This window comes from Arvicanthis niloticus, chromosome 10 (assembly GCF_011762505.2).
Source record: "Arvicanthis niloticus isolate mArvNil1 chromosome 10, mArvNil1.pat.X, whole genome shotgun sequence".
Taxonomy (NCBI): domain Eukaryota; kingdom Metazoa; phylum Chordata; class Mammalia; order Rodentia; family Muridae; genus Arvicanthis; species Arvicanthis niloticus.
Window position 1 is genome coordinate 63,890,189 of NC_047667.1, and position 72,089 is coordinate 63,962,277.

A 72,089-nucleotide genomic window follows, 5' to 3' on the forward strand; every position below is an offset into this window, starting at 1 on the left:
AGCCTGAGAACGCAATGATACCAAGGGGTCAAAAGGGGCAGGGCTGACGCTTCTGCTGCTGGCCTGCAGGAAATGGGGAAGAACAGGGGACCTTCTGGGTTGGAGATACACAGGGACAAAGAAGGGCTGTAGTAAGCTTTTCAGCGACTTCTCCTGACCCAGAGAGATGGTGGAGAAAGCCTAGCAGCTATTCCATCTAGGAGCCAGGAGCTCCCACCAAGAAGCAATAAGAATTTGAATAACAAGTACATTGTCCTCAGAGAGAAAAGAAGAAAGGGGAAGTCGTAACCCACCCACCCGTGAGTGCCAAGTCACAAAATTTAATTAGGAAGATAAGAAGTTGGGGGAAGGGTGATGCTCCTTTTTAATTTTTTCTCCTTGTTATGAGCTGGGGAAAAGAGAGAAATAATTTAAGCATAGAATTAACATCTTCTAATAATCTTAGACAAAAACCTGAGTCTGTTTTGCTTTGGTTTGTAAATTAGCTCATGATTAAAGTGTCTCTTCAGCCTCGGTGCCATTGTCTTCGAAGGCCTGTGTGCTGAATGGTGCCTGACCCGAACGCCCTTGGCGCTCAAGTACAAGATTGGAGAGCGCGCGGGAACGATTATTATAAAGTGAAGCCCTCGCAGTTTTGCTGCAAAATCAATGAACTTTTCAAGTGATTTTTATCATATTTTGCAGCTGTTCTGAGGCCTCTTGAGTGGCTTGCACACTGTGGGGCCTGGTTGTCTAAAGAGCCTTGTTCATCTGGTTGCCTCTCCCTACTGAGGAGCAGCTGGTACTGCCCTGGCTTGAAGGGCTGAGTTGCTGGAGAGAGGACCCCCAGAAGCCTTCCATTCCCTCATTTTACTGCCTGACACTGGGGGCAGCTCTGAGTTCTCCTGGCTGACTTAAGAGAGAAGATCGCATCTTCTGATGTCACAAGTCAATGCAGAGGGAAAGCAGAGCTGGCTAAAGAAAGCTAGGCTTTGTGTCAGAACGATGATGGGAAGCCGAGGCTCACGGACACAGGATGGCATCTCCAAGAGGATCTGTGTTCAGCGGGGCTCCTGAGAGGAACAGACCCAACGGGAGGAGTGGGTAAAGGGAGAGAGAGAGAGGAAAGAGAGAGAGAGGGAGAGGGGAAGGGGAAAGGGGTAGGGGAGAGGGGAAGGGGAGAGGGAGAGAGAGAGAGGGAGAGAGAGAGAGGAAAGAGAGAGACAGAGACAGAGAGAGACAGAGAGAGGGAGAGGGAGAAGGAGGGGGAGACAGGAGGGAGGAGGGGGAGAAGGAGAGGGGGGAGGGAGAGGGGAGAAGGGAGGGGAAAGGAGTAGGGGAGAGGGGGAGGAGAGAGGGGAGAGGGAGAGAAAGAGAGGGAGAGAGAGAGGAAAGAGAGAGAGACAGAGAGAGAGACAGAGAGAGGGAGAGGGACAGGGAGAGGGACAGGGAGAGGGACAGGGACAGGGACAGGGACAGGGACAGGGACAGGGAGGAGGATTCACTAGGTCTAGGTAGCCCAACAGTTCCTGGTGCACAATGGAAAGACCATGAAGCTAGGCACCTCAACAGAACCATTCTGATGCTGAAGGCCTGGAAGATTCTAGAAAGGTCACCAGCGTTCAGTCCACAGTGGAACCCAGAGAAGCCAGAGAGTGACGATGCTGGTATTTAGGAAAACAGGCAAGCATACAGGGCTGCTTTCTCTCTTTCTATCAGGGCCACAAGGTGCCACCCAGACTGGGAGACCATTTTCTTCCCTGAGTTAATCCTACTTAGAAAAACCTTCAAAGACATGCCCAGAGGCCAGCTCTTGGCTGATTTCAGATCTAATCAAGCTGCCATTCAAGATTAACCATGACAAGACCCAACATCCGAGGCAAGCAGGCCATAAAGATTAATGTCCTGCAGATGCACTCCACACACCCGCCCCCACTTCCTGTGCCGTAGCCCAGAGAGCAGCCTGTAAGGGAGTCAGCCTGCTTCGAGGAACAGGAGATGGAAAAACCTCTGCTCTACACACTCTTCCCCGAGGCTGAGAACACCAAGGAAGCAGACAAGAAAACTAAGTCGAGACAGGAGAGTTCGCTTATCCTGTTTGGTGCATTTTTCACATTCCCTGAGAATCCAGGTGACCCACATAAAATGCTGAGGCTTCAGATACATTGAGTTTACCTAAAATGACTCTAAAATGGGCCTATTTCATAACATTATATAACACTATATTTAGTTCTGGGTTGAATTAGTGAGAGATGCAGAAACATGAACGGTCTCTTGACACCCAATGTCTCCAAGTTCAGTGGACTCTTACCACAGACAGAAGAATCAGAACTAGGAGTCAGATTACGCCCATGAACATGCCCTTTGGAGTGTGGACCACATGTGAATGGTCTCCAATAACTTCTTCTAGGTGGTCACTATCAGCAACTGGTTAATGGACATGTATTTCTAAGCATCTTTCTCACAGACTTTCTGTCTCTAAGTCCTGGGGGTAAGGGAGGGAGAGATCCCACTTTGAGTCATCGCACAGGAAGACGGCATCATCGAAGGTAGATCTAAGCCTACCTGCCTGCATCACCTGAAGTCCGGCTGAATTAGGTAGAACTGGAGCCACATGTGGATAGAGCTTTTAGTTCTACCCGGTGCTACTGACACCGGCGAAGAGAAAGACAATCTCTCATTACAGCCTGACTCAAACAGACAACACAAATTCAGCCATTACTTATTCCATCTGTTGTCTCTGAGAATCAATGGAAAACCAGAAAACTCTTAACAGGGACTGGTTGGCTGCTTGCGGATACAGTCGTATTAAGCATAGATTGAGTTCTTTCTGTCAGATGATATCCTAACTACTCCTTTCGTCAAGGAGATTATCAGTCAATCCTGACAACCCACCACTCAGGGTGGTACAGTCACGAGCTTCATTCTGTGGAAGAAAAAACAAAGAGTGTCCCTTCCACTCAACGGGTGACCACGGAGAAAAGGACAGGTCTCTGGGGAGAAGAGCAAGGAGAGATGGCATTGTGTGCATGAAAACCAGATCAAACCTAGATCCTGAAAACGTCTCTAAAGAGGAAGAAGCTGTTTCTGATTCTTCATTGCTCCCACAGAACTCTGTCCTTGGTATCACAGACTTGAGGGTGGCCACCCTCTAGGGAAGGATACACCAAAGTGGATCCCTTTTAAAAGTCCACTGAAGTCCTATCCCCCAAGGAAATATTTAAACGTAGGTCCTTTAAGGGGGTGACTGAGGAGAAATGAGGCTGTTAGAGAAAGTGCTGACCCAACAGGGTGGATGACAGGCAGAGCCACCAGGCATGCAGAGGGGATTCTGTGAGAGGGCAGACTACCACCTGCTAGCTGGAGAGAGACCCCTTGGGAGGAAACAAGGAGCCCACACTCTGACCTTGAATGTTTAGCCTCCAGAACTAGAGAAAAGTAACATCTGTTGCTTAAGCCACGCAGTCTGCCTTGCTTTGTTATGGAGGTCACAGCAAGTTAGGTCAGTGGTATACTGAGATGCAAGAAGAGATGGGCACCAGGCTGGAGCGTGGGTGACAGAGCCTGAAGTATCTGCCCTGCAGCACAGGTAGCGCTCCATTTCTTTGCAGAAATTCTGACCTCAAGGCTGACTGAAAAGTTTCAAGGCACACAGGAAAGATGCTGTGAGGAAAGCCTCACAGAGAAGACAGATGACAAAGGACATCTGTGATGGTTTATATAAGGAAACCACCGCTTCTAGTGCCATCCAATCACCAAGACTTCCCAAGTTGGGGCCTCTGGGATTTCTATAGAGAGCCTCAGCCCAAAACACAGCAGCAATGAACCCTGGGGGTCAGGGACAAAAAAAATCAATACACGCACTGCCTTTGAAAACTCAAGATGTTCTGTAAAAGCTTTGAGCAAGGACAAGAAAAAAATAGGGCTACTTTGGCTCCAGAGATTTTTTTTTCCTTTAAAAAAAAAAAGAAGAAGAAGAAGAAGAAATGGCAGATTGCCTGTGTGTGCCAAGAGATGGCAACCAAAAAGTCTTATTCCCCGTGTGAAGGATCAGAGGAAACCTTGAAACTCTGGGATCCCAAAGCGTTACAAAGAGTCTCAAGAAGTGGGACTCACAGCCTGGTGCCCAAGCACAGAGCACCCCACAGGGGCTAGAACAGTGCCTTTGAAGGCAACAGAGCTGTCCTTGCTACGAAGACCCACCCAGGTCCCCGGACCCAATGATGCAGGTAATAAAACAAAATAACATGTAAAAAATAAAGCAAGATCCACGCCTCTGGGAGTTCTGACCTAATTTCAAAAGAAACTTGTGTCTCAGCAGGCAGCTGTTAGAAACACAAACTCCCAGTGTCTGCCTCTTAAGACTTTGCTTCAGTGCCCAGGAGCCGGGACTCTCAAAACATCTCTGCCAAAGACTTCTTGTTTACTTTCATTGAAGATGAAAGATTTTTTTAAGCACAATATAAGTGAATTTATTGAAACATCTAACGAAAATATGATACATTGTAGCTCCCATTTTTTTATTACTGGATTTAGAAGATGTAAAATAACTCTGTCAACTGTTACAAAACATTTCAAATGCGTCCTCCCTGGGTCTGCTTTTATCTTCCTGCAGACTGGTTAGAAACGGGCAGCTCTAAGTGTGTAGACTGTATTCAGTGGGTTCTAGTGTGTGGCCCATTGTCAGTGCACTAGGACAGTCTAACCCACCCCAGCAATTAGGAAGCAGTCATCACAAGTGAACCTAGTGACGCTCCCAAAACTTGTCCTCTGGATTCCATTTGTACACCGACACATACACACAAAGATTAAAAAAAAAAAAAAAAAAAAAAAAGTCAACTATGAGAAAAAGAACGTAGGGTGTACAGTTAATATTTTTTTATACTGGGTATTGTGAGGGTCAGTGTTCAACATGACAAATGTCAGTGCAACAGAATCACCTGGAAGAGGGTACTCTAGGCAGCTTGGTGGAGGGGGGTGCTGTCTTGATGACTTTAATTGATATGGGCAGAGCCATCTTAATCGTGGGTGGGTCCATTTCCTAGGCAGGGGACCTAGGCAGAATATTTTGTCATAGTGAGAGGAGAAGAAACTAAAACAGCTATGTTGTTAGTTTGGTTTGTTTGAGACAGAGTCTCAGTTTATAACCTAAGGTAGCCTGGAACTCACTATGTAGTCTAAGCTAACCCCAAACTGGCAGGATCTTCTTGTCTCAAGTTCTCAAGTGCTGGGAATACAGGTATGAGACACTACAGCTAGCCTGATTTTAAATGAAGATGACCCTCTGGGAGCTAGTGGTGCAAACCCATAATCTCAGATACTCAGAACTATAAGGCAGGAGGATCATAAGTTCAAGGCCAATCTGGGATACAAACGCAAAGAGATCCTTTATCAAAGTAAAAAGAAACGCAGGGCACCGAGGCACGAAGCTCAGTGGTTAAGCCGTCATCTGGCATTGTGAGGCCCAGGTTCAATCCTCAATACTGTAAAAAGAAGAGAGAAATGGGCTTCATCCCGTCCATTACACATCTAAGAACAGAACAGGTTCTGCAAAGAAATTATCATACCATAACATTCCAGGGGCAGCTTCTACTTGAGATTCCAGATGCAACAGAGTTGGAACTGTCACCTCCAGCAATGCATGAGCCAGTACCTACACATACATCTATACATATACCCACACACTATATGTATACACACATACTGGTCACACACCCTACACACACTCATACACCATACATACACATGCTCACCTACCATACATATACTCACACACATACATACATACACTCACACATACATATACTCACACACCACACATGCACACACACTCACATACACACACATATTCTACACACACTCACACATACACATACATACACTCGTACCACACACACACACACTCATACACCATACATACACACACATACACATGCTCACCTATCATACATATACTCACACACATACATACATACACTCACACATACATATACTCACACACCACACATACATACATACACTCACACATACACATACATACACTCGTACCACACACACACCATACATACATACACTCACACATACACATACATACACTCGTACCACACACACACCATACATACATACACTCACACATACACATACATACACTCGTACCACACACACACCATACATACATACACTCACACATACACATACATACACTCGTACCACACACACACCATACATACATACACTCACACATACACATACATACACTCATACCACACACACACATACACACACATCCTACATACACTCACACACGTACATACACACACACACACACACACACACAGAGAGAGAGAGAGAGAGAGAGAGAGAGAGAGAGAGAGAGAGAGAGAGAAGAGAGAGCCTTGACAGCACTTACCTAACATTTGAGAGCTAAGAGTGAACTTAGCAAACACCTCACAACTGTGTGTCACAGAGCTCAGCCTAGTGCAAACACCTCACAACTGTGTGTCACAGAGCTCAGCCTAGAGCTCAGTGTATGGATTTGAACCCCATGTTTTCAACCACTCTGGGCACTTGGAGTCCCAGAGAGAAGAGAGTGGGCCATGAAGAGCTCCCACTTAAACCTGCCCCTCACCTGATGGTGTGTACGTATGGGGAGCATGAGGAGGTGCCGCCAGTCTCAGCTGAGGCTTAGCAGTCTAACTGCAAGGAAGAGGTATCTGCTTTGAAAGAGAGGATTCTGGGTCATTCAGGAGTCTCGAGCCAGTACCTGGTCTGAGCGTTAAGAGCCTGTAGCTGCAGGTGACTCGTACCTGGGTGGGGAGCTGAAGTTACTGTGCTCTTCAGGCAGCAGCTGATCTATAAGGAGTAAGAGGCATCATAGAACCAGAGACCACACAGCAGTCAGAAGATGACAGAATCCGATTCTCTCTGCCTCTCTCACAAGCTAGGGAAGTTCTGGTGGGGTCCAGGTTTCAGCTCTCTGAGCTATGGGACATGGTCCCAGGAGGATATGGGAGTTGTACAAAAAGATTTAAAATGATGAAATGGTCCCGAGCTACAAGAACCAAACACGACTTCAAACTCAAACCACGTAGTGAAGCCGAGGCCTCTAGGCAGTGTCACCGTCTTGAATCACATTGGGCAACGTCACTACAGCCTTGGTTTCAGACATGCAATGGGGCACATTGCGTGGAACGTGACGCCATGACTCTGCAGTGCCAACACGCACTGCCTGGAAGACGTCAGCTGAGACCTGACACTTGGGTATCCCACAAACGGCAGTGTTTCTAGTCTTCGGGGCTTTCTGTTCTCACAGAAGCATAACTCGTTACAGAAAACAGACTTGTGATATTTCCCACCATCACCCTCAGCATGTGAGCAAAAAAATGAAAACATCTCCGGGTTGTGCTGCTACACCGTTCAGTCTTGAGCACCGCTGCTGAAGCTACTGACTTGAGCTTCCTAAAGCATCGTTTGGTGAACTTTGGCTTAGAATATCTAACCACTTCTGAAATGGTCTTAAACATTCTTCTGCCATTTTTCCAATTTTTTTTTCACCCAAGATAAAATTCTCAGCATGGACAATTATAAAATGACAATATCAACCAACTCTGGATACTGTTTAGAACACTCTATGCTGCACCAAATATTTGGCCAAGTTTTTCTTTTTTTATGTAAAATGAAAGAGGCACATCTATCTCAGTGGCCTGCAAATTTGCATTCATATTTAATAACCATTAACATTATATATATTTACCAAATAATTGTTTTAAATACATTTCCTTATGATTTATTATCAGCAGAAGTTTGACATATACTTTTTACATTTTTATACCCAGGATTGAATAAAATTATCTCAGGGCAAAATGGCCCCCAAGTAGAGAAGGTTTAAGAATTGCTAATTTGTAGAATCCTTGGTTGATTTGGGGACTTGCACTATGAAATAAAAGGTATCTGCTTGGCCTTTGTGTGCTCTTAAAAAAAAATCAGCCCGTCTTTATATCCTTGTGTTTCCTCAACTATCTACTAAGGGCTCTCTTTACTTGATCAGACAAGCACCTGCCTGGCACAAAGTAGGATGTCAATTGATGTGTGTCTGTGGCTGGATGGAGAATGAATGAATGAATGAATGAACAAGCAGAAGAGTTGGAGACAGTTGTATTCAAATTATACAAGTATAAGAAAAATCATTCCATACATGTGTTCAGGGTTTGTATGATATATTTCAATAATCCCAGGCAGAAATGAACTGGAAAGAAAAAAACTGTGGTGGGAGTATGGGTAAAGGCCTGCTTTACACACTGACACACTGACACACTGACACAAGGAAATCTCTCAGAGCTTCCCTTGGCTGCCATGGAGACCCCAAAGGGGACACAGGAGGTGCAGTGGTGGCCAGATTCCGGGATGGAATTGCTGCTGTCCCCTGAAGCCCAGGCTCCAAAGTTTGGACTCGTGCTTGTTTGAGCAGCATGATGCTCTCCCAAAGACTCCAAGAGGCAGTACGGTGTTGGAGATAAGGCTCAGGCTTGGAAGCAGAAGACCTGGACCATGCATGTGGTACCCAGCGGCCGCCAAGGGTGGGAGGAGGCATGGAGGTGGAAGGCCTAGCCTCCTCAGAGTGTGAGGCTTCTCCGTCTGTGGACTGGAGATAACACCTCCCACTAGAAAAGGCTTGGGGAACCTTTGTGCTCAGTGAATGGAGAGGGCTACCAGGCACCTGGAGCCAGACATAGGCCTCTTAGCCGGCAGTCACTGCGGAACTCTGCCTTGTGTCTCTAGTCAATTTCCAACTCCTTAGCCCAAGAAAAAGTATGAACCACAACCACCAGGGTGTGGCCTCTAGAACTTTGGGTCCCTCTTTTGTTATGCCCTGTATCCCCAGTGAAACATAGGCTAGCCTGTCCTATCTCCCACCAAGCTGTCCCTCTTGAGATGCAGCCAAGTTGGCTACGGTGCATTTACTGTATTCTAAGTCTGTTGCCTTCCCTCTGGTCCAGAATGCTGGGATTTCATCAGCATCCCTCCATGAATGGCTTCTCCCAACTAATGGATATCTGAGAATGTAATAATACCAGTTTCATAAAATACATATATTTGTGTATGTGCACGTGCATGCATAGGTCCGTGTGTGATATGTGTGCGTGCGTGTGTGTGTGTGTGTGTGTGTGTGTGCACGCGCGCGCGCGCGCGCTCACAGGATGAAGCAAGGGTTGGAATGATCAGACTCAGGAGCAACTCATGCTCATGGCTCAGTTACCTGTGCCAAGGAAGAGGATGTGTCTCCCTGTAACTCACTAACCATACTATGTCTCAAGGGTAGGCAGATGTCTGCTCCTTCCCTAGGAACAGCTTCTCAGAGAGAGATCCCCAGTAGCCTGCCGCACCCCGCAGTGATCACACCCCACCTTTCCTCAAAACAGAGCTGCAAGGAAGCCAAGAGGCTCCAGTGGCCTGCTACTGTTGTTGCTGCTGCTCTGTGATGCTGGAGATGGAACCCAGGGCCTCTCGAATGCTCAACCACTGATTTGTGTATCATGACAGCAGAAGTGACCTTTTCCAGGACATGGTTGTTAACCTAGTTCATATGAAGAAACTTAAATTTAATTTACTACAAAGACTGATGGTTACAGCTCAGGTAGACTGGAAAGCAAGATTCATCATCATCCCACCCAAAAATGACCCCAAAGAAAAAAAGTATGGATCTTTGGTTCCTACAGTGGAGACCAAGGAGCAAACAGCATCCTTGGGACATAGAAATGAGCCAGACAAAACTGTGAAGGCCTCCATATAATACTCTGAGAGTTCCCAGGATGCAGTGCAGAGACAGGAAGTTGGGTAGAGCCTGGAGGATACCCTGAGTTGAGATGGAATTCAGAAATAAGACTGACAACTAAACCAGGAGGCAGAGGTGGGAACACTTGTGAGTTCAAGGCCAGCCTGGCAGATGTAGCAAGGGACCAGCCCGGGCTGCACAGTAAGATCCTGTGTAAATACATACATACATACATACATACATACATACACACATACATACATACATATACACAGATACATACATACATACATACACACAGATACATACATACATACATACATACATACATACATACATACAGAAAAGCCCTAATGACTAAAACCCATCAAACCATCTGAGATAACTTCATCGCCTCTCAGAAGAGAGCCCTAGAACGTTCATAGGGGTATAACAGCATTCTCACATCCAATGAGGTAAAATGTATAGGATCTCAGGTAAGATCAGAGTGACCAGGCTTAGCCAGGCATAGTAGCACACACCAGCAATCTCAGCACTCAGGAGTTGAAAGTAGAAGAGTCATGAGTTCAAAGCCACCCTGAGCTACCTACTTAGGGAGACTCCAATAAACAAAACAACAGTAAGAAAGCAGCAGATAGCAAGATAAAACATTATCAGCCAAGATGAAAATAACTCACAACCAGTAGATGTTACAGTTATCAAAGGACATTAAAATAGTTATTATAATGACTGTGTGAAAGGCTAAGTCAGGGGAGAGCAATATAAAAAAACAAAATAGGAAATAAAATTAACAGCAGCGTAAACAGTGCAGAAGAAAAGGATGGATGAGCTTAAAGACGTTGAAATAACTGAGATGAAACAGTGCTCCGACTGCTTTTCTGTCGCTGTGAAAAAAAACTCGGGCCAAAGGCAAGGCAGGAGCGAGAAGGGCTCACTGGCTTACACACCAGGTGACAATCCGTCACTCTGAGAAGTCTGGGCAGGAACCGAAGGCAGGAGTCGTGGAGAGATGCTGCATGTTGGCCTTCTCTCTGTCTTACTTAGCTATCTTTTTTATACAGCCCAGGACCTTCTACCAGAAGCATAGTGAGGAACCACTCACTGTGATTGGCAATTAATAGCCAAGATGGTGCCTCCCAGACATGCCCACAGACCAACCGGATCCAGGCCATTCCTCAACTGGGGCTTCTCTGAAATAATTGTAGCCTTTGGGAAGGTGACAACTGAGGGCAGCAAGGACAGCGGGTATAACTAGAACATTACTATTTCTAAAACCCCAAAACCTGAAACAATTCACTGTATAAGAAACCAGCATCCTAGACAAAACCTTGCTATGAAGCCAAGGGTGAGTCAGACACAGCTATAAGCACCCGTCAGTCCCAGCTCATTCAGCTCCCACCTTCTCAGTGTCGATAAAAATATTCTTCCCAGAAGAAAAAAAACAATTTTTGACTTGAGCTACTCCTGGTTTTACAATTTGACTAAAACACTCTTTCATTTCCCTGTTCTACCTCTCAGCATCATACGAGGTGAGCGGCAGACGCAGGGAGACGAGCGGTTATGTAACAGGCCCCCAGTGAGGTACTGCTGTTCCACACAAAACGCCATCCCTTTTAAGTGTTCTTACCGAATTAACGCCATTTAACATGCGTGTGTGGCCAAGGGGGACATAAAATCTATCAACGAGAACAGGAAATGACTCCAGAGAACCCCTGAGCTCTGTGGGCTGCTGCTTAGTGGTGCGGTTCTACCAGAGATAATGACTTGGTTTACAATTTACAAGGTTTGGGGATATGCAGCCAAAGGTTTGACTTAAAAATACCAGGAACAGATGGGACAGAACACGAACTAAACCTCACCCAGATGCAGAGGGCGTTACAGACAATCCCCCTGCCTAAAGGCATCAATCACACCAACAACTCACAGACAGAACCGCAGGAGCTGCACATGGGTGACCCACATGACTGACAGACAGGAAGTCAGCTCCCTCAGTCAGATCATGGAGAAGGATGTGTGCTCTCTCCTTCTGGGTGTGCTCTCTCTTCTGTTGTTTGTCATTGGGTTTTGTTTTCTGAGACAGGCTCTCCCTATTATGTGTCCCTGGCTGTCCTGGAACTCGTCCTGCATGGACAATGCTGCCCTAGAGGACAAAGATCCACCTGCCTCTACCTCTTGAGTGTTGGGATAAAAGATGTGCACCACCACACCAGGCCTGTTCTTTTTCTTTACAGATTTTTAAACTAATTTTAATTATGTATGTGTGCACACGTACACGTGCAGAGAGCATGTGCCCTCCCTCAGAGGCCAGAGGCATTGGATCTCCCTGCAGACAGTGTTGCAGGCAGTCGTGAGCTATTTGGCAGGGGTGCTAGGAACTGAGTATAGGTCCTCTCCAAGTGCAAGACAATGCTCTTGACCACTGGGCCATCTCTCCAGCTTTCATGGTTGCTTTCTCTCTGGGGATATCTATTCTCTAGTGATTCAGTCTGCACACAAAGTGATGAAATTGTGCCACAGAACTCAAAGGAACTAGAAAGTTAAGAAACACCTCCCTGTCCACTCTCCCCCAGCCTTCAGTTGTACACACAGAATGTGGGTAAATTCTCCATTCAGATTGGCAAAAATTATAATAGACTAAAAGAATTCTAGACCCAGATCCTTTATTTTCTCTGTCTTTCTGTCTCTGTCTCTGTGTGTGTGTGTGTCTCTGTCTCTGTGTGTGTGTGAGAGAAAGGTTATATGTTTATATGTGTGTTTTGTTTGTGAGTGTTTATATATGTAAGTGTGAGGGAGAGGGTTTAAGTGTGAGAGAGCATTTGCATGTGTGTTTCTGTTGGTGTGATGTGTGTGTGTGTGTGTGTGTGTGTGTGTGTGTGTGTGTGTGTGACAGAAAGACAGAAATATCAGTAGTATCATCCTAAGGAAAAGTCATTCACATCCTTGGAGACAGGGTCTGTCATTGACTTGGAGCTCAATAGTTAGTCTGGATTGGCCCAGGGACCCTCCTGTTCCTAAGCTCCCAGAGCTGGGATGGCGAGCTACACCACAACACCTAACATGAGTTCTGGGGATCGTACTTGTGATCTCCTCACTCCCACACCTGGATTCTTAACACCATGCTTCTTCCAGGTGTCTCCGGAACATTTGGCAAGCTTCTGCCCCAATCGAGGCCTTCACTTCCTCCTCAGTAAACCAAGTGGAAGACAGAGATGCCTCCAAGGCCCGCCTGGCCCCAAGTCCCTTCTGCTTTGTCCAGCTTCAGCTTGCCTCCCACCAAGACTGCCGTCTTTCCCAGGCTCATTGGCCTCAAAATAATGATTTCCATTTAAAAAGTTTCCTTCTAGTTCCTGTGGAACTCCAGCTTCTGCAGCAGATGGTAGCGGCTACAAAAGCAATAAAGAAATTAAGTAAGCTCAAAGATGGTAACTAAGAGAGAAAAGCAAGATTGGCCAGAGATAAACTGTGGCATAATCTGCTTATCGTCAATTGCAAGTTGGCTGTATTTCCCTTCATCTGGGTATTAGTGTGATGCTGGGAGAAGGAACGATCCAGGGAAACAGGATAGATTGCAGTGGGCACAGTGGCCCGGACAGGACCAACCTATTGTTCCAAAGGGAACTCTTTGCAAAGTTGTTGCCACTTAACACTGTTTATGCAAACTCTTTACATAGTTGCTACACAGCGCTGTTTATGGGACCTGCTCCAGAGGCCCAGTGTTTTCTCAGGTCTATGGTTAGTGTGGAGATGGTTCTCAAAGGAATTATGACACCTAATGAAAGACTGCAAGCCATGACGCCCTTTTCGACATCAAGGTAGGTAAAAGGCAGTGTCAGAAATTGCTGGTGGGATTCCACAGCTCCAGAAAGGCCAGGGACTCTTTTCGTTCTGAGTGAGGCTCTAAAAAAAAACTCTAAAAACTCACCTATCTTTTTATCTAGCCTCGCTTGGCAGAGTGGCTCCCATTAAAAAAAAGAGGAAACTGGTCCTTCTGCTCTACTTGAAGAGGTGACTAGAGGACCCATCTCAGGGTTCCACAGGCTCTCACAGGGACCCAGAAATCATCTGGAAAGAGGCAAGAAGTCCAGATGTGCCCCTAACACCAAACTGTCTGAGTCAATGAAATAAGAGATGTCCTGACCATGTCCCAGTGAGGGTGAGCAGTCACTGCAGGAGCTCTCTCACGGGTGTCCCTGTACCCGGCTCCACCTGGACAATCAGCAGTGACCTTAGTGAGAACTAACCAGCAAGGAGAGACAGGTGGGAAGGGCAGGGAAAGGAGGGGAGGGAGGTAGCTCATTAGCCACTGGGGACTGGCAATGCTTGAAGACAGATTTAAAAATCAAAAAGTCTGATGGTGAATATTAGATGCAACAGTGTTAGAAAACTGCTTGTTTAGGTGGTGTCTGTCATCCTAGTACCCAGAGGTCTGAGGGCTAGCCTAGGCTATAGCAACCACAAAGTCAGCCTATTGACTGGAGTCAAAAGAGCATCCTTCCCCACATATGACCGAGGCTGGAATGATGGCTTACCCAGTAAAGTGGTTGCCTTGTGTCATGCAGACCTGAGTTCAGTCCCCAGCTGTCACACAAAAAGCCAGACCTTGTGCTGGCAGATGGGGACAGGTGCCTGAGGCCACATCCCAGAAACAGGATGGCCAGGGAGGCCAGCACCCTGTCCCAGGACAAAACGCCCCCCCCCCCACACACACACACAGACTCAAAACAAATAGTTACCAAATAAATAGATAGGAGGAGACTGTGGGGCTGGGACATGGGGGTGGAGACTCCTATTGTGGATGTGGTTATAGGCATCTGTATATGTGTCTTACCTTTCTGTGGATGTTGTTTGAAAGGTGTAATTGCCGTCTCTAACCCTAAACATAGGGAGAATAAGTCATACATCTTTTGTTAAGAGTAACTGCTTAGGCTGTGTAGCTGGTGCTGAATGCTAGATGCAATAATGTTAGGAAATTGCTTGTTAAGGGGGAGGAGGTCTGTCATCCTAGCACCCAGAGGTCTGAGGGCTAGCCTAGGCTAAAGCAGCCATAAACTCAGCCCATTGGCTGGAGTCAGAAACGCATCTTTCCCCACAGGTGACCCAGAGAATGCTTGAGGGATTCAGCCCAAGAGTAAGAACGTTATCATGTAGTCTAACAAATGACGTCCCACCCCTAGGAATAAAGAGAAGAAGGTGTTTGCAAGCACACCCATCCCAGCACACTTCGTGGCTAACCTCTGAACATCTGGGGAGGTCTGTTCTTGGCGCAAGAAAGATTTCTTGGTTGCATTAGTCCTGGTGTGGCCTGGGCAAAGCACTGTCTCTTTGTTCTTGGCTCACACCAGAACCTTCTCCCACCACGTATTCAGATACTACATGAGCGCACAGGCAATAATACCAGAAGACCTCATAGAAATGAATATTTGCAAGGCCAAGAGCAAAGCAGAGAACTTACAAAGGTTCAGACAGGGGTTAAGGTTTGAGTAACATAAATATACAAAGATAAACCATCTGTCCTGTGAAGGCAGTGGACTAACCTTGCCTTTGAGCTTCCTGGCAGCCAGCACAGAAAACGATGATCAGGTATCAATACAGGCTGTATATATGGTTTGGGGGAAACAAGTTTTTTCTTAAACAAAGACCTGGAAGGAATCCTTAGAGGGCTGTATGCAAGACTCCAGGGTTACGCTACTCAGTATCTTCCACAAGTTGCCAAAACGGCAAAAGTTACCTACAGTGGTCCAGGTTCCCAGTTTTCCTAAAGATGGAATAGATGAACTAGCATGAGTCAACAAAATTCTTCCAGTGGCGTGTTACATGTTTGTTTATTTGTTTGTTTGTTTGTTTATTTATTTATTTAAGGTTCCCATACCACACTGTAGGCCTTACTGCAGAATCTCCACCTATACATGCAACTACTTAGTGCTCTCAATGGTCTCTCTCTCCTACTCCTCCGTACACCCCTGCCCAGTCCCAGACAGGGCTCCTCCAGCTTTCTCACCACATTATAAAAACACTGTCCTAAATAAAAAGAGCTGCCAGGGATGGTGGTATAAATCTATGGTTCCAGACAGAGACAGGAGGATCAACAATCCAAACTACTCAGGGATACATAGAGACCATTTCTCTGCAAATGAAAGAATGCAGGGAGCCAAACGGGCTGGAAGAGGAGAGGGGAGGGGGAATGAAGGAGAGAGAACTGAAAGAAATGGAGAGGAAGCGAGGGAGAGGAGAGAGGAGAAGGGAGGTGCTAGGAACATGCCCACCTAGCAAGGCTGCCTTTGGCTGAGGTAAGTTCATTTGCTTCCTGCCTCTACCATGAGGACTCCTTGCAGGTTGGATAGAGGATTTAGCAAGACCTGGCGAGTCTTGGAACCTCCTCTCTTACTTGTGTAAGAGCAATGTTGTTTTTATTTACCATTAAGATGTCTATAAAGCAAAGCCCGTGCCCACACATGCAGCAGCTGTTGGGCCTCTCACCAGAGTGTCACATACATGGGATTTTCTTTTTACATTTTCATAGACACTAGAGTAAATACATAAATTTTTGTTCCCAACCTAATAATTTATTATTAAATATGGAGTCTTTAAAAGCATATCATAGTTAAAACTTCTGCTATGAGGAATAAATCCACAGAAGTAAAGCTCCCCACTGTGCTAGCCTGTGCTCATCTGTCTCGAGAGGTGTCACTATGGAGGAAAGGAAGTGACCACACACAGTAAACACAGAGACCCCAACAGCCAGTGTACCCGCCTGAGAGAGAGAACACACTGGGCAGTAGGAGCCCCGTGAGTCTTAAATGTTTGCATTAGAACTCTTTGCTCAAGCAAGATTGCTATTGAGAACATCCACATAACAGCCAGGCTGTCCTATCAGAAAGTGGGGGAACTTCAGAGATGGATGGTGGGTCTCCAAAAAACTCAGCCCCACCTTCTCTCCCAAACACATCCACATGCTTAGCCCCACCCCCACCCCATTTTGACGGCATAGTCAGAACGAGCCCCCAGCCCCAGCCCAGGGTATGAAGCTGGACAAAAGGGAGTTTCCTAGCACCTGAGATCAAACCATGTTTTGAGAGTGGAAAAGTCCTGTAGAAGCAGACTGGACAAACGGACTTTCAGAACTCGCTGTAAGATTCTAGAGCGCCATGCAGCTCAGTTGGTGAAGCATTGGCCTAACATGTATGAAACCCAGGGTCCCGTATCAAGTACCACATAAAACCAGGCTTGGTGTCCATGCCTGTCATATCAGAGCTTGAGAAGGAGAGGCCAGAGGTCAGGAGTTCAAGGTCATCCTCAGCTGTGAAACAAGTTTTCGGTTAGCCTGGAAAACAAGAAAGTGTGCCTTAAATACATAAACAAAAAACAATGATGAGTTAGAGAGGCCACCACCAAGTTAGGATGGTGTCACAGAGTCCATACTCTGGCACTGTGCTAAGTGCTTGCCACCATCCACGTGGAAAAAAAAGAGGGACCCAACCACAGAAGAGGGAGAATAGGAGTCTCTTGTTCTGTGGCATTTGTTCCACCTCGACAACACCCACGCTGAGAGTATGTGCCCTCCAACCCAAGCACATCCTGCAGAGACCTTCTCACTCCCAGTGTCTACCACAGCCACCACCACCACTGCACCAGTAGCCTCGGTGATCCTGAACAGACCCCTCAAAAATGGCAACTCATTAAAGAACTCATGAACAGCATCCAGGCGGGGCAGGTTGGCATGCCCCCCCTTGCATTGTGTGACCACCTTGGCATCGAAATGGTTAGAGACCATCTCCCTCCACGCCGCCTCCTCTCACTGCGGTGGAGAGCCCTTGAGAATGTTATTAGCTGGGTGTGCGCCTTGCCGTTTTTCCACACGAGGCAGATGGGTAATTACGAAGCTAATAGTCTGATTGAGAGAAATCAGATGCAGTGGTTTGCCCAATTAGATGATACATTAGCTTCCTTCTTTGTAAGCAGCTAATGTGTGAAGCAAAGTGGTATTTTCGAGGGTCAGAATCCTTAAACAAGTGCCGAGTTGCAGATTATTGTATCTGTCTTTTTTTTTTCTAATGGAGGAAAAGTGCTAAGTCTTCATTACTAAAAGCATAGAAAATGCAAATCAGCCCCAGAGACAAAAGAGAGAAGGGACAGGCGAGAATATTCGTGTCCGATGTGTCAACCTACAACATCAATTACATTGAAATGCAGTGCGTGGCAGCCTAATCAAGGGGAGTGTAATTGTAATAATTGCGTGCTTTTGTCGGAGAGGCGCTGCTGTTGTTATTTGTCAACCATTTGTTCCTCCTATTGTTAAGGGGGGGAAGACTTTTTTTTTTAATGTAACTGAGAGATTGTGTAGGTAATGGGTGGGCAGGCAGGCGGCCGTCCTCAGAATGCGGATAAGGGGGCCCTTCTTCCCCTGCCTGAGCAGCTCCTGCCTGGACAGCTCCTCCACAGCCCTGGTGAGCTGTAGGCACAGCCAGGGGAGCTAACGGCGGGCAAGGATAAGGTGGCCGGCCATGTTGGGTGGGCTTCAGTCTCATCCAGGTCCTGATGTCCTGAGACCTAGATGACCTGAGTGACAGGCCTGTGAGGCCTCATCTTCCCTTCTCCTTTGCAAACAGAAGAGAAAGGCGACAGGGATGCCACACCCTCCACCTTACCTTTCTGCTTGATGCTTGGGCCAAATAAGAGTCTTAATTCTGTGGGTGACTCTTGCCTGCCAGTCGCCTGTGGGAAACTGGGAAGGAAATACTTAGTCAAACAACAAGATGGCATTCATGAGAGTTAGCCCACCAGCTAGACCATCCCTCACCAGCCTGGGGACCTAGCCTCTCCATGACCTCACTGTCCCCTTGCCTGACAGAGGTGACAGCCATCCTGAGCAGGGTTGTGCAGAGGGACAGCAAACTTAGATGCTCCGGGATCTTCTGCAGGTGGAGAGGGCTCTGGAGATGTGTCAGAATCCCATAAACAGGCATCTTTTCCTCTGTGCTGTCTGCTTATTTTCCCTGTGTATAGATGTTTCCTAAAACATGCACTGGTAAAGAAGGAGATGAAGAAAAGGCACCACAAGGAAAAAGAAAGAACACAAGCCCAAGCAGTGAAACAAACCAGGGATGTTCACCAAAAGCCTGGGTTGGGCTGGAAAACCCATCTCAAGAGTGGCCTCAGCATCTGTGTCAGAGAAGAGGCTTATTTTCCCACTTCAGTCTGTCTTGCCAATAGGTTGAAACGGAAACACAATGGGAATGGGCTGAAACATGTACCAGAGCTGTTAAATCACTAAAAAAGAACAATCCCGGGCCATCTCCACCAAAGGGAGGCTTCCTGGGCCGTGGAAGGCTTTGTGGGGATCCCTGACAATCCTGTACATACTCCAAAACTCACACTAATTAAAAGCAAATAATCAAATACATTCAATTTGAAAAGTTGGCAAACTCGCGTGTATTATTGCGTTAGCACCTTGGCATGGAAACGCTCACATCGTGCTAATCTCGTTGTACACAAGGGCTCTTGAGCACTGTTCAGCCAGCCCATGCCCCCCTCCTCCTGCTGTCCCCTCTTGGGCCTGCCTCCCTCCATCATTCCCCTCACCCCTCCCAACTCTCCCACCCAAAGGGCAACATAAGTTAGAACCCCCCTCCCGCAAGGTGGGAACTGTTTCTCCCAGGAGATGTAAGATACTGCAAGGTCTCCTTCCGTCTTGCCAGGATCTTGTCCGCCTGCCTGGATTGGGAACTTGAAGTGCACAGAAATAGTCACAAATGCTGCAGTTTTAAATAAACTTTTTGGTAGTAAGCTGAAAGAGTGGCCGTCCTCGCCTCGGCCACGGCTGCCACCCTCCTGGGGACTGTCCATGTCAAACTTGTGCCCAAATCTAAGCAATGAGCTGACAGAATGAAAAGATAGCTTCCGAGCCGACACCGCTGCCTCTGGGGTCACTCGGGGAGGGAGGAAATGGTGGAGTTGCCCAGAGACACATAAAACTCCTGCCACCAAGAATGGGGTGAAACGAGCCCATACTGGGCAGAATTTTTCTGGCAGATCTGCTTCCTAAGGCACATTTGTCTTGTGTCCTGGGCTACTGCCAATCACAGCCGCCCAGCATCCAGGGCTCCAAGGAAGATGGGCAGCTTGTCCTTAGCTGGGAACAAAAGAAAAACAAATAAAGTGACATTCAGCCACGTGACTCTCCTGTCAGATGGGAAAGGAACAGGCCACTCAGGAACTGCATTTTCTAGGTAAGGAGCAAATACATGAAGCAGACGTTGAGTCTGGAGGCTCTTCCTGAAGGAGATGCTGGAGGAAGCCACAGGGATACACACACTGTGACTCCTGGATTTCATGTAATGTTTCCTGGGGACATGAACAGATTATCACACCAGGAAAGGCACCAGTGACAGACAAAAAACAACAACAACAACAACAAAAACCATTCTACCCAGGTTGAGCCAGATGAACCAGGAATGACTTTTAGAACCAGGGAAGGGTTTACTTACAGGAGTACTGGTGACTCCGGACAGCCATCACACTAGAAAACATCACCAGTGTGAACAATGATTCTGGAAAACTCCATCCCTGGAGTTTCCTGTCTACCTTGTAGTCAGCTCCCCTGAAGAGCTCCATCTCTTGTCTTAGAGTGGCCATTGCTATGATGAACACCATGACCACAAGCAACTTGGAGAGCAAAGAGTTTACTTAGCCTATATTTCCACATTGTAGTTTACCCTCCGAGGATGTTAGGGCGGGGAAGTCACACAGGGCAGAAACCTGGAGGCTGGAGCTGATACAGAGGCCATGGAGGGGGGCTGCTTACCGATTGCTTCTCGTGGCTTACACAGCCTGCTTTCTTATAGATCCCAGGATCTCCAGCCCAGAATGGCACCACCCACAATGGGCTGGGCCCTCCTACAATAATCACTAATTAAGAAAATGCCCTACAGGCTTACCTACAGCCAGATCCTACAGAGGCATTTTCTCAGTTGGTGTTCCTGACTCTCAGATGACTTTACCTTGTGCCAAGTTGACATAAAACTATCCAGCACACCTGCCATTTACTGTCTTAGAATTTTACTTAGAGGTGTATGAATCCTGTAACTTTCTGTAGAGTGTTTTAAGCTTCATGAGTTTACAAACTCTTTGGTGTCCTTAGTCTTTGGAGCCTTCCTCTTCCAGTCTCCCTCCTCCCTCCTCCAATCTCCCCCCTCTCTCCTCCAGTCTCCCTCCTCCCTCCTCCTCCCTCCTCCAGTCTCCCTCCTCCCTCCTCCAATCTCCCCCCTCTCTCCTCCAGTCTCCCTCCTCCAGTCTCCTTCCTCCAGTCTCCCTCCTCCCTCCTCCTTTCTCCAGACTCCCTCCTCCCTCCTCCAGTCTCCTTCCTCCAGTCTCCCTCCTCCCTCCTCCAGTCTCCCTCCTCCTTCCTCCAGACTCCCTCCTCCCTCCTCCAGTCTCCTTCCTCCAGTCTCCCTCCTCCCTCCTCCAGTCTCCCTCCTCCTTCCTCCAGACTCCCTCCTCTCTCCTCCAGTCTCCTTCCTCCAGTCTCCCTCCTCCCTCCTCCAGTCTCCCTCCTCCTTCCTCCAGACTCCCTCCTCCCTCCTCCAGTCTCCTTCCTCCAGTCTCCCTCCTCCCTCCTCCAGTCTCCCTCCTCGTTCCTCCAGTCTTCCTCCTCCCTCCGAAAGGGCATGTCTCCATTCAGAGAGAGTAGCAAGACAACAAAGCCCTAGACAATTATTCCCAGCCAAGTCCAAGATCCCACACCAACTCCACCAGGCTCCTGTCCCAGGAAACAAGGTGCCAATCTCGCAATGCTTTTGCTTCAGCAGAAGGGCATTAGGACTAAAAGGTGTCTTTGTTGACTCCTTCCTAGTTCAGTGAGGAGCCTGTGTGGACAACATGCTAGATAGACCTTGTGTGTTCTTGTACAGTTTGTCAGTGCCCTTCTCCTTCCCTCTGGCACGGCCTGGGCTCTCTTGAAACGACCCTTTCCTTCTTCACCAGCCTTCTGTCTCACTCAGTAGTTCATTGTATGCATTCAACAATACTCATATTATCTAATTAAATTCAATAGTAACATGGGGCCATCCAAGGAAAGTTAACAAGGGGGCTTCTTTGAAGATTTGAAGCCATGTCCCCAGGGATCTTTGGGCACCTGCAAGCCTCAGGAGAGGATCCAGAGACCGAGATGTAGGAGCACTGGTTTTCCCTGTCTCGAACGCTCATTAATCAAAGAAAGGTCTCCTTAAGAACTGGACTCTGGGCCATCAAGGTGTTCTAGTGGGCAAAGGCGCCTCCTGAGGAGCCCGATGGCCTGGATTCAATCCCTGGACCCCACATTATGGAAGGAGAGAGCCAACTTCTGCAAGTTGTCCTCTGACTCACATACACGCATGCACGCACACGCACATGCACACGTGCGTGCGCACACTTGTATATAACTTTTTAAAAGGAACCTGACCTCTATTTCTCTGCTCTTGTTTTTTTTTCACCTTATTTTTACACAGCGTCAGGCCTTCCTGGAGGCTGTGATTGCTAGCCACACATGAGAGTGCCCCGAAGCTCTCAGTGTGGAGAGTCACAAATGACCCACCCAGATACCAAGTGCCTCAGTCGCTAGCTCTTGCTTCCGTCCTTCAGAAAGTCCTAAAATTCGAACCTTGCAACTGGATTCTCTCTGCAAAAATTGTACAGCTAAGGCTGGGTTAAATGTATGGACTTAAGCAGGGCCCAGCTGCCCAGACTACACTAGTCTGCAAGCCAAGGGACCCAGGAAGCTCCATCTCCTCTCCCAGTGCCTGACCCAACCGTGAGATTAAGCCGAGAGCTTTGCACAGAAACTCCAGGAAAATACTGATAAATTGAAGAGCAATCGACAAAGCACTCAGGCTCCCCCCCTGAGCTCCGCCCAGTCCCCCAAAGTCGTATCCAATCTTTTCTCCCTCCCACGGAAGCCCATGTGTGAGTAGAAATGTTTCTACATTAAAGAAAATCAATGAAAACATCTCAAAACAATTTCAGGCTCCTCTTCCTCTCATGGGGTGGCAAAGTCAGACCCTGCGGTGCTGCACAGGGGTCACAAGGAGAGCCAAGCCCATGTGGGTGGCAGAGCTCGGCCAGAACAAAGCCACAGACCCTCCCTGTGGCTCACGCCTCCCTCCATCTGCAGCCCCGCACTCTGTAAATCCCACCAGCCTGGGCAAGCCCTTGCCCTCTTCCCTGCACACTATAACTGCATTTGACTGCAATCTTTGCCCTTGACCCCAATGGGCTTGGGCACAGCTCCCGATGGGTGATTCGGTACTGAGATGAGACAGCAGAAGGCCATATATCTGAGATCAATAATTAACTGCTGTGGTGAATACTGGCCCTGTGCTGAGTTATACAACTTTGTCCCTGGTCATTTTGCTTCTCTTGACTCTTGGGTCACATGTCTTTAAAGTCAGAATAGATACATGGATGTTCGCCTGGGTTTTTGGAAGAAATAAGAAGAGAGCTGAGTACGAAGTCGGCACTCAATAAACGGCTAACAATTACAATTTCTCTGTTGGTTTTGAGCCTGACCCTGGTGACTCAGCTTCTTCAGTATTGTTCTATGCTAGCACTAAGTCAGGTAGGGAAGATGAGATAGGATTGAGACCAAATTGATCGCAAACCCCAGCTCGATGCTCTGACAAGAGCAAAGCCAGACAGCATGAACCACCTGCAAGAAACGCTTCGGGGCCAGTGATGTGTTTGCAAGTGAGGGACAGCCCTCTGCCTCCAACAAACAGAGGAACATATTCATTTACTAACTGAACCAGGCATGCTCAGGCAGTTGGGCCAGGGGGACATGGGGGGAGGGGGCAGAGACTGATACTGCAGCAGATGTCTTGGCTGAGAGAGAAAGTTCTAGAGAATGTGCCATGGGTTGGAGAACTGGGGGCTTGGGCTCCATTCCGAACAGCACAGCTCCCTCCTTCCAGACGTGAAATGAGAGTAGCATGCAGGGGGATCCCCTGAGACCCTGGTGTGCAGGCCTGGCAGCCGTGGGCCAGGGCTGCGGCTGGGACTGGGTCTGGGGGGCAGCCAGGCACACTCGGCCTGGACTTGGAAGCCGAGTTGTCTCAGCCGAGAGCCCTAGAAAGCCCTTACCCTGGGGAGGAAAAAGAAGATGGTATTTCTCCTGGGGTCGGAACAGGACCCTACCAGCCAGAGACAATGCCTCCAAGAGCCCCAACAACTCCACCCCTGTTGACTAGGGAACTCAACACCCTGGAGATCTGCGTGTGAAATCTGCACTGGGGAGAGAGTCCTCATTTAGCAGAGAAGGCGCTGCACTATCTATGTGTGAAAGCTTTTTAACACTGTTCCCTGCTCTCCATATGGCGAACTTCACCCAAATTAGGAAGCACGGATGAACAAAGCCCGACAACCTGAACATGAGAGAAAGCATTGGGAACCTATCTCAGCCGCTGCTGTAGCCCGGGCCCAAGCGAGTCCGGCCGGGCAGAGCATAACCACCCCTGCAATGTTAGTCTCCGGAGCCAACCAGAGCTTCCTCCCAGTGGATGAGAGTGTGCTCACTGGTAATTAAAATAAAATAAGCACCAACAGTTACTGTGTACCTACTGAGTGCAGATATTCCCCTAGGAACCTACTGAGTGCACACAGTACCCTAGGAACCTACTAAGTACACACAGTACCCTAGGAACCTACTGAGTGCAGACAGTGCACTTAAGAACCTACTGAGTGCAGACAGTGCACTTAAGAACCTACTGAGTGTAGACATCACACTAGAAACCTACTGAGTGCAGACAGTGTACTTAAGAACCTACTGAGTGTGGATATCACATTAGGAACCTACTGAGTGCAGACAGTACACTTAAGAACCTACTGAGTATGGATATCACATTAGGAACCTACTGAGTGCAGACAGTGCACTTAAGAACCTACTGAGTGTGGATATCACATTAGGAACCTACTGAGTGCAGACAGTGCACTTAAGAACCTACTGGGTGTAGACATCACACTAGAAACCTACTGAGTGCACTTAGGAACCTACTGAGTACAGAGAGTGCACTAGGCACCTTCTGAGTGCAAATGCCACACTAGGAACCTACTGAGTGCAGACACTGCATTAGGACACGCACACTTACTTTGGTGGACGCTCCTAAACCCGTATCTTTGTACTCCTTTAAAGTTGGTCAGAGTAAGAGGTCAGAGCTTGGCTCTTGTTGAAGAAGGACAAGGAAGACACAGAGGCAGACTAATGACATTCAGTGGAGGCCATGGTTAGCATCAGAGGAATCCCACTGCTTTGAGTTGGAGATGCTCCAGAGGAATCAGAGGCAGGCTCTGTTAGAAAGCAAGTGGCCAGACCTGAGATGGCCTCACATCTCATGCATAGGTCTCATAAGCAAGAGACACCAGGTGTGTAAGGGAACTTACTGGCTCATACCTGAGGGAACCCAAGAGTAGGAGAGGTAAACTGAGGCACAAAGCAAATCACGTTGTTTAAAATACCCAGAACTCAATCCTATGTTCTTTCTTAGATACTCTGGGTACTTCCGGCAGTAGACAGGGAGCTATGGCCCCAGTTCTACCCGGATCTGTCCAAACAAGGCTAGCCCTTCTAAGGGCAGTCCTACAAGAGCAGGTTAGGTCCATCTCAACCTTCCTCTGACTTCCCTTTAACAGGGCTGCTTAGACAGCCTTCCCCCTCTGTTCCTTCTAGCTGCACCCCGGGGCTCACAGGGCTATGCCATCCCCGGCTCTTTCCTCCTGCTGCCACGCTGGCTGAGCACAGCACAATCTCATGAAGCTGGACGCAAAGATGTTTAGAATGTTTATCTTGGTTATTGTACTATTTACAGAGACTCGAGCGTCGCCGGGGCATGGTGCAGTTTGAAAGACGCTACACAAGCGGAAATTGTGCGGTATTGTTTGTCCCCCTACACTCGGCGACAGAGAACCAATCTAGTAATGACTGTTTTTGCTCCTCAAATCAGGGACGCTCCGTGTTGTGTGCGTGGTGACTAATCTGAGAATAAAGATTCCTAACCAAGTGTAAGGAGCTTGGAGCGCTGTGGTGGTGGAGAGGGGAGGAAACCGCAGGGGAGAAGGACTCTCTGCAGGGGACAGTAGCCCACGCTGGGGTGCTGTGAAGTGCCATTTCAAATATCTGTCCCTGGCAAACAGAACAGGCCCCAGGGAGTGCTCTGGACCAAAACTGACCAGGGCCAGCTGCAGCCCACCCACCCTGCTGCTAGACCTTCACCTCAAGGTCACCTCCTCTGGAGCTGGAGCTGACCCTCTCAAAGCCTATGCTAAGGAAAGAGACTGAGAAGGAGAGTCAAGATCACAGCATGGCACAGCCAGAGGGAGGAGGAGAAGACAGTGCATGGCCGCCCAGCTGGACTCTCCTGCTATTGTCTTTGCTCAGCACACACAGCCTGGCCTGCTCATGGTCAGTCACAGAGGAGACATGACCAGGGTCAGAGGAGTGACAAGACTGTGACAGGTAAAGGCTGTGACACACCTGTTGACCTTCCCTTGACCTCCCCAGTGCCCTTCCATTGCCTTTCTCCCCTTTAACCTGCCCTGTCACCCAGCAACCAGGCACCTGCTCACAGCCTGCTTTCTCTGGCCAGGCCCAGGCATCTTGATTCCTTACCCCCTCACCCTTCCCTTCTGCAGGCCCAAAGCCTCCATATCACCTTCTCTGCCACACCTCCCACAATCGCCCCCCCCCCACCTACCCCCACTGAATCCCTGCACCAAGATGACACAGTTACCGTGGCAGGTTCCACCAGGTCCTCAGTTTGTGTCTCTGTAGACTTTATACTTAGGTGACCGGTGGGAATGTCCCTGGAGGACTCCCACTTCTGAGGGGCAGGGAGCTGGCAGAGTCACATCCAGAATCCCTTTCTCAGCCCTTGGCAAGGTGCCTGGCAGTGTGTGAGGTCCTGCTGGGGTACCCTGGGGCACTCATCTTCACCTTAGGCACCCTCACTGCCACCCCAGCCGTCTATGCTTCCCTTTCAGGCGAGCAGCATGGCGGTGGCCATCGCAGGATATGCACTTGTCCCGAGAACTTCACTAAAGGCCATGTCTCCATTGTGATGAAAGTTAACAATTCGCATGTAGTTCATGTCATCCGCCTGACACATTCCCATGTCATCTGGCAAATTAAATGACAGCCACCAAGCTGGTCTGCCACATGAGGCCTCCCTTCTCCAAAGTGACAATCCCAGAGCCTGTGGCTCCTCACCAGCATCCCAGCCTTCTACTTCCCAGTTTCCAGGCTGTTCATCGGCACAGGAACTGCCACATCACTGCCGTTCTGGAGGTCAGCGCCAGCCAGGAGGATGTGCTGGCCTACGTCACGTCACGCCATTCTTATCCTTTCATGCCGGGGGGCGGGCGGGGGGGACTGGAAGGCTGTGCAAAGGCAGGAGAGGCTCCTTCAGTGTCTCCGGCGCCAGGACCAGCCCTGTCCATCCAGGTTATGCACAGACACCTTTATGCACCTTTAGTTCGTCAGTATTTGAAGAGAGCAGAGCCTTATCTGTTCTGCCTGAGCTGAAGGACAGAATCCTAGCCTTGACCCCCAAGTAGGGGGTCTTTCAGCCCCACGGCCTTCATCAGCTTTCCAAGGCCCACTTTTAAAGTGTTCATCCGTCCTGAAGAGAAGCCCATCAGACAACTAGTGATGTCAGAAGGAGCCTCAAGGATTCTTCTTAGTGGTCCCAGAAGGGCCACGGCTTGGGAAAACCATCTTGACCCTGGGTATACAGTGAGAGTTGACATCTCATAATAAAGGGAGAGAAATAAGTCCCAAGTAAGGGTGGGAGAGCTCAGGGGGTGGAGCAGGGGAGAGGGACAGAACAACAGAACACATTTTCGTTTGAAAAAAAATGCTATAATGAAACCCAATATTCTGTATGCCAATAACTACAGAAGAGAATAGGAAAATCTCACGGTCTTGTCCAGTGCCGATCCTGAATTAATAATGTAGTAATTAATTAGCAAGTGCCCTTTTGACAAATTTGATGAGCAGGTCTTTAGAGAGGTCAGATCCGGTTTGCCTCTGTGCCTTTGGAATGAAGCAAACTACTGCCAAGCCTTCTGACCTGAGAGCTCTCCTGAGTATCAGCAGCTCGGGGGCTAAGTCCTGAGCTGAGCACCATCGTGGAGAGGAAGTGAAGAAGGCAAGGCTCGACCCTGAAGTGCCCAGTGTCCAGGCTATCCTTGGGGTTTCCTGGTTTCAAAAGGCCCAGTCTGGAGCAATCCTCTTTCCCCCACCACCACCACTCTGGCTTCCTGTCACTCACACAGACCAGGGGACAGTCTTGGAAGATCTTCCAAAGGGCTCACCTTCATGCCTCCTCTGTCCCTTCCCTGGGACAGCCACAGTAAATGGCTACAAACCAAGGGGCTTAAACCAACACACAGGTATCTCTCCCGGTTCAGGGAGTAAGAAGCATGGGACCAAGGCGGGTTCAGGGATGGGTCCTTCTGAAGGTTGAGTATCTGCTCCCAGCTCCCCGTGTTGTCAGGGACATTGGCTATCCTCCACAGGCAGATGCGTTACTCCCCTGTCAGCCTCCAGCTTCAGCTCACCCCCTTCCCGGAGTTCCTCTGATAACAAAGTGAGGAGGATGAGATTATGGTCCCAACTCAATTAAAGGCCTTGTTACCAAGGGCCTCTGAGGATGCCATGTGAGCTGTATGGGGTGAGAGCAACAAAAACCAGACCATGGCCTGGTAGAAAAGACCAGATTTATGTAAGAAGAAAAAACATCTCATAGAGGTGACGGGAATGCCAGAGCAGAACAGGGACCCTGGTAGCTAAAGACACAGCCACCTGCTCCAGGCACAGCCACTCCTGTCCCTCCATGAGCACACTCTGCCTCTGATGAATCCTCAGCAATGTCCAGACTTAAAGTCAGGTAAGGCACCCATGAGCCAAGACCTCAACCCCTGCCCGTGTGCACGCCAGGGTGGGGGCGGGGCGCAGAGGTGTTGTCTCCCCTCCTCCTTTTTATCTTCTACACCGTAATCGTCTAACAGAGAGAGGGCTGGATATGAGGGACCTAAAGCAGAATTCATCTCTGCCTGTAGAACTTACTAAAAGCCCACCCTGGGAGGAGACGCGTGTGTCTCACTGTGGCCTGTCAAGCCCATGCAAAGGGCCTTAGATCTTAGCCACAAATACTAATTAATGTGATCTTATGAAAGGCCAGCCCTCCCCGTGCCTGCCCTTTGACCCCAGGATTTCAGGGTAAGGGTGATTACAGCAACCATTCAGCACCTCTCATGAAAAAGTGGGCATTGAGCAAAAGACTCCCAACACTCACGGAATGTGCAGGAGGCCAGCGAGACAGATCATGCCAGGCTGCAGGGTGACCAAGTTCCTTCCTGTCCCCTGCTGATGTGTGTCATGCTCTCACCCTGTGTGGGAGACTGAGTAACCCTGCAGTCTGACCTAGCCTTTGGCTTACTAGGGCCTTGCTTGCTCACTTCTAGCCCCAAGTTGTCAAGAAGCACACATTTGCAATAGCTGGGCTCCCCCTGGAGTCCCTTCGCCTCCCCTTCAGCCTGATGCCCTACAGCCACCAGGCCTCCAGTGCCTTCACCTTCCTTGGCTAAGCGCAGGCCACTGAGGCTAATCCCTCAGGTCAGTACTCGAGAGTATCCATCCCGATGTTCCCTCCTTCTCTGCTCAAAATGACCTTAGCCAAGACCACAAGGCCTTGAGAACTCCCGTCTTCCATCTTGACTTAGGCTGTACCACCTTACCGGTCCTCAACTGTCCTAGCTTGCAGAAGGAGCAAAGGAGCTTCAGGAAAAGCCCAATGGCCTGAATGTCCCACACAAGCCCGGTGCCATCCCCTCAGAGGCCTGCAGGTCAGAGCTCACACCCCACATCTCTTCTCCCGGTCAGGTGTACTTGTCTGTAGGCACCTGTGTGTCTAACGTGCAGCTGCCTTCCTTGTTCTCACCCATGGGCGTTCTGGACATGAACAGCCTTAGCCTCCCCCGAGACCACCTCTGTGGTGACAGGGCTGGAGAGCCACACAACAGATAAAGGAGAGGCGGGAAAGAGGTCTGACAGCCAGTGGAGGAGGGGCAGGAGGCCACTGCTCCCCAACCCCTTGTCACTCCTCCTGGCTGCCATACTCTTGCTCAAGCAGACCACCGTTACCCATGGGCACTTCAGAGACACAGGACAAACCTTCAATACCACAGCCTGAGAACACGAAGTCTGAAGAGCCAGCCGCCTGCCCTGAACAGCTCTTACCTTGGCTTCCCTTAGTTGCCCTTTTCCGTCCAGGACCAGTAAATTTCTCTCTGCCCAGCATCTCCTGTGACTGTGCATTCTGCCCTCACTTTTTAAAAGTCTCTCTCTCTCTCTCTCTCTCTCTCTCTCTCTCTCTCTCTCCCTCTCCCTCTCTCTCTCTCTCTTCTCTCTTCTCTCTCTCATGTGTGTGTGTGTGTGTGTGTGTGTGTGTGTGTGTCAATTATGGTTGTATGTATACATGTGAGTGTGTATGTGTGAGTGGGGGTGGGTGAGTATGTATGTGTATATGTGTGCATGTGTGTACGTGTATGTGTGAATGTGTGTGTGCATGTGAGTATGTATGTGTATGTGTGAATGTGTGTGTACATGTGAGTGTGTATGTGTGAGTATCTTTGGGTGGGTAGGTATGGGTCAATATGTGTGTATGTATATATGTGAGTGTGTATGTGTGAGTGGGGGTGGGTGAGTATGTATGTGTATATGTGTGCATGTGTGTATGTGAATGTGTGAATGTGTGTGTGCATGTGAGTGTATATGTGTATGTGTGAATGTGTGTGTGCATGTGAGTGTATATGTGTATGTGTGAATGTGTGTGTGTACATGTGAGTGTGTATGTGTGAGTATGTATGGGTGGGTGGGTATGGGTCAATATGTGTGTATGTATACATGTGAGTGTGTATGTGTGAGTGGGGGTGAGTATGTGTATGTGTGTGCATGTGAGTGTGTGTATGGACCTGCTTCTGTGTGAGCACACATGCCACCGTGTAACTGGAGACAGAGTCAATTCTCCATCATCTACACGGGTCCCACGGACTGAATTGAGGACATGGTGCCTGGCAGCAAGCACCTTTATTCACTGAGCCTTTTTGCTGGTCCTAATGTGACTTTAACTGTTACCCCCACATCAATTGGTGTGATTTCAGAGCTGCCTGAATGTGGCTCATGCTTTCCTGCCCCCTGTGCCCCCATCCACACACCATTCCTTTCCAGAGCTATGGCCGACTTCTAGAAACTTCTCTTGGCCTCATCTTTGCCTCTCTGGGCAAACTGAGTCATAATCCAGATTTGGTGACATGGTTCCTCTGAGAAGACTTGCCTAGGCCTCTCTGGGGAGCCCATCTTCACGGTCTTGAATACTGTGTTGTGCTGTTGCCACCTTTGCTACGCTGGCCACCTCTGTCAGCAAAGTGAATGTCTTTGGGACAAAAGTGATACTAACCCCTGTGAGACCACAATAAGATTCATCCTGGGCTGACCTAGAAAAGCATAAAATAAGCCACCCACCTGCCATGACATCACAGCCCGCTCACTGTCCCACCTCTCAATAACTACAAGAAGTTCTGCCTCAGAAAAGACAAACACCCTCCAGAGAAGCAACAATCCAGGGAGAACTGAGATAACCCACTCTTTCCTCTCTGGGCTCTTACACAGCCCAACCCACCGAGTGCTCACACTGCGCTCAGTGGCCTGTGTCTGTCAGTCAGGGTTCTCCAGAGAAACCCGGTGCACACTGCTGGTCACAAGCCCCACTCCTCCAAGCTTCGTGAAGTTTCTTCCCTGATCATATTAACACAGAAGAAAGTCACGTGACTGAGAAGGGTTGAGCAAGCAAGCAGCTCCCTTCCCATCACCAAGGAGCTGAGGGCAGCACATGTAGGCCCCGCATCAGCCGACAAGCTGAACTTGTAGGACTCCTAAAAAATATTCCATGTGGGACACTCCCAGGCTACACAGAGGGTAGCCTGTGGAAATTCCCCAACCCATTTCCCACTCTGTCTGGGTCAGCGGCCCTCACTCGCGTCACCCTCTGTAGACCGCAGCTCCAGTTTTCCAGACCCCAGGGAGCAGACACCTTTCCACTTGTCCTTTGGTGTCACCTGCCAGCACCAGGCCCCTTGGATGCTCTCCAGCCCCAGCAGGTGAGGAGTGACCTTTGACCCCTCTCTTGGCTTCCCCGACCCTCAGCGTTCTCTTCCCCTCCCATCTACTTTGGACGTGCCGTGTGCTGCTCTACCCTGCCCATCATTCTGACCGACCACATGTTCTGATGGGAGAGAAAAGACAGATGGAAAGTAAGTGTAGACTTTTCACCATAAAAGACCCCACAAGACCCCCAAACTCCTCTCCCAGCCGGTCTTGTCAATATCTCTCTGACAGAAGCGATCGCTGCGCCACAGCCACCGCCACTGCTACTGAAATTAACGGAATCTGGCAGGAGACACTATTGTTTTTCCAATCCCGAGTTCTGCCAAGCAAACACAAGGATCTTGATGAAAATGGCCGCTTCAGACAACTGTGTTTCAGGGGCACAAGATGCTCCCACACAGCCCTCAGCCTGGGTGCGCGGCATAAGCACAAGCTGGAGCCTCTCTGGTTCTGACATGCTGGAAAGTTTTTGTGGGGTTTTGGGTTTGGTTTTTTTTTTTTTTTTTTTTTTTTTTTTTGGTTTTTTAATGCAACTAAAATGTTAAACAGGAAGCCTTTCAGGACGCCTGCCACAGAAGGCGACCAAGTGCCAAGTTCCCCCCTCTCCTATGGCAGCGGCTCCAAGCCGACATTTTGTGATTTGGGGATGCTGGGTCCAGGTTTAGAGGACTGTAGGCAGAGACCCAGGAAAAAGCCTCGCTGCCTTAAAGAAGACCCTTTGTCCTCCACGTCCCCACACCTATCAATCTGGCCTGAGGTGCCAGTGTCCAAGTGGGTGTCCCTCCTGGCACTGCCAGGCTAGACTGACAGTCACAGACTCGGGCCGCATCAAAAGCGCCTGCTTATTCCCCAGGTGGGAAAAGGATCCTCTCTTCCCACACCTTGAACAGTTCAGAGCCGCCATGGGCTCCTCCCCCTTGGTGTTCCACCGCTCAGTCCACAAATGGTGCTGAGAGAGGATTTGATTACTGGCCGCCACTTGAAAAGCAGAGTTTGTGCCTCACCACGTTGTCGCCTCTGTCTGTCCTTGCCCATTGTTTTAGGGCACAACAGAGTAGCAATCTGCACTGTCACCCCTACAGGAGGAGGCTTTTGTTGAAACAGAAACTTCGTGTGGCCTAAAAGAACCGAATGAAGTGGGAATGGAAAGGCAACAATCGGTATCACTTGAGAAGAAAGGATGGCGGGAAGAGGAGCTTAGACAGCCCCTCCACCACTCTGGGGACCAGGCACTTCACAACACCCCTTCCCTCCAGCCCCCAGCATGTAGTTTCACTTCAAATCCACAAAGATAACCCAGTCCTCCCTGGTCTCTGCTTCCCTCGATTCCTGGGGACACCACACTGATCGGTGGTCAGTTATTGCTCTGAATAGCACCTGCTGTGGCAGGCTGGGGCATCTCCACAAGAGAAACAGCCCCTCGCTCTTCCTGAATGTTCCTTGGTCCCTGTATAGTGGGGACTCCCTAAATGCTATGGAAGGAAGGAGGGACAGCAGAGCATGGTGAGGATGAACACGGGGGGGGGGGTGCACTCACTGGGAAGATGCAGAGGATGGCAACTGTTTTCTCGATCAGGGACACACTCTCACAGACCTGCCTGACCTTCCACAGCAGCCACCCTCAACCACCAGCCACTGGAACTAGCACCCCTATTGTTGCCTCTCCTTCAGAGATGAAGCATAGCCAGCACCCTGTCCCCCAAGGCAGTCTTCAGGGAAGTTCATGTTCTGGAACTCCCCAGGGGACTAGGCAGAAAGTGGACTCCAGAAAAGCTCACCTCTCCTTGGTCTCCCTCAGACTCTGTCAGTCATGTACACCGAGATATCTACCACAAACTCTGTTTTGAGGGCAGCCAAGTGAAGACAGGAAGGCAGTGCTAAGAGAAGGAGTCCTCTGCTACGTCCTCTGAAGCATGTTTCAGTGTGGGTCAAAATGGCATTATAGCACCATTTCCCCTAGTTCAAGCATCTATTAAATAAATAAATAAATAAATAGCCACCCCTGTCCTTCATTCTTTTTATACTGGGGTTTGAACTCAGGGCTTTGCACATGCAGGCAAGCTCAACCATTGAGTCCTATATCCAGCCTTAACTCTTGAGGGAAGATTTTACCAATGTAGCCCAGGCTAACCTTGATCTCAAGCTCCCCCCACCCCCACCTCGCGTCAGCTTTCCGAATGCTCGGAACACAGGCATGTGCCACCATGCCCAGTGGGATCTCCACACCGACTGCTTGATGAAAGCAGTTAGCTTATACACAGGAAGACTGGGGAAGGGAGGGCTCAGCACCCAGGGTGAAACTTGGGAGACCTGGGAGGCTTTGAAAGTATGAAGGACTGTGTCGGTGTTGTGGTGGCAAACAGCCAGCATGTACTTTCACTGAGGTCATCTGATGAAGGTTAACCAAGGGGAACCGGAAGTCTCCGGGTAGCCGTGCAATACCCAGGGTTGATGGCAGAAGCGCGGCTCCTCCCTCAAGTCCTGAAGGGACAAGACTGGCATCAGGAAAAATGATCAGACCAGGAGCCTGAGCACATCCTAGAAGAGACACAAAGGAAAGAAAACTCTCCAACCTCACCTCTCCCCAGAAACCCAGAGTTCACTACTCCAACCCATCCTATGCTAGAACTCCCTAACAAGAAGACAGAGGGCCCAAAGGTCAGAGCAGAGTTGGACTGGGCAGCAGGAAACACTGGAGAAACAAAAGAAGCCAACGTATATGGGGGGGAGGGGTTGCTTCATAATATAGTTTTTCAGTGTTTACATGTTTAAGTATTTCTCCAGATTAAAAATACTTGACTTTAAAATATATTTTTAGTCATCCTATATCTATTCTCAGCCAGACCTCACGTCTATTCTAGCATTTTCTAACAGATCCAGTCCAGACTCATCAGGGAGGTAGAGATCTCTTCGTTGCTTGGGAAGAAGTGACTTGGGGGAGCTACTCACACATGCTCCTCTGTCTGTGCAACAGCACACGCGTGTGAGTTCCAGGAGCTGGGGAGACACAGATGCCCACAGGTGCATCCTCTAGCTCTGTGAAACCCAGGGCTCACAACCTGAGAAAATCAGGTCCCGCCTCCCCTCATTGTTCCTAGGTCTCTGGGGGGGGGGGGGCATTGGCATCTTCTGCATCTAAATGGGCTGTTGGTATCCAGTGTGGCAGGAACGGTGAAGATTCCAGTCAGGGCCTAATGTAGGTATCTGGAGAGTCAAGGGGATGTCTCTGTTACCTCCAGGGACTTGAGGACACAGTGGCATAGTGTGTGGGGAAAAACACGCACATCTGGTTCTGTTACAAACCGAGGTACAGCGATAGCTGTGACCCAGCTCCAGGCCAACCAGATCTCTTCCTCAGACCCTTCCACACTCAAGCTCCATGGAAACCAACCTTGCAAGGAGACAGAAACAGGGCATATTACTAACTAGAGAGCCAACCCTTGTGCCCAAGATCCAGAAGAACACAGCATCCAGCGCCCTGAAGTTTACTGGAAGGCTGTGATGAGGGCTTTGTCGTAAACAGGCCTGGATTGTCATTCTTCTGCTGTTGCTTTTGAGTATTTGACTGTGAGGAAGTCACCCCATCCCTCTGTATGTCTCTTCCTCTGATTCGACCTCTCTGGGCCTCAGTTTCCTCATCTATGAAAGGGACGCAGCAGTGGCTGGCAGGAAAGAGAAGTGATGGCACAAATAGATTGCCCGTGTGCCTTGACAAGAAGACAAATTCAGGAGCCGGCAAACATCTGCCCTTTCAGTCCGACTTTGAATTAAGCACAGGGTAAGTGCCTGCAGAGTGATTTCAAACTGATCTAGAGGAAGGTCCCAATCTTTCACTTCAGCCTGCTCTCCTAGGGATAGATGCAGTAAGTGTTGTTTTGGGAACACATTGATTCCTAAGATGAAATGAGTTTCCCCACCTCCGTTTCTGCTCAGGGTCCAGCTCTGTTTAACCTGGGCTGTCAACTTCTGCAGAGGAAAGAGACAAAAAAGATTAATTAAAATTAAGCCATCTCACAGGACCAGAGAGTTCTCAGTTACATCCCTACCTTCCTGTTATGTCAGTCTATCTCTCTGCTGAGTCTGGTGGTCCCCCAAGTAATTTGATGTCCATCCCTCTTTGGCCAGCCTGTCATTGGAAAACTAACAATGCCCAGGCCCAAGCAGAATTTTTTTTTTTTTTTTTTTTTTTTTTTTTTTTTTTTTGCTAAAAATACCCTGCATTCCTAAGTGACAATAGCTCTTTCCTCAAACTCAGGGACAGCTAGGTTAAAAACAGCAGCCAGCAGGTTTAGATGGCACAACCAACAAAGATAGAGGGGCCTGCGACCAGCGTGTCACTCTGAGCCATCTGCCATCTTGGCCCATCCTGGCTTCCCTCTTCCCAGAGTCAACGGGCATCTCAATGGTGTACGAAGCTGGACTTCTCAGCAGGGTCCATGAGCTCTGCAACGTCTTGGACTGGAAGATGAGAATAGCCCGGACGGAGGCAGCGAAGCCCAGCTGCCTCAACTACCCACTGGCCCACGTGCAGTCTGGCTAGATGTGCAAATGTCTCTTTAGTGGAAGTGTCAGGAGCAAGGAGAACTTGAAAGCCCTGTTGCAATCAGGTGGACCCAGGAGCTAACAGAAGCTGAAGCCGTTTCCAGGGAACATTGACCCCCTAAAGCAAGACCATACAGACAGAATTAAAGAAAAGCATTCTGGGTTCAGAGTCTCTTGTCTTCCTGGAAGAATCCAAACATCCACTCGCTTCCTTTCCTATCCTGAGAGCCAACCTTACAGGTTATACCCTCCTGCAAAAGCCCCCATTCAGCCCTCACCACAGCCTGTCCCCAGGGATTGGAATCACCCCATTGTGGAGAGAACTCCTTGAAGGCAGGGACTGTGTTGTATGTGACATGTTCCATGAGAAACAGCCCAGGGCTTCCTAGGTGGTCTATCCTCAACCCTGTGTCCTGGTCATCTGACGTGGAATTCAGGGACAGGAGAATCCCCAAAAGATGTCAGGCCAGCTAGAACAGTGCGGGCAAAGGAGGGCAAGAGACCTGTCACACACACACGCATGCACACACATGCACACACATTCACACTCTCACTCACACACTCACACACACACATATGCACACACACACATCCATATACACACAGTCTCTCACTCACACACACTTTCTCACACACACACACACACACATACACACATACACACACTCATACACGCACACACATGCATACACACATACACACACAGTCTCTCACTCACATACACTCACACACACATGTATACACACACACACACACGCTCACTCACACTCACACACACACACAAGCATACACACAATAGATGACCCTAAGTGTGACTAGTGCACAGCACAGTATACCTTCAGAAACAGACCGCTGTCTGAAGCTGAGATCCTATAGATAAACAGAACAGGAACAATCACAATTTGAAATATCTAAAAGTCACTCTGTGAATAAGGTGAGTCCTTTAAACCCAGACTTGTAAATGTGCACTTCTATGCATGACCCAAAGGGGCTCAAGTATCTCAGAAAAATGTCCACCTGTGACAACACAGACCAAAGCATGTGTCCTTCAAACATAAAGAGAGAGGGCTCCAGACCTCTGTGTGGGAAGTGATGGTTATGGCATTCCAGAGAATAAGAAACCAAAAGTAAAACCTGGAGTAAGATTCTCTGTACCCCATAGTTTCTGTCAACGTAGTTGACCTGATGCTCCCCTGGCCTTGGAGTGGCCGAACCTTCCTTCCCCTGGCCTCGAGTGGATTCTCTCCAGAAGGAAGCATATGTTGAAATAGAAACTGGTGTCAAGGGCTGTGTCCTAGAGCTTTGTCCTTAGTCCTGACCCTTTGAATCCTAACTATCACAAAGCTCAAGCCATCCAGCTCTGAGAGCCTTTTCTAGTTTCTTCTCTGCTGCCATCCATTGGCCCAACAAATTGTAGGCCGTTTCCTGATCTACCTGTCCTATACCTACCTGCCTGGAATCAGTGTGTGTATGTCTGTGTGAGTGTGTGTGTGTGTGTGTGTGTGTGTGTGTGTGTGTGTGTGTGTGTGTGTTCATGCTTATGTATGTGTGAATGTACTCTGTGCATATGTGTGGTATCTCCACAAGTGTAGTGTGGGTGTATATTATGGATGTGAGTTTGTATAGGCATGTGGATATGTGTTAGGTATGTGGCACATGTGTACATATATATGTGGATGCATATATTATGTGTGTGTGCTCTGTATGTGCATGTGCCGGTGTCTAGGTGTTTGTGTGTGTATATATTTGGGTGTGGATATAAACTGGTATATGTGCCCATGCATGCATATGCTCCTGACTCCTGGGCTTACCCTTCATTACACTCAGGACAGACAGACATCCTTTTCATTGAACTGCAATTGGTGATAAGTTGGAAATACCAGGTACCCCATAAAAAAAGAGTAGAAACACTCCAAGTATGAGGGGGCCATTTCTTAAGCTGTGGTAGTTGTAGGACACTAAGCTGTACAAGTCAGGGACTGCCAGGACCCTGGGGCATTTTAGAACAGCTGATCACAGAAACCAAAAGGGGGAAACAAAGGGAAAGGAGCAAAAAGGCCAGAGAAAGAGCAGTCTTCTGCCATGTGGAAACTGGTTTCAGAATGGAATCACTAGGCCATGGCTGTGCAGGTGTCCGACACAGCAGAACTGGGTGGAGGACCTGCAGTGGGGGGTTCTCAACTATGTAAGAGCATTGCTGTCTTCTCTCTCACAGACACAGTCCTCCTTCCCAAAATGAAGGCCTTCCACCAGGCAGAGAGAGAGGCTTTCCCAAGCCAGCCATGGCGAGGCTGCCCTTCCCTGTCTGTGCATACAGACGTGGATTCGTAAGTTCCTCTTCCAAGCTCTCAGAGGTGAGCTCACGAACAGGTCTACATATTAACTCTCTTGTTTACCCAGGTAGCTAGCCCAGGGACAGGCACAGGCCATCCATGAACGTTGACAGAAGAAAGAGAAAGATGCCTTGGAGTGGCATCTGTGTAAGGAGGAAAAGAACCTGGGTGTGTCAGTCCTCAAGATAAGAGGATCTCCAAGCTGTGCCATGACCTGAGAACCCAGAAGGGCAATGAGTGAAGACAGTCAATCAATGTCCAGCTGACCCCCCCTCACCCAGAGCGCCCGCAGGTGCCACAGCAAGGTAGGTACCAGGATGTGTTTGTTACATTCTATGCTTACTATAGAATAAAAATAGAAATGGAAAACTCAGCCCCCATCCTCAGAGGCAGCGAAGCCTGAGGAGAAGACAGGCTACCCACAGTAAAGAGGGCGGCCATGCATGGAGCCAGGCACTGTGCCCACCTTCTACCTACAGTCTCTCATTTGATTCTCTCAGCATCCGTAATAGGTAACAGCATCTCCATTTTGTGGGTGAAGCATGATATAACAAAGACCCAGAGAGCACGCTCTCGGTGTTAGAAGAAAGCCAAGATTCTTAGTTGCCTTTCTTAGATGTCAGACCCACTATGTGCTCCTTCCCCCGGGCCACTCCCACATGCCCTGGAGGCTGACCATTTTGACTCCTACTTCAAGCTCTTAGAGGCATGCTTCCCACCTTAAATATCTACTCTCCCTTCATCAGCCCTTTCCTACCAGGACCGCAGACCCTGCCTGGCTCTGAGCCTCCATGGAAGGATGCTCTAGAGTTGAGCAGTCTCTGTGGTTGTGCCTCGTGACGCTTCTCAACCACCCGGAAGTGTTTGGCTGGTGCCGTTTTCCCTGCCTAGAAGTTAATCTTCATTGTCAACTAACTGGATTGAGAATCCTAGAGGATACATACACTTCAGGTTGTGTCTACGATGATATTCCTGGAGGCATTTGACTGAGGAGGGAGGAAAACCTTGAATGCAGGTGGTGCTATCTGATGGGCTGAGAATGGAGGAAAAGCAGGGATGGAGACTAGGACAGAGATGAGCGCTGCCTGCATTCATCTCTCTCTGCTCCTGACTTAGGGGGCAAAGTGTATGTACCCTGCTGCCCTATGCCCCGCTCCCTGTTCCTCTGTGCCCCCTGCCCTGTGCTCCTCCGCCTTGTGCCTCTGACGACCCTGCCACCCCTGCCACCCACACCGCCCCCACTGCCCCATGTCCCCACCTTCTCATGCTCCTGCAGTGTGCCTTCTCCACCCTTAACTGTGAGACAAGATAAGCCCTTCCTTCCTGAAGTTCTTTGTTGGATGTTTTGTCTCAGCAACAATAATAATAATAACAACTACTACTACAGGTGTTTCTACAGCCTACAAATGTTGTTCTTCAGGCTCTCGTGGATAAAGTGTCTTTTCCAGGTACCTCATGGTGCATTTTGCAAGTTATACAGTAGCAACTTGAAATCAGCCATAGTGAGGAAATATTTACACTCCCGAAACCAACGATGTTAACAGAGAAACTGAGTCACACACAACTGCTTTTGGCTCTGGCTCCCCAGTTCACTCTCTGTCTAGCTTCTCATGCTGCACGGTGTGCCCTGGAGTGTCTGTAGGAAATGAGCACGTATACACATGGGGCTTCTCAGAAGTGTAGGTGTTCAGTGAGGGGCAACAGAAATCCAGGGGAATATTGATCTGAAATTACTGTTTCACCTCACATTGTCCCTTCAGTCAGTACTTTTTGGGATCTGACAAGACTCTACAAAAAAAAGGTCACACTTGATTCTTCAAGGTGAACACAGAAGTTTAATAATTTACTGTCCTTCTAAAATTATAGGAATTGCCTGTGGCAGCCCAAACACAGCCTCAGATCTGCACAGCACCTTGGCTGGGACTCTCTCTACTCTGTCACTGTAGGGTCGTGACATCACAGTTTCTCTGCTCCACAACTATGGGGTCATGACATCACATTCTTAATACTCTGTCACTGTAGTCATGACATCACAGTCTCTCTACTCTGTCATTACAGTCATGACATCAAAGACTCTCTACTCTGTCACTGAAGGATTATGACATCACAGTTCTCTACTCCATCCCTATAGTCATGACATCACAGTCTCTCTACTCTGTCACTGCAGTCATGATATCACAGTCTTTCTACTAAGTCACTGCATCATAGCATCAAAGTCTCTCTACTCTGTCATTGCAGTCATGACATCACAGTCTCTCTACTCTGTCACTGCAAGACTGTGACATCACACACTCTCTACTCTGTCACTGAAGACATGACATCCCACTTTGTGTTCTCAGTCCTGGATTCCCTGACTTCTGCTACTAGCCAGGGGCAGACACAGATGCAGCTGTAACAGGCAGTGGTAGAGGGACAGCATGGGAAGCCAGGTCCAGACATTCTGCTGGATAACTAGGAAGACAGGATCCACCTGTGAAGCCTGCACCAGCAGACCTGTAGCTGAGCTGCAGGCCACCACTGTACTGATGGAGCCCTAATCCTCCATAAGAGGGGTAAGCTGCCCTGCTGGCTTCTGCCTGAGTATGTCATACAGCTGAGGCAGAGCAAAGAGAAATCCCTTTCCTGCTACAGAAATAAATAATTAAAACCAAAGTTTGCTAACCTTGCCAGTGGGAAGAGAGCATACAGTATATCCAAACCAAGTCTCACAAAAGAGCACCCATGGGCACTCGGGCCCGCCACCACCCTGGCAGTGCTCGCTGTTTCTCAGAAGCCAAACTCTGCACCATGCATGTCACATTGCCACCTGGCTCCCAGGTTGTAAAGGGTTGGGGTCCGAGGAAGAGGCTGAAGCACAAGAGAGAAGAGACACAACACACTGAGGTTGGGAGGGACCAAGCAGTGCCACAAACAGGAAAACTGTGAGCCAAGTAGAATTCACTAGAGCTCAGGACCAAAAAGGAGCTGGGTGCCTAACCTCTAGCATGCTGGCAAAGAAGAGATGTGCTCTGGAGCTGCTGCCAGTTTCTATGGTGTAAATACTCTGTGGCTACTTTCAAGGTACCAACAATCAAAGAAACAGCCAGCAAACTTCTGAAATATTTAACAACAGCACCAGCATCCAGCCATAGATGAGTCCTAGAAAAGACCCTCGTCCATGGCGAGCCTGGATATTCAGTTTGGAGGTAAGTGATTGGGTAGATTTGTTACAGAGCAAAATGGCCAAGAGTCACCCGATGGAGTTTGGGACTCTGTGTCCCATTAGCTGTCCAGAAGTCCTCATCCAGCCAGCTCCTCTGGGTCTTTGCTTGCCCTTAGTCCTGTGTTCTCTGCCTTTACTCTCATCACATATGGTTTCCCTGTGTTAACCACTTCCTGGTGTCTTGTGCTCTGGACCCCAGAACACTTCCCCTGGGGATGCCTAATCTTGACCATCAGCTTGACAGGATCTAGAATTGTCTAGAAAACAAAGTGACCTTTTTCCTAAGGAAATCTCCAGTGGGGCTTCTAGATTAGCTTGACTGAGGTGGAAATCTCAATGTGGGGCACTGTTCTATGAGCTGAGGTCCCGAGTGAATGAAGAGAGGAAAGCCAGCTGGGCAGCAGCCTTCATCTCTCAGTTTCTGGTCTGTGGGTGTCATGTGACCATAAGTATCCCATTCGTGTTGTGACAGCTTATCATGGTGGATTGTACACCCAGGGGTGGTGCACAGAAAACCCTTCCTCAGCAAGACACATAATAACACTTCATGTGCGTCAGCCCTCAGCCCCAGCCCCTGTGCTGATCCCTTCCCACTGGAGAGTAAGCACGCCTTGCTATAATCTCTTGACCTTTTACCCTACTCTCAAGTTCCCATGTCTCACTTCGTATTCAAAGGTGCCATCTGCTCTGTCTGCCTCTCATCTCTCTAACACACATACACGCACACACACACACTCAAACACACTCACACAAACACATGCACACACACACATGCACATACGTACACATTCTCACATGCTAACACACATTTCCACACACTTACACACTCATATACACACACACATGTATACACACGTATGCTCACACACAGATGCACTCATCCACTCACACACATTAACATATGCACACACACTCACGCACATACACACACATTCATACATATATTCATACACAGAATCACACAGTCACATAGTCACACACAGATGCACTCACACACAGATGCACTCACACACACAAGTGCATACACACATATGCATACACCACACACACATACACACTCTGACACACACTCACAGACACTCACGTCCATGCACACATACACATTTCTCTGCCCCTTAGCTCCTGTCCAGGCCTTCCAAAAAAGCCTGAAGAAGAAGTTACTGAAGACATAAGCAGACCTGGCCTCACCCACACGTCATCCTAAGGACCAATTAGCAAACACCTGGGCAGTCAATGCAAATGATGACGACAGTCAAAGTCCTTCCAGAAGAAATGGCGGCCAACGTGCTAAAGATAATTGGCCTTTTTGCTCAGAAGGTCTTAAAATTGTCTGAGTACTGGCATGGCGATGGCAGACTTGAGAATGAGGAGAAACTGTGTGAGAATTTGAGTTGGTTATGGGGGGTGGGGAGACAGAGAAAAAGTAAAGGGTTTATAGCCCATGACTAGGGTGTGGAAATTTCTTTAAGAATGCCTTTAGGAAGCTGTTCTTGGCACTTTGGAGCAGGTGACAACGAAGCATGCAGCACTGGTAGGTCTCCCCCAGCATGCACCTCACGGCTCAGTTATGCATTAGTATGAGGGACTGGAGGAGGGGGTGCTCAGAGAGAAAAACAAGGGGCCAGCTGACATCTGGGTTACCCCAGCTACAGCAGGGAGGAATGACAAGTGAATTCAGCAAAAAATGTTTTATTTCCACGTCTATTGTCAAGCCTAATTATTGGTTGAAATTAGAGGTTCTGCCCCGATCATGGCCATGAATAAATAAAGATATGTTTGAATTTCCACAGATGTTATTGAGTTTCATGTATCTTTCCTTTCTGGGAATAAGAAGGAAGCTGCAGCCAGACCCACATATGCTGACATCTACGTTTAAGGTATAGAGACCTCATCCTCCTGAGGAGGAACCTGACTGCACACACACACATCAGCCTTCTGACGATGTTCGGATGTCTCCGTCCATCAGACCACACGGCTGACAAATAAAACCGAGACAATCTGCGTTCCTAGTTATCCTCCAGGCTGTGGAAGATTCACTCGGGCATCGAATCCAAGCCCAGCAAGATAACGGCAGTGTGTGAAATGTTTCCCTCCTCGAGCTCCACACGTGCAATCCTCACATAGTTGATCATTTAATCAGATGGTCTGGGAGCCAGCTCAGGCCTGAGAATGCAGGTGGCAATGAGAAGAACACAAAGACAAGAGAGAGACAGCTTGGGTTCCTTGAGGAACCCAAAAGCTCGTGCCCACCAGCACTTGGGACACTCTCCAGTTGCCCCTGGTGTCATGAAATCTGCATGACTAAATTCCACCAACCCTGGGTGGAGAACAAGGGGGAAATATGCCTTGTATTAAGGAGTACAGTCTTCTTCTGATTTCCATCCCTTGCCAATAAAACATAAGTGTTTATGTAGCATCTACTATTCATGAAGCCATATTAGTAAGCTAGATATGATTTAAATTATGTGGATAGCCGAGCTTGGCCCATGAATGCCTATAATCACTCAATATAAGCACTCAAGGGTTGATAGACTTTGGGTTAAAGGTCACCTTTGACTATGTAACCAAGTTCCAGGCCAGCAAAGTTACACGAGACCCTGTTTGGAAACAATGACGAACAGTAAGTTCATAAAAACAAAGTACTCAAAGTGTGGAGGCAGCATGTGAACACCAGACAGAGGACGGGAGCATCTGTGGACTTTGGTGAGGGGACTGGAGCCTCTGCCCTGCTAACACTGAGTGATAACTAATGCTGACATCTGTCAGGTGTGAAGACAGCATCCAATTCCTTTTCCTAAAGCCACCCTACAGGATTCTTAACAAAAGCATCTCCCTCCACCCAGGCCCGAGTCTCCTTCACCTCCCACCCTTTCCATCTCCGCTTACACTTCAGCCTGGCCTGCCTCCTGCCAGCCCTGCTCTCCACAACTTGGGAAGAAATTGTAGAGCCCCCATCTTATCCCTTGCCTTCCCTTCTCCCTCTGACCAGCACACTAGGCTGCCTGCCCAATATGGTGGCTCTCAGCAGCACCGAGTTCTGGTGACAAAACTGCTTTCAAAATCAGTTGTAGTAGCTTCACAGAACTTCATCATGAGACAACTTATTCTGTATTGTGGCAAAGTTACCTTTGCCTACTGACCAACTCACCAAAAAGGATCCATGTCTCAAGGCCAAACAGTGCAGAGATGGGATTCAAAAGAACCAAACAACACATGAATTAGAAGGACTGGGTATGAGGACCAGAGGGAGGAGGGGAGGAGGGGAGGATGGTGGGAAGGAGATGATAAGAGCAAAACACAACATTGTGTGTGTGTGTGTGTGTGTGAGAGAGAGAGAGAGAGAGAGAGAGAGAGAGAGAGAGAGAGAGAGAGAGAGATCACATGTGTGTGCATGTGTACCATCATGAAACCTATTACTTTATAGAATAACTTTTTTTAAAAAGAGCTAAGCTACTAGAAGTGACTCTGAGGGTTCCCAGGGCCCAGCTTCCTGCCTCTGACTCCCTTTTTTAAGGAACAATCAGAATCTCCCTTGTCATGAATGACCCTGAACAGAATTATTAGCATGCACTTGGCCTTGTATCTTAGACAAGAATAGGAAGGAAAACAACACAGAGCTACAAAGACTAAAAATGTCTAGTTGCGGACATCAACAGTCCCTGTGTGGACTCCATGGCAGGCACTGTGCTGGCCTGTGTCATTTTATCACAATGAGCATGCAGTAAGCATTTTGATCCTACGTGATTCGTAGATTACGAACCTGGGACACACAGAGTAGAGCCAGAGATGCTTGGTGAGGAGCTGGCAAAGCCTTGCACTGTGGGTCCTCTGCTTCTCATTACCAGTCGTGCACGTGCACCCACACTGCTAGATGGGCTGGTGGTGTGCCTCTCTCTGCCCAAAGAAAGATTCCATTGTGTCAATCAAGCTAAGCAGGAGCTGGTTTCTGAAAGTTTGGCCTTGTGCAACAATGTTTCTCCATTTCCTCTGCCTTCATCAGAGGCTGACAGTCCCTCTGAGAGAGGAGTCAGCCACAATGAGTATCCAACCCAGAGCTATGTTCTCATTCTATGCTTTACTCTCCCACTGGAATGCAGGGCTCTGGTGTCCTGTGTGTATCTAATTGTGCCAAGCCATCCTCCGCCACGAGGCATATGGGCTTGGCCAGGTGTAAAAGACAATGTGTTTGCCTTTCTGACTTGTTATTAGACTCAGACTGTAAACAAATGGTGCTCAATAAATGCACACAGAAGAACTGTATCTACATGTGGATTCAAATGCCAGTGAATTCAGGAGAAAGAAAGAAAGAAAGAAAAAAGCCCAGAGGCAACCAGAAGAAAAAGTAAACTGTAGAATGACATAAATTGGTATCCCCTTCAAAAATACTCCTAAACCTTCAACCTCAAGTTGGCTATGCAGTACAGAATCTGCTCACACACATGCCTTAACCCTTGTCTTTCCTCCAATACACATGTTTAGCATATGGTTGTAAAGGCTGAACCCAGGGCAACAACACACCACTACCACCAGCCTGTCATCACCAGAGAGATGAGATATGATATTTCCAAGCAAATAGTGAGCGTGACCCACCCCAAACACAGAGTCCACAAACTCTTTGCAAAGTGCTCGTTTGTATCTAGAAAATTCCAGCTTAGTGAGAAAGCAGATGGGTAGAGATATCAAAAAAGCGACGACTGGCCTCAAGGCAGAGCCGACAGACGTGCTCTCCGGTGTGCACTAAACCCAGGAGTGCTCCTCCAGCCGTTTATGAGCAGGGTGATACCCCACCCGAGCTCTCCAGATAGCGAACTCTTATCGCAGTGACTGTCACCATCATTTACCATATTTTCCATCCAAAAGCTTCTCTCGCCGCTGCACAGAGAGCAGCTTTTATAGCAGAGATGAGTGTCCACCCCTTTCAATTTTCATTGTTACATCTGCTTTGCTATTTCCCTACAGCAGGTTGGATTACAGCAGAAGGATTAACGAGGAGATGGATGCAAACATTTTTATTTCAAATAGCTGCTTTCAGACAAGATCTGGAGAACAGAATCAAGCCATATGATTGTAAAAGAAAAAAAAAATCCCCACCATCCAACCATTGGGCATCTTGCCATTATTTGTGAATAGCATGTAAATACAAACAACTTAACTAGGGTGGGGGGGGAGAGATGTACATTTTTCATTTGTGTCTAGCTAATCATTTTTTTTATTATTAATTTGGTCTCTTTTATTTCACATAAATGTCATCTCAAGCACCAAACATCAACAAATAAGATCGTTTATCTTGCTGGGGAAAGCAAAACAGTGCACACTGCCATTCAGAGAGGCAGCTGACGTCCCCGCCGCACTACTAATAAAGATGGCCTTCAGAACAAAAAATAATCATTTTCTATTACTTTCCACCAGGCCTAGTCCATAAACGCAGGGCCCCGCTGGTAATTGTGTTCAGTAAAGAAGCGGGCTCTGGCTACTACAATTTCCTGGGATGAAAGACTGAAGAACACCCCAGACTGAGGGCTGAGCTGGGGTGCCTCTCTCTCTGCCTGCTGTTCTGAAGCAGAGGATGGAGACAAGAAGGGGGTAGTGTTTTCTTTAGACTTCCATTTTTCTTTTCTTGGCCCGAGTAGAAGGGAGAGGAGGGCACAGTGGATGTAAAGGAAGGGAAGACACAGCAGCATAGCCCAACAACCCTGAGGCTGGTCCAGCAGCTGCTGCTCCCAGGCTCGGACGCACAGGACAGCCGCATCTCTGCACACGTGCATGTGAACCTCCTGTCACGGGCAGGGAGGCTGCACGGCTGCACTGATGGATCCAGCGCAAGCCCGCAGACTCCACGCTTCCCAGTCGTGGAAGCATTTGGCTCGCCTGCCCGAGCCGCCTGCTCTGCCAAGCGAGGCGCTGACTCCACAGGAGAACCGTCCTGTCGATCTCTGCAGGAACATAAGACCTTTTTTTTCCAAGTAAAATGTTCCCCAACTCTGCAAGGGAGGTTGGCAGTACATCTCCAACTCGGGCCTGTCTTTTTAATACGCTTACAATAGCTCTGTTGGACTGAGACCAGCTGTTGGGACATTACCATTTGTAAATGCTTAAAACAGCTAACTCCTTGTTTTCTTGGCAACAGTGACTTGGGGGGGGGGGGGGTAGAAAGAAAAGAAAAGAAAGAAAGAAGGCTAGCTCCAGCCACTTCCATTCAAACATTAAGAACCACTGCCTGCCAGCTTTGGCATTCGGTGGCCATTGTTTGCAAGGATCTCTTCAACGAGTTTCTCAGCACACCTCACTATCCCTCCATTCACTTGCCCCTCAGCCTGAGCAGAGCTCGGCAGGGGGCTCCAGTCACCTGGGTGGGTCCTCATCAACTGTGTGCACAGTCTTCATCTGAGAGGATGAGAGATGCCCATGGGCTTTTTTGTAAGACCTTCTCTCTAATCCATTTGGTGCCTGCTCGGGATGGTGGTCACTCAGAGTTCCGGGATGGGGGGAAACCACATGAGATCTTCCAGAATTACCACCCTTTCTTATTTTTGAATGCATGCAGATGAGGGGAGGATGAGGGGTGGGTGACAGAGACTGAAACAAGCTAAGTCCCTTTACATGAGGCCATTCTGAAGAAAGGGTCCACCTCTCAACTAAGTGAAGATTTCAGAGATTCATCTGCAGGAAAGTCACCCTTGGCTACTCCAAATAGATTGGGAATTCCTGGATGCATGAAGTTCTTCCCTGCCTTCCTACTTCCCCGCTGGGCGGTCGCTGTTGGCAAGGCAGCCTCCAGGACTATGTGCCCATCCTCCATGGGCACTTCACAGGCCTCCAGTCCAGCAGCCCTGGAGAAGAGGCACTGACAGACCCAGCACCACCACAGCAGGGACAATAGACTTCGTGTGCCATGGCCTGCTCGCGTGGCCTTCTGTTCAATGGCCTCCCCCACCAAGGGCAGCGGTGGCTGCATCTGTCCTCGATCCTTTAGTGGGGTTTCTGGGCATGAGATAGCATGGTCTGTCTGTGTCACACACACTCTTGGAGATGAGTGAATTCAAGTAGCCAAATGTCTCGGCAGGGTTGAAATCCCGCACAGAAGCTCCGAGAGCAAGGGTGGTACCGTGCCGAGAACTGGGCTCAGGAGGATGAGTGCTTGGTGGAAGCATTCGACAACTTAGCCTGAGACTGGAAAGTTCCACCCTCATCTGATGGCAGTGGCTATGGCCGATTCCTTGTGTGCAAGACAGGAGTGTGAAACAGATAAAGCTCAGACAGCCAGAAAACTAGGCTGCAGGCTAAGGAGCAGGGCACAGGAAAGGGAGTAGAGACAATGAGCCACCAAAATTCCCCGGGCGGGTCCTGCCCCATGGTCTAAACCATCTCATGTCTACCAGCCCGGCGTTTGGTTAGAAGCCACCCACGCTGCATCTGTTCTAGAATCACACTCTGAGACCCTCCGTGTGCAGACGCTCCGATGCGAACTGGATGTTTCATTTTAAAAACTAAAGTCCCTCTCTACATTTGGTAAGCAGATAAACCCAAGCCATCCTATATTCATCTTTGGGGGGGGGGGGACACAGCATGAAATCCTTTGATAGAAGCTTCTGATTCCCAGCGAAGGTACAGTGCCCAGCACATACGAGGTTCAGCACACAGTGGGCTTATTATAGATCACATTCATTGAAATGCAACAAATTTTATGTGCAAAGTGGGATTCTTGAGAAGGCAGCAGAGGCAACTTACAAGAACCAGGGTGCCTTGAGAAGTCTGAGGATAAATCTTGAGGTGGGAGTTTCACACTTGCCCAGGTGTAGCTGATTTAGTCAATGGACTGAGAACTGAAATCTGGGGCCTCTGTCGACCCTGCAGTGGAATTATTACTTCTGAGCCATAAAAGGTCCAAGGATTCCTCAAGAAGAAGCAAGGGTAACATACATAGCTGGGGCTTGCGTGGGATCATGTGGTTAGCCAGTTGCCAGCCCTCTTCACGCCTGTCTAATATTCTTCCCAATATTAGCTGTGGCTGTGTCCTCCCTGTCATACTGTATTCTCAGAGTCTTGCACCAAGGGTTCTCTCTGGTGTTGATACAAATAAAGAAATAGTCAGAAGAAAATATGGAAAAGCTGAGCCTTGGATCCCTTTCCCTAGAGATACATGGGGAAAGCAGATGAACAAAAAGAAAGAAAAGAAGTTCATGGCAACTTGTCTATGAGGATGATTTTTTTAAAAAAGTAAACAGCAGGTAAAAAACAAACAACAACAGAGAAAAGGCGAATCCACTGCCCTTAGGAAGCAGAGGTGAGGTGACAAGCCAGACTAGGATGGGTCTCTAAGCTCAGTCCTCACATGTGGTGGTGATATAGCCTTGGCTCCCAGGAGCCACCAGTGGGACCCAACAGGGTTGGCCCCACTACATTCTGAGTCCCACCAACTACCCCAGCTCCTGCCAACAGCCATGAGAGGTCACATGGGTTCATGTCATTCCTTCCAACCCTCACCCATGACAATGAATCAGCCACAACTTCAGGACAGCCACTGCCAGTGGGGTACACATAGTAGCCAGAACAGAGCCAGTGGCCACCAAGTACCTGGTCCATACCATCCTCACCTGAGCCCTTCAAGGAAGGCTCACAGACCAGGAACACACAGATGGATTGGTAACTGGGCCACAGTTAGCCAGTTCGTGACTGAGTGGACCTGAATGCCTGCCACCAGGCGTGGAACCACCTTGCCTGGCTGAAATGCCCACAACGGACCTCACCCTCTGTAAGCAGTAGTATGCAGGGCTGGCACATGGAGCCCTGCAGGATCTGGGGCATGTCACCTCAGACATCTGTCCTGTGAAGGTCTATTGTTGGCAGTGCATTTAGATGGTTTGTAACCATCTCAGTATGTAGACTTGGCTAGCCTAGAACCCACAACCCTCCTACCTCAGCCTCCCCAGTGACTGAGTGTGGACTACCACACTGAGTTACTGTCTATTCAACAGCACTGAGCCTCCCAGGCAGTAAGTACTGGGCCTAAAGAGTAGGAGACACATGTGAACCTGTCTCTGCCAAGTCATAAAGGGAAGTACAATACTGTGTTTTTGACTTTGTCTACAGAATCCTCAACCAGGCCCATGTGATCAAGCCCTACTATCTAGTCATTGAAGGCAACGCATTGTGATGGCTGTGGTGGATTGAGTAGATTCATGTGTTTGGATGCCTGGCCATAGGGAATGGCACTATTAGGAGGTGTGGCCTTGTTGGAGGAAGTGTGTCACTGTGGAGGTGGGGCTTTGAGGTCTTAAAGACTCAAACTACACCCAGTGTGGAAGACTTCTGCTACCCATGAATCAAGATGTAGAACTCTCAGCTCCTCCAGCGCCATGCCTGCCTTCATGCTGCCATGTTTCCAGCCATGACGGTAGTGGACTAGACATCTGAAACTGTAAGCCAGCCCCAAATAAATGTTTTCCTTTGTAAGAGTTGCCTTGGTCATGGTGTCTCTTCACAGCAATGGAAATCCTAACTAAGACAAGGGCTAAAAAGGCAGGACAGATGTCACAGCCATCAGACCATCTGGGTACAAAACTTGGTTTTGTCACTGAGTAGCTGTGCAGCCCTGGGTAAGTATCTTAGCCTCTCTGCGTCTCTGCTTTCTCATCTACAAATGAAAACAAGAACTCTCCTGTTTCCTCAGACTGTTGAGAGAATGCTTATCTCCCAGATCCAGCAGCTGCTTTCCTGAGGCCTCCTCCTTCCTACCAGTTCCACCGACAAAGGCCCAAACACACACTCTCTTCTCTGCTGACCCTTCATGATGCTCCTATTCTGGTTTTAACATTATTGTCTCAGGTGCTGGAGTGCTCAGCTGGATGAGTCCCTGCCTGGCATACACAAACCCTGTGTTCAACTCCAGCACTCACTGCAGCGACTGTGTATAATAACACACATCTATAATCCCCGCCCTGGGGAAATGAAGACGGGACCAGGGGCCTAACCTCAGCTATCGTAGAGAGCTCATTGCCAGCCTGGGCTACATAAGAACTGTTTCTGCCACTGGATTGGATCCTCACTGCTAAGATTCACATTCCTGCCTCCAAGGCACGGTAATACAGTTATGAAACTGGAAATTTTCCCAGGTTGTACAGGTTCAGTAAGGGATCTGGACCCGCCATTTATGCACTTCCCAAACAATAAGATAAACATGGCTCAGGCACAGGCTCAGAATCACACACTTGAGTTAAATCTCTCCATAATCCACTCCCATGTGACCCTGAGTAGTCACTCCTCCACTCCTTCATCTTTGTGGAATCACTGCATCGACCAGGGACAGGTGGGAAGTCAACACAACCTCATGTCAGAGCAGAATGAGAAGGTGAGGCTCCCAGGGCAAAGAGGGTGGAGCTGGGCAGGAACCACACAGTAAGTCAGGTCAGAGACACTGCTCCACCCTTCCCTACTATGTGGGTGTATAATGCCCCACCACAGGCTCCTGCATTTGAATGCTTGGTGCCGGGCTTGGGGCAGTGTTTAGGATGCTCCAGAACCTTTGATCATTAGTCTAGCCGGAAGAGGTGGGCCTATGAGTGTGGGCCTTGGGGCAGATGTATTGACTGGCACACTTCCTGTCTTCTCTCTGTTTCCTGCCTGGGCAAGCTGAGGCAGCTATCACTTTGCATGCAAAGTTAAGAAGCAAGGAGAGATGAGTGTACTCAACTCATGTCCGTGGGATGGCACTCCCCACACTCAGGATGGGTCTTTCTTGAATTGTGCTCATAGACACACCCAGACGTTCCCATGGTGGTTCTGAATCCAATCAGGTTGGCATCACCCGCCCACCCCCAGTTTCATTACTTCCTTAGAGGAAGTACAGACTTAATGAGAGTTTTCAATTGTGGGGAGTGGGGCAAAACATTTGGTCCAAACTATTCCCAATAAGTTTTGAGGTGTGTGTAAGTTTTATTTAATAGGGACTAAGAGTCTGGGCCCCATCCACAAACCTACAAGCAGGCAGTCATCCCAAAGAGTTGCCTTGTAAGGATAAGGTATCACACAGAACACGGCCCCAGGCATGGAACTCCCCAAGAGCCCTAAGAGCTGAGAATAAGATGTAACATCTTCTCTTAATATTGAACATCATAAGCAACTGTTTTATTTTAGGTGCCAGTCATCAGTAGTGGGCAAGATGAGTTCCTAACAGAGCTGATGGTTAGGATGGTAGGCACGAAGAGGAGGCCAGCTTAATGCCTTATCTGGTCTCTGTGCTTTCTGCTGGTGTTTCAGGGCACAAGGCTGAAAGACCCAAAAAGTACACAGGATTGGGAACCTCACCATTTGGGAGTCTCCATGACCTAGCATCTTCTTGGCTTCTCCAAGGGACCTCTTGCTGCTTCACCACACCAAGAGCAGGCACGGGCATGTGTGCACGTGAGACAGCCTGTCAGCAGTTCTCAGTCTGTCAAGGGTTTGCCCCATGACCATCAGAAAACACAGATATTTACATCACAGTTCTTAACAGTAGCAAAATTACAGCCGTGGAGTAGAAATGAAAGCAATTTTACTGTTGGGGGTCACCACAGCATGAGGAACTGGATTAAAGGGTCACAGCCTTAGGAAGGTTTGGGAGCCCCTGCTTTAGAAGGATCTATTCTCTGGAAACAACTAAACAAGCTTTGAGAAAAATGAGCCCAGTCTACTGAGAAAGGCAATAGCCCCTCTTACCACCTCATCGCTTCCTAAAGGCTGCTCTTCCCAACACTGCCACCATGATGAGTTTGGGGACCAGATTCAAACTGTACTGTGTATCAGTGGGGCTTGGTTAGAGAGGCAGGGCTTACTCCACAGAAGGAAGCATCAATAGTCCCCAAATGCCGACATACACGAGGGACCCAAAATGTCCAGTGCAGCCATTTAACTGTTTTGATTAGTGTTGGGATGTTACAAATGTGAAGTCCCTGGATGCCTGGACTCTGCCTGGACGCCTTCCCCAGCACTGGGGTATCTCACGCCTGTGTTCCAGGAACACATCTCCCGGCTTAGCACTGGCAGGTTCTTAGAGATATTGCAGGGACAGATTTCCCTCCCAGAGGGAAATGGCAGCACCCAGTCATGTGGGCAGCAGAGAAGAGCCTGTGCAGACTGAACTCTAATAGAAAACAATCAAGTTACAACCTTAGGTGTGACCTTCACAGCCTCCTGATGGTCATCAGCAGGACTTCCCACCTCCAACCCTGCTCTGAGGCTGGAGGGAAAGACAAGTTTTATTAGACTACCTAGACCAAGCCTGCCAACTTCTCCCAAAACCCTTTTAAAGAAAGAAAGGGAAGGAAAGAAGAGACTGAGAAAAGAGAGAGTGAAGGGGAGTGGAACCCGCATCCCCAAAAAACTGCTACTTTCCTGAGCCGCGTGAATTATTTAGTAGACAGCTGAAAGGACTAAACTCAACAGAAGAATACAAACCCCAGCTTGCAGTGCAGACACCTTCCCCAAAGCCCGTGACAATGAAATGTGTTTTATGCCCCAGATCCACATGCCAGGGAAGGAGCTTCGGAGACAGATGCCCACTGGGATCATTAACCCTTTATCTCTCAACCCTTGCCACCAGCATCAGATCCCTGAGCCTGGGCAGCCCAGGGGGAGCCGGGCTGAGAAGTGTCTATATTGTAAAGTGTTGGTTAAACAACCCTACCGCATTCTTATTTGCTGGAGGTTTTAGGGAGCAGATGTAGGACTGGCAGGGCTTGGAGCTGGCGATGTTGTTCTACCTCACTCAGAGCCAACTCTGCACAAACACACACACAAAAAAGCTGCATTTGGTGCGTGTGCCTGGGCGAGCGGCACCTCACCCCTGCACCGTCCTCCTGTCCAAGGTTCCTCCGAGTCTGAGCTGACCAACGCAAAATCAGCTTGGGGGCCGGCCAAGAGAAATATGAGTTCTCCCAGAATCTGCATGTGGGTGTCTCTCCGCGAGAGGGCTTGCTGAGAGTCTCCCTGCCTGCAGGCACAGGGGCTGGGCAGGCGACTCACCCACTGTAGGCTGGTGCAGCGGTTGCTGGAGAAAGGGCGGATGGATGCAGAAGCAACTATAAAGGCCAGCGGCATCGAGGCAATGCTGCAGCTGTCAGGCAATAACTTAGATAGTTACAGCTGCCATCACCTAGCTCGTGCAAGCTTTTTAATATCTTTTGGCAGCTCTCGGTGTCACAGCACAAAGGGAGAGTTGGCACTTCCTAGCACACTTTGTTTGACATAACTGTAGGCAGGACCCAGCTGATACCTTCAGTGCTGGGGATGGGTTTGCTCTTAAGGTGCATTTGATCAGATCAAATGCCAGGATCCCCCTACCTCTTTCCCTCCTCTCACCGAGGCCCTGCTTCTATGCGGGGCACATGACACCCCTAAATCACACATTGGGCACCAGATCAGATGGATGGGAGGACTCGGCAGGCATTCAGCAGAAGGCTGGCTTTGTAAGCATCCAGCAAAGGAGAAGAGAATCGGGGAGCACAGCAAGACGCAGAAAGGAGGGATGGAAAACGGCCGTGGAACTTCCCCTAGCCTTGGGGAGAGAGTCCTGCTTTGCCCCCGAATCCAGAGAATATGACGTCAATAACTACACCACCATCTTGCTTCCTGCTCAGCACTCTAATCCGTCAGTGGGCCACACACCTCCTCCCAAGTCACATGGGAACCTAGCCTGTTCGAGGCAGCTCCCTCCCTGCACATCACAATTCTTCTGAGGACCAACAACTAAGAAGACCATTTATAACAGCTGTTCCCACCCGGCTGGACATCCTGGCTAGTGAGAACTGTCATTCTGAGATCCATGGAGCTGATGGGCATGAGGAGAGGACACAGAGGATAAGTGTGAGAAGAGAGTGGGGGGCGGGGAGGGGGTCACCAGGAAGACACAAAAGGAAAGTGTGTGAGGTCTGCAGAAACTGAGAATGAGCCCTGCTGCGCTATCAGTTTTCCAGCCACTGTGGCAAATCCTGGTTAGAGAAATCGGTTATTCTTGCTCACGCAGTAGAAGGATCCAGGTCATGACAAGTTGGCCTGTTTGTTTGGGGCTTGGCAGGACCAGCAGCATATCATGGCTGGTGCACATGGACTTCATACCGTCATGAGCCAAGAACCAAAGGAGAAAAAGAGGAGCCCTGAAATCCCCTTTGCATACTTCCCCACTGGTCTAATACACACACACACACACACACACACACCATCTATTAAAGACTCCACAACCAAAGCACCTCCCTGGACCCCATAAATCTGGGGTGTCCCCATAAATCTGGGGATACCTAAGACCCAAACTGTAGCAGCTCCTGGCTGGGTTCATTGCTAGGACTACTGTGCAAAATGCTGCAAACCAAACTGCTACAACAGAAGATGCTCTCATCTCAGCCTGGTATCTACATGAAGACGACAGCAGAACTGAGTCTTCCTAAGGTCTGGAAGGGAGCACCTGGCCCAGCCTCTTCCTTGGCTTCCAATGGGATTTGTGTGAACTTTGATGTTCTTTGGCTTGTAGATACTCCTCTCCAACCTCTGCTTTCATCTTTATGTAATGTTCTGCATACATATGTTCACTTAAGTATCTGTGTGTGTGCATATGTGTGCATACATATGTATAAGTGTATTTGTGTATATGTACAAGCAATTCAGAGGTGTATATGTGTATATATGAATATGTATATATGGATGTTGTATATGTATACGTGTGCATTGCATATGTGTGCATACTTATGTCTGTGTATATGTATGCGTGCAAGCATATTCAGATGTGTACATATATGTATGTGAATATGTGTGTATGCACATATATGTATGTATATGTATATATGTATATATGTGCATGTGTATATGTATGTGTGCAGGTGTATCCAGAGATATAAGGAATCAGGCAGATAGCTGAGTCAGCAAAGTGTCTGCCAGGCAAGCACAAAGACCTGAGTTCAATCCCCAGCACTCACTAAAAGTCCAGATGTGGTGGCAGACACTTGTGATCTCAGGGATGAGGATGGGAATATGCAGGATCCTAGGGCTCCCGGGGCAGCCAGCTTCATCTCATCACGAGCTCCAGATGAATGAGAGACTCTGCTTCAAAGAGTAACTTGGATAGAATGATACCTGTGGTTGACCTCTGACCTCCACATGCATATGCATGTACACACACACACACAGTGGGGGAGAAACATAAACCCTGCTCCTATTCTGTTATTTTCATAGTTCTCTACCTCCCAAACCCTTTACCCCTTGAAAAGCCACAGATCCGCCGCAGATACCAAGTTAGAGTACTAAGGTCCAAACAAATGGAGTTTCCCTACACTCAAGATCTGCCACTGTGACCCCAAGCTTAGAGGTGTGACCTCCCCATTCAGGCAAGGCCAATATCCAGCTTCCAGACTCCAGCACCTCAGCCGCAGTGAGAATCCTTCACCCTCGAGCCTCTACTCCCTTTGACAAAGGCAGCTTCTTGCAGCCTTGCTGTGCTAAAAGATTCCAGCAGCTTCCAAAACAGAATTCGATGCAGCCACAGCTTGAGAAGTGCCCGGGCTCCCAGGCTCCTGGCCTTTGGGGCTATTATTCACTTAGTACCATTCAAAACAAATAAGAATGATAAAACATCAGCTGGAGCCAGGCCAGGACAGAAGGGACTGGAACATCTCGTAAAACCGTAGTATTCCACAAATAGAAAAGTATGAGAAAATGCAGGGAAAACAATGGTTTAGGACATTCTGACCTCCCCCACCCACCCAAACACAGATCACCCGGTGGATGCCCATCTCACAGACAGCAAGAGCACTGGTAAGGGCACCCTCCATGGCAACCTCAGAGAAATAAAGCAAGCATCCACCACACAAGAACTTCAGCTCTCTTCCCTCTCTTCCAGAAGGGAGGAGAGAGTCCTCCAGCCACGCTCTCCCCAGCAAAGGAGAGGGGGCTGGGCTAGAACCTTCATGTTAGACATAATAAAGGCATTGGAAACAGTTCACTACATGTCCCTCTTCATCAAGGACAGCTCTGATGATTTAGAGCTAAAAGCTCCTTCCTCTCTGGTTTACAGTGTGGGGTCCTATACTTGCTATGTGTGTCCCTGTGTCATCCTTGGCCTGCATATTATGTCCCCCATTCTGGGGGTCACCACTGATGACTTATCCCAAGGTCAACCATTCACAGAAAAACTGTGGCTGGGATGTATTGAAGATAAACAAACAAAAGTTTTTGTTTTTTTGTTTTTTTGTTTTAAACATAGTGTATAATCAAATTGGATTACTATTCAGTCAAAATACAATCTGGTCCTTCAAAAAAAAAAAAAAAAAAAAACACACAGATGGAACAAGAGCTCATAATGTTAACTAAACTAAGCCAAGAACGGAAAGAAAAGGAAGAGAAAAGTAAAAGTAAAAAGAGATGCAGAACGCTGCTCCCATCTCAAAACATGTGAACACTACATGATGTGACACTACATGGTGTGACACTACGTGATGTGATCGCTTCTCTTTGCTTTACTTGTTCCTCAAAACTTCTGTGATCTGGGTTTCTTTGGAGCTTGTATTCTCGCTCCAGGGAAGCTCTCAAAAGCTAGTCTCCAGAAGCCTCTGGAATCAGAACCGTCACACCCCCTAGTGGTAGCCTGATGAATCCTCCTCAGCTCCTCTACTCACCCCACCCACAGGGCACAGTTCTGGTTCCACACTATCCTGGTGCTTCAGAAAAACAACCCAGGAGAAAGGGGCTCCAGCCTTCAGGCAAACTTAAAGACAACACATGAGTCGGCTTTCTCCAGGTGGAGTCTGGCAGGTGTCAACCTGCTCAGGGCACCATGACTGTGGCTTCAGACTTCAGTGAGCTCCACATGTGTCTGAAAGAACTTTTGGGAATTAACCAAATAACTACCCTTCACTGGATATAAATCATCACAGTACTTCCAATAGCTTGTGTGTGTGTGTGTGTGTGTGTGTGTGTGTGCGCGCATGCACATGTATACGGGTGCCCACAGAGACCAGAAGAGAGAATCTGACCTTCTGGAACAGGAGTAACATGCAGTTGTGAGTTATCTGATATGGACGATGTGAACCAAACTCATGTCCCCCCTGGTAGAGCAGTGTGATTACTTTGAACCAGAATGTCCCCCACAGGCTCAAAAATTTGAATGTGTGGTCCCCCCATTAGAGGAACTGTTTGGGAAGGAGACGTTTGGGATTAGGAGGTGTGGCCTTGTTAGAGATGTTTCACTGGGGGTAAACTTTGAAGGTTCAGAAGCTCATACCATTCCCGGTTAGCTCTGTGCCTCCTGATTTGACAGATAAAGCCTTGGCTATTGCTCTTCCACCGTGCCAGCCTGCCTGCTGCCATGATGATCACAGACTCACCCTCTAAAACTGTAAGCCCCAAATAGGTTTTCTTCTGTATGTTGCCACGGTCACTGTGCCTCTTTGTAGCCATAGAACAGTGTCTAAGGGAGGCAGCAAGTGCTCTTAACTGCTCAGTCATGTCTCCGTCTCCCAGTATCTCCATCCCTAGACAGAGAAATTGATGTTCAGAGTGTTCAGTAATAGCCCCTCATCAGTTGAAACGGGGATTTCCATGAGTCCCAGTACACACTCTCCCAGTCGCCTCATCTAAAGTCAAATTAAATTAAAATGTCACATAACTTGCTTAGATGACCCAGAAGTCTGAGATCTTAATAATGACAAAATCAAACTCCCACCATGTCTGTCCTTCTTTGTCCCTGTGTTTCTGGCTACAGGAGGGAAAACAGTGGGAAGCTTCTAGCTGAGAGAGAGTAAAAATGAGAGCCAGAACGTGGTGGAGAGAAAAGAGCCTTTACCACTGAGCCATCTCACCAGCCCAATACCTCACATTTTTAAATGTCACATTTAAGTGCATAATATGTTTAAAAGTTTAATTCTGATAATACAGGTTTTCGGGTTTTATTACACAGGTTGGGGTTTTTTTGTTTGTTTGTTTGTTTGTTGTTATTGTTGCTGCTGCTGTCTGATGCTGCTTCTGACTCCTTCTCTTCTCCCTCCTCCTCCTCTCCCTCCTTTTCTTCTCCTTCCTCCTTTTTGATTTTATGAAATAAAATAACTTAAAATAAAAGATAACGTTTCTGTGTCACTGAAAGTTGGGACTCAGGCACAGCCAGATCCAGGGGCTCATCACTGAACGTCAGCGAGTGGAACTGGAATAGGCTGCCAGAAAATGCCCGGCCCCTTTCGTGATTGGCACAACATCCTCCAGTAACTGCACAATGCTGAGCCATCCTTTCTGACACTGGCAGCCTTGAATTGCCCCTTGATGAGCATTTACAGAGACTGGATTTTCCTGTCTGTACTGGCTGGTTTTGTGTGTTAACATGACACAAGCTGGAGTTAATACAGAGAAAGGAGCCTGCCTCTCTTGAGGAAATGCCTCCGTGAGATCCAGCTGTAGGCATTTTCTCAATCAGTGATCAAGGGTGGGAGGGCCCATTGTGGGTGGCACCATCTCTAAGCTGATAGTCCTGGGTTCTATAAGAAAGCAAGCTGAGCAAGCCAGGGGAAGCAAGCCAGTAAGCAGTACCCCCTCATGGCCTCCACATCAGGTCCTGCCTCCAAGTTCCTGCCCTGTGTGAGTTCCAGTCCTGACTTCCTTTGGTGATGAGCAGCCATGTGGAAGTGTTTCTTTCCTCTCCAACTTGCTTCTTGGTCATGATGTTTTGTGCAGGAATAGAAACCCCAACTAAGACACTGTCTGTAGCAACGTCCCATGCCCCACTGCCTCTGCTGCTTCTGTGGAGGCTACGGTAGGTCATTATGTATAGACCCATGTGTGCATATATTGCTATTAATGGTCATTTTCCCCAGTGATAACACGTTATACTGGCAAAGGTTTCCCCTGTGTCTGTTTTACAAATTTACCATTTAAAGCTCCATAATTAGCCTGGCAAAATACATACGTTCTGAGATATAACCATAGTTCAAGGTCAGTTAAGCTACAGGGGGGAGAGAGAAGAAAATATAGAGGGAGATGGTATGTACATATTTAAATTCATATTATGTGTGTGTGTGTTTGCAAGACACATATAAACGGCAAATAAGGAAACTTCACAAAAAATAAAAAGACAGACAGCTAGATAGCCCCAGATTTTAATGCCACCCCCAAGGTAGAACAGGTGGCGAAAATATAATAAAACATGTTGCAAGGAACTTGTCATGAATTTTAAAAACAAAAACGCCTACAGACCAAATAAGCCTCTCTGACACTGGGCTAAATCCGAAGTTCCCGGACTATTTTAAATGACAAAGCAGAAGCTCCCTAGAGAAGGTCCAACAGAAATGGTTTGAGGGCAATTGCTGCTAAACTCATATAGAAAGGAACTTGGAGAGAGGATGCAACCCGCTCTCTCTGCCACAAAGGCCACGTGCAGATGCCCACAGCCAGACCATGTGCAGGACCAAGGCCTGTCCACAAAGGCCCCTGGGAGCCTCCCATGCTCCCTCGATGGTGGGTTTCTCAATGCACATGTGACAGGAGGCTGAGCTCAGGCTCACGGACAGCCACTCCAGGGCCCCATGTGAAGTAGGCCAGAGAAAGAGGTTCTATATAATATAATATATATATATATATATATATATATATATATATATATATATATATATATATTAAAACTGCTGGCCCCCCACCCCCCCAGCAGTGTCCACCCTCACACCCCCATCTGTTCAGTCATTGCAAGCACCAGCCTGTCCTCTGTTCTTGGCCAACAGTATATGAAGAAGACGCTTCCATGCCCCCCCCCCCCAAACCTGACCTCTGGGTGGCTGGGTGCTGCACAGAGGTGACCTCGGTCTACTTCCTGGTGTCAAAGTGCCTGGACCAACAGCATAAAACTCTGTCTCCTCCAATACTGTGTTGACTGCAGGATGCTTATAAAGATAATCTAGGGGATGAACACAGTGTGCACATCTGGAATCCCAACACTTGGAAGGCTGAGGGAGATACATCACCAGTTTGAGGTCAGCCATCAGTATACAGCAAAACCCTACCTAAAAGGGGCTGTAGGTTAGCTCTGTGGTAGGTGATTACTGAGTATACAAGGTCCTGGAATTCAAGGCCCAGCACCCAAGGTAAAAATGAATTATTCAAGAACAAGAAGTAGAAGAGTCAGCATCCCTGCCTCCTTCCCTCATAATTTCAAGCATCTGAAGAGATCTGGAAAGAGGAGAGCTGAACATGTTGCACAATGAACAGGAAGCCTGTGACCGTTCTAGACCTGTGGCTGCCTCTGGGTACCAGCAATCTGTTGCTATGCAAGCGTGATGAGAAAGGCCAGAGGGATGAAAATGCACATAAAGATGCACAGAGTCTTGATGCTTAAATATTTGCTTCCCAACCTACAGTAATGACATTGATCAGAAGGAGCCCCTGGAGATGTAGCTCTGTTGGCAGAACCTTTGCCTAGCATGCACAAAGTCCTGAGTTCAATCCCCACCCAACCTGAGAAAACTGGTCCCTGTGTTCCAGGGAGACCTGCACATCACAGTCTTGCGGGACTGTTCGCAACACCCAAGCCAGAGCATCAACGGAGGAATGGATAGAGAAGTGATGTAGCTACACAGTGGCATTTCATACAGCAAAGGAGATAAGGATTATGATATCTACAGGGAAATGGGAGAACTAGAGTTTAGCAAAATCAGCCAAACTTAGACAGGTACTGCATGTTTTCTCTCGTCCATAGAAGCTAGAATTTTTAATAAATGTGAAGGTGGAAGCAGGGGCTATTTGGAAAGCAAGAACCAGGGAGAGAGAGCACATTAAGTGGATTGAACAGGAACAAAATACAGGACATCCGTGTATAAAAATATCACAGCGAAACCCTTTATTTTATACAGTTAGTATATGCCAAGGACAGAAGATCTGCCCAAAGTTTTCTCTGCAAGGGTCAACATGAGAAACTTCCTTCTCAGGAGATCCTGACAAGGCAGAAACACACTGGCTCCTAGTGGCCGTCCAGCCTTCTCCATGAGCTGCCCCCACTCTGAGAGACATGTCCTGCTTTTGTCTCCTGTTCCTACGATAAAACACCCTGTAAAAGCAATTTAAGGGAGAAAGGTTTATCCTGGTTCATAATTTCAGGTGGTAGTCCATCATTAGAGAACAGTCAAGACAGCAGGAACCTGAAGTAACTGGTCCCAACACATCTATACTCAAGAGCAGACAGCAATGAATCCGTGAATGTTTACACCAGGCTTGCTTTTCCAATCTTACACAATCCAGGATCCCAGCCCAGGGAATGGTGCCACCCACAGTGGGCAGATCTCCGCACATCAGTTAGTATAACCAAGGTAATCCTCCACAGATATTCACAGAGGGCAATTTAATGTAGACAATCTGTCATCGAGACTGCCTTCCCAGGTGGCCCTACATTGTATCATGTTAATAAGATTGATCATTATTCCAAATCCATTCTCCAAGCTAGAGACCCAGGCTCTCAGTGCAACTGGTGGGCCAGTTCTGTCTACCTTCTGCTTGTATCAATAAAGTTTTACTGGAACACAAACGCACCCATTTATTTCTGCTTGTCTGTGCTGTTTTCCTGTGGTGCATTGGAGTCCAGTCATTGGACAGAGCTTGCACAGCTGGCAAAACCTCACATGCTCACTCTGTGTGCCTTCCCAGAAAAGAGTTTGCAGACTGGCCTGGGACTTCACTGTAGTATGTGGGTAGACTATGTGTGCTTTCTATTGCAAAACTGAGAAAATCTTGCAAGATTGGGAACCCCATACAAAAAGCATTTCCTGATACAAAAGAAGGGGGTCCTAAGACTTTATAGGCCAAAAGTTTTAATCTTCTGTCTCTTGGGGTTTTGAATACCTCTGCCCTATGGAACACACATAATAAAACAATTGTTACATCCTGGGTTTTCTAATAAATGTGGGCAGCATGCTTCAGAATAGTTATGGAAAAGGCCAGGTACTCCCATGAATTGATATTAAAGCCTAATTAGCCACCAAGCCCAGCTGATAACAGCCCATCATACTCCATTGCCCAAAGAAAGCTCAGGTGGAAGGGAAGAGGGGAAGAGAAGAGGAAACAAACAGCTAATTATGATAAGCGGGTTTCCTTGGCAACACTGTTTACAGCGGCAGTAATGCTGGTGGACATTTAATGATAAGCACAAAGGTTTGATGTGACATTACAAGACTCTCACCGTCTTGCTGTTCATTCCAGTCTACCAAAGGCAGAGCCGGATGCACCTCAAATTTTGTCCAGCCTGGAGCCCCTGGAGGTCTGTTAGTACTTTATTCACCAAGAGCCAGAGATCAGAAATATGGAGACACTTGCAGTGTCTATGGCTCTTGTGCCCATTAGACCTGCAGAGTTCCAGGCACAGAATTTTCTGTTTCGTGGCCCAGCTGGACAACTGCTCTGTGGCTCGAGGAAGACTGTGAAAGGTGCAGTGGACTGGGGTTCTCACTAGCTTGTCAGCCATCAGAGGCACCCCTGAGACTGCTAGATTATCTCATTTCCATCCCCACTGGGGATGTGTGCATCTACATTTCTAAGAATAATAATTGATTAAGATATTTGGGAAAGTGTCACATACGTATTAGTTTCTTTGGTACCATTTAGAACAAAATACTTAAGAATAACTTAAAGGGAAGAATGACATATTTTAACTCAAATTTCAGAGGTGTCAGGCCACCATGCCAGAGGAGATAAGGCATCACCAGGCTGGTGCTGCAGGTTCCAATCACATGGAACATAGTGCTTTGCTGTCCTTGGAAGGAAATCCTGAGAGTGATGACCTTACACAGTCTTCCTTCTTCCTCTAGAACTCTAGACCTGCCTTCCAACTTTAAGTAATCACATCAGTCTGGAGGTGGGTTTGGTGTTGGTGTTGGTGTTGGTGTTGGTGTTGGTGTTGGTGTTGGTGTTTGGTGGTAGTGGTAGTGTTTGGTGGTGGTGGTGTTTGGTGGTGGTGGTGGTCTTCATTTGCTGTTTGTTGATGGTGATGGTGGTTGTTGATGGTGTTGGTGGTGTTTGGTGGTAGTGGTGTTATTGGTGATGGTGGTGATGGTGGTTTTTGTTGGTGTTGGTATTTGGTAATGGCGGTGTTTGGTAGTGGTGGTGTTTGGTAGTAGTGGTGTTCAGTGGTGTTTGGTGGTGATGGTGTTTGGTAGTGGTGGTGTTTGGTGGTGATGGTGTTTGGTAGTGGTGGTGTTTGGTAGTGGTGGTGTTTGGTGGTGGTAGTGTTTGGTGGTGGTGTTCAGTGGTGTTTGGTGGTGGTGGGGATGTTTGGTGGTAGTGGTGGTGATGGTGGTGGTGGTGGTGGTGATGCTTTAGACATGGCCCCACACATCTTAGACTGGCTTCAAATTCACCATATAACCAAGGATGACTTTGAACTCTGATCCTCCTACCTCTACATCCTGCATGCTGGAATTAAAAATGTACTTAGAGCTGATTTTTTTACTTCTTCCTCCATAACTTTTTTCTCAAAATCCCTTATCTCCCAGCAGCACACAAAAGAAAGTATCAGTCTTCTCAATAAAAAAATAAAACCCTATGTATCACAGCAGCATGTCAGCCTGGAACAGCAGTAATATTAAACAAACAGTTCTTCATGTGTGAATGGCAATTTGCTCACTCCTACTTCAAAAGATGCTAGAAGACCTGCAAAGGTGATACCCACTCCCTGAACAATAGTAAAACACATGCCCAAAGAGAGACCCTTGCTTCCACCCTCAAAGTTCTACACACTCCCTGGCTGTGTCTGAGGCCCTGCAAAGGTGCTGAGCAGAACAAACACTTATTCATGACCACATGTCATGACAGGGCCACTCAAGCCTTGGCACTTGGTATCTACACAGAAATGACAGACCACCAGAACTCTTCTCCATCACATGGCTGTTACCATCAGAATCTATGCTTTCAAGACACAGAATCACACACACACACACACTTTCACACATGTGCATACACACACAAGTATGCACACACATATATACATACATATACACAAATGTGTGAATACACACATATACACATCACACATGTGCACACACAAATACACATATACATTATGTATACATACATATGTACATGCACATGTACATACATACTTGCACACATGCACATATAATTGCATGCAAATATACATATATGTGTGCACGTGCATACACACATGCACATATACATGCATACACATACATACATATGTACATACATATACACATATGTACATGCACACACACATACATACATACTTCATACACACATACACACACCACACAGATCAGGTCATCTTCATGTTGTCTACTAAGCTCCCCTCAATGGATTCTATAAGCTCAAAGACTGTTTTCAATATTTTAAGATTTGGTTAGCCAATTTGTGCATAAGTGATTAAACTCTGTGCTGTTCCAGATGCTGCCATGGCTCTAGTCAGTATTTAGCTGTTCACACTGACAAGGTCTCCACTTCTAAAGTCATTTCGTTTGTCTCTACTGCATTCCAGCAAGAATTTCAGAGTGTCCAAACAGAGAACTGTTATCCACTTATAAGGGCAGATGATAAGGAAACAGATGCCCCTGAGGACTTGGGTAGAGACATCTCATTATAGAATTAATTATAAAAGATAAATGTGTGAGCTTGCTTAATTAAATATAATCTTATAAATAATATAGGAGCAGCCAAATACATTTTCAAAAAACCATCAACTGCTTTATTATATAGTCATTAAAATTTTAAAAAATATTGGCACAGGGTCTCAAGCCTGTAATCTTGTGACTCAGAAGGCTGAGACAGGAGGAGCCATGGGTAAGCCTGTGCTACATAGGAGAATGTGTCTCAAAAAACACAAAATATCTAATTCCAGGAAAAGAAATATCCAGTAGGCTATAGAACATTCCTGAATAAGGTGTACATTTCCATATATGTACATATGTGAACATATACTTAAAATTACATGTACTACCATATACATACATGAACCATTTCATTATATAACTGTGTACACAGTAAAAACACAGAAAGGAAATGCAAGAAGCTAAACTCTGGCCGTGATGAGTGATTGTAGAGTGGTGGTTTTTTCCTTCAGCCTTAAATATTTCTATGATGAATATGTATTGTTTTATAGTCTAAAAACAAAAATTGTTTTTTAAAAAAAGAAAAATATTCCAACATTTTAATGAATTCAGTTATTCTATCTTGGGTATTTTCCAACTGCATTATGTCATCCTTAAGAAGCAAGAATCAGTGTGGCAGCGGAGTTTTCAGGTGTCTACTTTGGAGAAACCTGATTTCTTACATACTCAGAGGCAGCATTCTCTCCCCTCCCCTCCCTTATCCCCCTCCCCCTCAGACTCCCTCTCCCCATCCCCATTCCCATCCCCTGCATGTCTCTCAGAAGCATCCATCCCCTTTGCCAGAGTCCCTCTCTTGCCCTTCTGCTGGATCACCAGAGCACTATGGCACTTGGGTGGAGTCTCAGCCACAAAATGAGTAAAACACCATCTCGTAACATACAAAGAAAAATTACCAATCTCCACATTAAAAACAACCCTAAAGAACCCACCCAGCACCTCTAGCCTGCAAAAGCAGTGAATATTAGAAAATGGGATTCTTATTATGCCAGCGCTGGAAGTCTGCTCTTTCCTACCTCAGAGAGGATAGACACTTAAAGTGTATCTCTGTAGCAAGAGATCTCACAAGAGTGACCTGGTTCTCAAAGGTCACACCTTGCTTCCACTCTGAGTTCTAGACGCCATCACTGGCAGTTTGAGAAGAGTATCTCCAATCTTCCCTTGGAGTGGAAATCCACACCTCCCAAGCCATCCAGCTTTCAGCCCTGCCTGAAGATAGAAAAAGAGGCTCAGTATGCCCAGTGGTCAGGGCTGCAGAACACACACCAGGAAGAGAAGGACCTGGTGCAGAGTTGGGGTCTATCTGCAATTCGGAAACAGTTCAACAAATATCCAAATATCTATACCAGTGATATCCAACTCCTGGGTTGCCATCTCCAGGGGTCAAACAACCCTTTCACAGGGATCACCTAAGACATCCCACATATCAGAGATTTACATTAAGATTCATAACAGTAACAAAATTATAGTTATGAAACAGCAATAATAATAATTCTATGGTTGGGGGTCACCACAACATGAAGAACTGTATTAAAGGGTCACGGCAATAGGAAGGTTGAGAACCACTGCTTCTACACTTACTGCAGAAAAGGTTCTCTGCCTCTGAAAATGGCAGGCAATGACTCAAGGATCCCCAGGTGGCTTCACCACCAAGAGTTCAAGGCCCATTTTTCAATTGTATTTAAAAATACTGAAAAGCAGACCACCTCTGCATTTGAAAAGGTCTGAGGTGAGCAAAATGTGGGTTCAAATAAAACAGCTACAAACCTCCTGGAGATTTCCATGGAGGCTAGCCAGTCATGGAGCCTCCGAAGGTCTGGTGGCGTCAGTTTTAGACTGTAGGCTGGGCTCTGCCTGATCTAAGCTGCAGGCTTCAGAAACCTGTGCGAACCTGAGACAGGGGCCATGAGATGTCATCTCAGCATCTATAAAATGCCCCTATGTAGTCCAAAGTACCCCAAGCCCAAATTCATCCCTTTATTTTTGCTGCCTTAGACTATTCCAGTGGTCACCTGTTACCCTCATTAAGGGTCAGTAAGACAGGGAGTGAGAATTCAGCAAGAAAACTGAGTTTGTGCTCAAATTACACAACAAATATATATATATAGTGTGTGTGTGTGTGTGTGTGTGTGTGTGTGGGCTGTAGCTCGTGCATGGGTGGGCGTGGGTCCTATTGGGCTGAGTCGTGGATCCCAAGTGTCTGCCGCCCCAGGCAGCTGGAACCCTGGCTTGGGGAACAGAAGCGTGGGAATTTGACTGAGTTTCCTCTATGCAGACATCGGCTATGAGAAGCCACCGGACACTGTCCAGGTGTGGGAAGATCTCAGTCTGGTGCCCCCGTGGGGACAGAGCTCTGGAGTAGGGATCCCGGGACAAGAAGGCATGCGGATCGACTGGTCTCAAACCCCTAGACTCCCAGGCTCCGCTGGAAGCTGCGGAAGAGTTGAGACAGGGGCGACAGGGGCGTATGGGCTGGACCTGCCCGAAGCTGAGAGGGACGGAGGGGAAAAAGATGAGCTCTGGCAGCTCCGTGAGGGAAAATGAGTCTCTTGGTTACCGGGACTCGCTTGGCTGGGTCATCGCTGGCTCAGTTAGCTTGCTTGAGTGGTGGTTTCTGTGGCAGGAATGTAGAGAAGTCTTCCAGTGGCAGATTAGGCGACAGCAGCAGCTCATTAGTTAAAAGCCTTCTCCACAATTCCCCACGATGGGGCCCCAAAGACACAAGGAAGTTCATGGTTTTAAAAGGTTTATTGTCATGGTGGAAAGTGGATCTAGCTGTATCCTGTACTCTCAGGGAGGGCCTGTGGTTTGTAAGGAGGAGGGTCTGGAAAGGAATGCTTAATTGGCTACGCCCCCTGGCCTTTAGGTATCTCATTAATATGGAGATCTCTTGAGGCTCTGAGGCCTGTAGTCATGCCCTCTACCTGTGGAGGGGCTGGTAGAGGCGGTGCCCTACGTGACTGAAAGGTCACACACATATATATATTAAGGGATTCTCCCTCTATATTCCTACCTAGCTTGAAACAAACTATGCCAAGTGGGCTAACCTTGAAATTACAATGATCCTCCCTCTACAGTGATTCTCCTGGCTGCTGAGATTACAAGTATGCATCATTGTGTCCAGTTTACATAATTTTTATAAGAATAAAATAACTGACTCTTCATCTTATTTAAAGGAAAGAAAACATGTATAAGACTTATATCTGGCTAAAATTAAATATTTTCCTAAGCTAATCAAAGTTTATTCTTTATAAGCAATAAGTAGCAACTGTTTTAGCTTCCTGTCTGTTGCTGTGATAAAACATCTGACATGAGCAACTTTAAGAAAGAAAAAGGTTTATTCAGTTTACAATCTCTGGTTACAGGACATCACTGAGGGAAGTTGAGGCAGGAAAGCTAGCTGCCACTCTCATTACACCCAGCAAGAGAAGAGAGAAATGAATATGTGTGTGTACATGCTTGTTAGTGTTCAGTGGGCTCTCTATACATATAGTCCTCTACTCAGGGAATGGCGCCGCCCACAGTGGGCTGAGCTCTCCTACATCAAATAACATAATAAAGACAGCACACTACACATGTACCTACAGGTCAGCCTGAGGTGATTCTATGTTGTGTCAAATTGACAGTTAAAGCCAGCCAGCACAATAAAAAAAAAAAAAAAAAAAAAAAAACTCATGATAGCCAAAGTATTTTCAGTCCTAATCTGAGAAGAACAGCCTTGAGATAAAGACCAATGTGTTGTTGGCTGGGTTTTCTCATAACCCTTCAACAAATGCAATCAAAGTCAGCAGGGAATACTTAGTAAGCACTCTCTCAGCCCAGAGACTGTGCCAAGTACTTGGAAGACACTGTCTCATTTAATCCTTCTGTAGGCGTGCAGCATACAGTTTGTTATCTGTGGACAGGGGAGAGAGCTAGGGTCACTATGTAGCTTTCTCATGTCATCCACAGCCAGGATTCACTTTAGAAAAACTAAGGACTGCTTTTGCCACATCAGTTGGGAATATTGAACATGCTGCAGAATTCCGAAGCTGAGTTACCTTGAACAGCAAACAAATACTGTATATGTAAGCAGGATCAAAGATAACCTCGGTCCTAGACAAGGGCCTTTCTCTTCATCCCTGCAGCGTATCAGGAAACCTGGAGCTGAGATAACTCCGCCCCACCCCACCTCGCCCCGCCCTGTCCAGTCACGCCCTGCCTGGAGGGAGCCTCTCTTCTGCCCTTGTAAGAACTAAGCCACTTTTGGGTTCTTTCCTTTGAGATTAGTAAAGTCCTCTTTGTATCTTCGCTTTTCTATTGTTTTGAGAGCTGGCATTTTACTTATATTATTACAAATAACTACATATTTTCCTAATTACAAAGATGCTTAATGCTACAAATCCCCTCAAAGAAGCATGAGCTGTTTTTCTCTTGAAAACTAACAACAGTTTTTCTGTGTCCTTTGTGAAATGAAGGGGGTAAAGAAAGTTCATGTTGGCAAGCCCACTCGGTGCGAGACAGCTGCAGCCACTCCTGATAACCTGAGCCCTGCCCCCAGGATCCACACGGTGGACAAAGAGGGCCAACCCACAAATTGTCCTCTGCAGTCAACAAACGTGCCATGGCACACAGGCCTCCCTGTCCTATACAGTACAGAATAAATAAATAAGTTTTTGCAGTAATATACCTCACTACTGGTCGTTATTATTTCCCGATTTTCCTCATTTCGATTAGTGAAAGAGGAAAGTTCCCAGCGGCGCCTGTTCTCGGAGCCTCGCTCAGCCATGTCTGTAGTCTGTGCCGTTGTCTCTTCCGTGTGAGCTTCCTTCCTAGTGCGTACTGCAGCTGAGATCTGGAATTTATTCCTCAGTCCCATGTTATAACCTAGTTTTCCTTTGCACTGCTACCATCTTTTAACAGGTGGGATCCAGTGAGAGTTTTTATGTCATCAAAGTGAGCCATGCAAGGGGATCATGGGACCCTCATATCTTACCTTTGGTGTCTTGATTGTGAAGTAAATAGTTCCGGTCAGCCTCGCTCAGCACCGTGACACACTGCCAACATGGGCCCAACCAACCATGGACTGCAACCTTCAAAAATATCAGCTGAAATAAGTCTTTCCTCTTTTTAAGTTGGTCGTCTTGGATATTTCATTACAGTATGGAAAACTGACTAACAGTACCTATTGAACATAAGAATGAAGGATTTATTTATATTTCTGAATGAAGGTTGAATGAATAGTACACGTGATCAGCATGACTTCATTCTGAGCCTGCATAAGTCTCTTTCTAGATGCCTTCCCCTGAGAGGGAACGCTGATTGTGTGTGGAATGGCCATTCAAGGCATTCACTCTAGAGCATGTTAGGAACAGAGGCTGGTCTCTGATTCAGGCCAAACTAAGAAAGGCTGTGTCTTCTTATTTTAGTGTGGCCCAGGAGCAGCTGCAATGGATGCACCTCCCACTCTGGACACACTGCTCATCTATGTACATAG